The sequence below is a fragment of the Papio anubis genome, chromosome 16, assembly GCF_008728515.1.
Source record: "Papio anubis isolate 15944 chromosome 16, Panubis1.0, whole genome shotgun sequence".
NCBI classification, from domain to species: Eukaryota; Metazoa; Chordata; class Mammalia; order Primates; family Cercopithecidae; genus Papio; species Papio anubis.
In genome coordinates, this window is record NC_044991.1 from 889,692 (window position 1) to 958,781 (window position 69,090).

The following is a 69,090-nucleotide window of genomic DNA, read 5'->3' on the forward strand; positions in this document are numbered from 1 at the left end:
TCTTATTCCTGCCAGAAACAGAATATCAGAAACAACATGATCATCCTGCCTGCCTTTCCTTTTTTTTTTTTTTTTTTTTTGAGGCGAGGGTCTGGCTCTATCACCAGGCTGGAGTGCAGTAGCTGGGATCTCAGCTCACTGCAAGCTCCGCCTCCTGGGTTTACGCCATTCTCCTGCCTCAGCCTCCCAAGTAGCTGGGACTACAGGCACCCGCCACCTCGCCTGGCTAGTTTTTGTATTTTTTTAGTAGAGAGCCCAGGGGTTTCTATGTCGCCAGGATGGTCTCGATCTCCTGACCTGCGTGATCCGCCCATCTCGGCCTCCCAAAGTGCTGGGATTACAGGCTTGAGCCACCGCGCCCGGCCTCTCCTTGCCTTTTCTTGGGCTGTGCTTTCAGCCTGCAGATGTAACCATTCTGGGGAGCAGTGATGACCCCAGAACCGTGTTTTTGGCTGGTGCATAAATGGGGGCAGTGGTTGTGTCTGGGGCCAATTTTCTGTTCTGTACAGCCCAGAGATGGTTATGTAGGGGGTACTGAGCTACTAAGTGAAGGCATAGATAGTTGTGTAGAAAGATGGAAGAGTAGAATCAGCTCCATGCCAGATTGTAACTGGAGGTACAGGTATCAGTATGAACTCAAGGTTTGCTGAGAGGTATCAGAAAAGGTGTGTGTGTATGTGTTTGTGTGTACATACTTACATATTTCCTAGCTCTGTCTGCTGAGTGTAAATGGAATCATATTCTGTAATCTTTCGAGATTTCTTTCTTCCATTTAGAATTATGTGTTTGAGATTTGGCCATATTGGTGGTGGAATTCATTCATTTCTGTTGCTGTGTGCTATTCCATTGTGTGGAGATACCTCACTTTGTCCATTTTACTGTTCTTTGATATTTAAGATTTCCCTCAGTATTTGCTATTAAAAACAGTGTTGGCCGGGCACGGTGGTTCAAGCCTGTAATCCCAGCACTTTGGGAGGCCGAGACGGGCGGATCACGAGGTCAGGAGATCGAGACTATCCTGGCTAACACGGTGAAACCCCGTCTCTACTAAAAAATACAAAAAAACTAGCCAGGCGCGGTGGTGGGCGCCTGTAGTCCCAGCTACTCGGGAGGCTGAGGCAGGAGAATGGTGTGAACCCGGGAGGCGGAGCTTGCAGTGAGCTGAGATCCGGCCACTGCACTCCAGCCTGGGTGACAGAGCGAGACTCCATCTCAAAATAAATAAATAAATAAATAAATTTAAAAAAATAAAAATAAAAATAAAAACAGTGTTAAAATAAAATAAAAAGAAAAAAAGACAAAAAAACAAAAACAAAAACAAAAACAGTGTTGCTCTGAACATTCATGCACATGCCACATGCCTCCTGATGAACAAGTTTCTCAGGCACACACCCAGGCATGGAATGCACCTAGGAATACAAATAGACTTAACCCTACAGCCGGGAATGGGTATGCACACTCGGGGAGCTTGCATCTTCTCAAAGTGGCCACAACAACTTCTTCCATACAGGATGCTTCTCTTAAAATGTGATGATGACACATCTTCCTAACTCTTGAATCTGGACAGGCTTGTCACTACGGCAGAAGTGATGCTATGTGACTTCAGAAGCTAGGATGTGAAAAGTGATACAGGTCCCACCTGCTTCTCTTGAAACCCTTGCTCCTGGAGCATGGCTACTGTTCCATGAGGATGTTCCCAAGGCCCTCAGCCCAGAGCCTGGATCAAGGTCCCAGCCACGTGAGTGCACCATCTTGGAAGTGGCTCCTCCAGCCCCTAGTGAAGGTGCCCCAGTGAGGATGCAGGAAGTAGTCTAGCTGTGCCTGCTGAATCCTGCCCAAATAGCGTATGTGTGAACAAAAGGAATGACTGTTGTTTTGAGCTACAAAGTTTTGGGCGTGGTTTGTTTTGCAGCAACAGGAAACTGACAAACATGTCCGTTTTCACTGGGTAATGCCATACGGCCATATTTACCAAATAGTTGCCCCATTTGACATTCTGACCAGCAGGGTATTGCTCTGCCATCTTGCCATCGCTGAGTAATGCCACATATGAATGTTGGTGCCTATTTGGTGTGGTTTTAGTTTGCATTTCCAAATTTACTAGTAAGATGATAGGCGTTTCCATGTTCTCTGCAAGAAGCCTGATTATGACACAGGTTTCTTTGCTGATTTGGGTTTTTGAGAGGGAGTCTTGCTCTGTCGTCTGGGCTGGAGTGCAGTGGCTGGATCTCAGGTCACTGCAAGCTCTGCCTCCCGGGTTTACACCATTCTCCTGCCTCAGCCTCCTGAGTAGCTGGGACTACAGGCACCCGCCACCTTGCCTGGCTAGTTTTTTGTATTTTTTAGTAGAGATGGGGTTTCACCGTGTTAGCCAGGATGGTCTCGATCTCCTGACCTCGTGATCCACCTGTCTCAGCCTCCCAAAGTGCTGGGATTACAGGCTTGAGCCACCGCGCCCGGCCTTGTTTCTCTCTTTCTAATGGTTCTGAAGCGGTTCTCTCTATATTCTAAATACTAATCATTTGCAAGGTGTACATATTTTTTAGTTTTTCATTCTTCAGTCTCTTTACAGTGCCTTTTGAGGAACAAACATATGATAATTTCCATCCTTTTATTTACGAAACGGAGTTTTGCTCTGTTACCTAGGCTGGAGTGCAGTGGGGCAATCTTGCCTCACTGCAATCTCAGCCTCCTGGTTCAAGTGATTCTCCTGCCTCAGTCTCCCAAGTAGCTGGGACTACAGGTACGTGCCTCCATGCCTGGCTAATTTTTCTATTTTTAGTAGAGATGGGGTTTCACTATGTTCATCAGGTCTTGAACTCCTGACCTCAGGTGATGCGCCTGCCTCGGTCTCCCGAAGTGTTGGGATTACAGGCGTGAGCCACTGTGCCTGGCCCCATTGTTTTTTTATTCATCTGTTATTTTCAGGTGAATTTCTTGCAGCAGTATTTAACCATATTCATATTCCATTCAGAGAGGCTGTCTTTTAATAGATGAATTTAATCCAATCACATTCCTCTGATTACTCAAATGTTTGAACTTAGTGCTGCCAATTCATATTATGTTCCATATTTATCATGGTTTTATCTTTTACTCATTCCTGTTTTTTTTGTTGTTTTGGTGCTGTCATTTTTCATTTCACTTTTTCCTCAGCTGTTTTGAAAGTGGTATATTCTTTTCCCACCATTCTTGTGGAAACTTTCTGATAGTTTAATTTTTCTTTTTTTTTTGAGACGGAGTTTTGCTCTTGTTGCCCAGGCTGGAGTGCAATGGCACCATCTCAGCTCCCCGTAACCTCCACCTCCCAGTTTCCACCAATTCTCCTGCCTCAGCCTCCCAGGTAGCTGGGATTACAGGCATGCGCCGCCACACCCAGCTAATTTTTTTTGTGTGTGTGTATTTTTAGTAGAGATGGGGTTTCTCCATGTTGATCAGGCTGGTCTTGAACTCCCGACTCAGGTGATCCGCCTGCTTTGGCCTCCCAAAGTACTGGGATTACAGGTGTGACCCACCATGCCCAGCTAAAATTTTTAACCTTTTTTTCTATTGATTCTAAAATCCTCAAACCAAACAATACAAGAGCTTTCGTGCACTTTCACTTCCTTCTGCGCCCGGCCTTGCCATGTGTCATGTTGAGCTCATCTGGGATTTCTCTCAGGTTGATTTTAACAGACCAGACTGATTTATTTGCTAGCATCCACGTCTTACTCTTGAGTCCACTTTTCACTTTGTTAAGGTATTTCTTCTAGTACTTTTAGAGACTGCGTGTGTGGTAAACATGGATGTTTACAAGCCGTGAAGACACCTTTATTTTGCTGTCTCACTGGAACGCTAGTTTCACTGTGTATGAGTTATGGTTCAATTCTCTTAGTATTTTGGCAACCCCTCCTCTGTAGGATCAGTCTGAACTCTAAAAAAGATCCTTTCTCTCTCTCCGAAGGCCTTCCTGAGTCTCCCTCTGACACGCCTACATTCGAGGCTTTGTTCTTCTCTCCTCTGAGCATCACCTCCATTGTCTGAGAAGTCACTGTCCCCGTCTCTCTCCTGTTCTGTGAAGGGTTTCGTGTCTTTTCATCTTCTCTTTCATGAGACTGTGTCTTACTTTCACTCTGCGTTGTGGAGAACCTCCAGCTTGTTTCCATCTGGCTTCCCTGAGGTGGAGAAGGGTTCCGGCTCAGCTTGCTTGTTTGGCCACAGGTAAACAGACATCAGTAGAATGGAGGTGACACGAAGCTCCTGGGTCTCGTGCAGAAGAGGTCAGGGCCCCAGTGGCCTGCACCCTCTCGGCTCAAGGGTGTGTCTGCAGGGAGTCCTAGATCAGGACTGACCACTAGGGACCTTGGCTGGGGTCCTACCTGCCCTCAAGTCTTCACATCACAACCCACGCACAGTGCCATGGGCATGAGGGCTGGCCAGGAAGAGGCCTGTGGGGCTTTGCCCCATCAGGGACACCTGGGTGAACAAAGCCACCCCACTCCCAATAAGGTGTTTGATGCAGTGCCCTGAGCAGTGGGGCCGCTCCGCTGCCCCATGGGGAAGGTCTGTCCCAGGGTGGACAGCTGCTCCGCCCGAGGGGCCTGCCTAGATGCCACAGGCTGGGCTGCTGGAACCCAGGGATTCCACAGCACCATCGTCCTGATCACAGATTCTCAAGGAAACCAAGGAGCTCCTGCCTCACCTTAAAACATTTTGGGACTTAATCTTGGAGTGAAAATTGTTATGACCCCACTGAATTTTAGAGTTTACACAAAAGGCCAAAGCGAAGACAGAGACTCAGGCCTCTCAACTCGCGCCCGCAGGGGCCTTTTCTTGCAACCTCAAAGGGCATCTGCTTCGGCAGGGCCCTCACACTGGCAGGACTACTTGCACACCTGGCCTGACACTCACTAGGGGAGGCTCCCCAGCCCAGCTGCACCACCTTCCCCTACTTAGTCGGGTGCCCGGCCAGTGCCCCTTCCACTTGCACCCAGTGGGCCCACAGGGTCCCCTCTGCCCACTTAGGGCCCTCCACTCTGGGGCCAATCGCCCCCTGCCTCAGGGCCCCCCACTCCTGGGCCAATCGCCCCTGCCTCAGGGCCATCCATTCCTGGGCCAATGCCCTTCTGCCTCAGGGACTCCCACTCCCAGCCGGTCCCCCCCGCCTCAGGGCCCCCCACTCCTGGCCGGTCCCCCCTGTCAGGGCCCCCGACTCCCGGCTGCTCCCCACTCCGGCCTCGAGGGCCCCCCCACTCCAGGGCCAATGCCCTTCTGCCTCAGGGCCCCCGACTCCCGGCTGCTCCCCAACTGCCTCGGGTCCCCCACTCCTAGGCCTGTCCCCCTGCCTCAGGGCCCCTCATTCTCCATCCTCCTGACCTCCTCAGGGACCCTCTGGCCCGGTCCTCCCTAACTCAAGGGCCCCCACTCTCCATCCTCCCGATCCCCCACTCCCAGCCCGGTCCCTGCCGCCTCAGGGTCCCCACTTGGCCCCAGCTCCTCGCGACGCCCCCTCCCCCGCGCGCCGCTGAGGCGGCGGAGTCGGCGCGTCATGGCGGCGGCGGGCGGGGCGCGTCGCACGCAGCGCGCCGGGGCGGAGCGCTCGCCGCATTGTTTGCTTCGCTGGGGAGCGAGCGAGCGACCCGGCCCTGGCGTCCGAGCCAGCCCCGCGTCCCGCGCCCGCCGCCCGCCGCCCGCGCCCGCCGGCCGGGCCCCCCGAGCTGGGCCTCAGCCGGGCCCGAGAGCCCGCGCCGCTCAGGCCGCCGCCCGAGTCCGCGGCCGCCGCTGCCGGGCCGGAGCCGCCCGCCGGCCGAGGAAGGCCGCGCCCAGGGGCGGCGGCGGGGCCGGCCTGCGGCCGTTAGCGGAAGGCCGCGGGCGCCGGTAGCCGCCGCCTCATCGACCGCCGGCCCCCGCGCCCGCCCGCTTGCCGGGCTCCCGCGGCCGCGGCGCCCCGAAGGTGAGTGGGCGGAGGCCTGGCCGTGGAGGCCTCCCCGCCGCCTCGCGGGCCGCCCGGGCCGCCGCCGCCTCCGCCTCGGCCCGGCCTCTCGGGGTTGTGGTGCCGACGCCATGTTTGGCGGCGGCGGCGGCGGCGGCTCCGCATTGTCCGCGGACCGGGAGCCCGGGATGCCGGGGAGGCCGGGCGGGGAGACCGGGGAGTTCGGGCCGGGCGGCCGGGGAGACAGGCAGGGAGCCCGGGAGGCCGGGCGGGGAGACCGGGGAGGTCAGGCCGGGGAGTCGAGGGAGGCCGAGTCGGGCTATGGGTCTCGGCGGCCTGGGCCGCGGCGCCCGCCCGGAGTCCGCGCTCGAGTCGGGTCGGGCCTCGGGCAGCCGCCGAGCCGGCCGGGCCGCCCCTTATGTAACAGACAGGCCGGCCGAGCTCTGCCCAGACGGGAACTCCCTGTGAGCAGGGACGCGCCCCGAGATCGCCCAGGAGCCGCGCGGCCTGCGGCGGCCGGGCTGGAGAACCGGCGCCGCCGCCTCCCCGGGCGTTTGCAGGGAGACGCCTCGCGACGAACGCGAGGCTTCCCCGGGCCTTTTAAACGAGTGACACGATTGAAGCGCAGTTCACGGGAAACGCGGCTGTTGTGAGCGGACGCGGGAGTTCTGAGAATCCTCAGCAGCGGGAGCCCCTGCCCCGCGGGGTGCGGGCCCGTCCCCCAGAAAGCGCGGCCGTCCGGGTCTGTTTTTGAGGGTCGGTCGCCAGGTGGTTGTGTAGTTAGTGGAATCGGCGGAGGTTTTCGTTTGCCTGGCCCAGCGCCGTCCCGAGTGCCGTGTGCTGCACACAACTTTGCACAACTCAGCGGCCGCGGCTCCCGTGGCCTTTAGGGAGAGGCCCGGCGCGTGGTCGGCTTCTCCCTGGGCGGGCGGTGGGAAGAGGGAAGCGGCCGTCTTGTGGGCAGCAGCCTTCCCTGCTTTTGGCCCGCAGAGCTCTTCAGGATGTGCTTAAGGGAATTATTCCTTGAGAAGCGACGTGTGTGCCCCCGCGGATCCCTCCCGGTGGAAATGCGTGTCCCAGCACGGACAGAACCGGCCCGGGGGGAAGCGGGGAAGCAGGGAAGGGCGTGGGTCGCCCTGCGCTGCCGAGGGTCTACTCTCCCCGGGTCCCAGTTCCGTGTTGAGAGCTGCTGTGGCCGTGAAGCCTTCGGTTCAGTTCTCCCCTTGTAGAAAGTGTTGAGATAAAGAGCTTCGCGGCTCCCTGGGAGAGAGTGGGTTTCCGGGGGCTGCTTGTCGTTAGGGCGACTCAGGACTTTGCTGTCGAGGGGAAAATTACAGGTTCGTTTCTGATCTGGTGAGTAACCAACTGTTGCTTCTGCCCCACCTCAGTAATGACGCGTGTCGCCGTCCCGGGTGCACTAGGGTAGCTCTCTGCAGGCTGTGGTGTCACCTCTGCAGGGCTCCCAGGGCCGGCTGGGCTGTACTGACAGCTCTCCAGGAATCCAGGGTTGAGTGAGTACCTGGAGGCCCTGGAGATGCAAGGGGGCTGAGGTTTGGCTGACCACATTTTCTCTCCTGTCCTCTCTGTAGGTAATTGCAATCTAGTTTCAACATACAATGAGGATTTCTGTCTGATACAGAGAAAGATACACAGTGGCTGGAGGGTCTGTCTTAAGAAGTGCCCTTGAAGTCGGCTGGGATTTCCTTTCGGGACTCACAGAGGGAAGCCTGCGCCCTGAGGGCTTTTTCTGAGGCCCAGTAGATCTAGGCCCAGGGTGAGGCTCTGAAGCCAGGCTGCTGCGGGTGCCCCTGCTCCCCCTGGGCCCCGAGGCCAGGCGTCCCTGACCTTGCAGGGCTAGATGCAGAGTGGGCCTTGGGCTTCAGCTGAGAATATTTGTTTTGCGAGTCAGTCACTGAAAAATCATCTTGCTTCCTGTCAGTGAAGTGTGGCGCTTTGGAGGGAGGCACTGCCCGGCGGGTGGTGGTCTTCACTGGAGGTGCCCACACACGAGGCACCCCGGGGACAGCTGGGAACAGACACAGTCCGTGGTGTTCGAACAGCAGAGGCCTCTGCCACAAGGAGCTGGAGGTATGGGTGGCAGCTCACTGATTTTGCCCACCTCTGGAAAGGCAAATTCTCCTAAATCTCTGTGACCAAGTCTTCAGGCACCTGAGCCAGCGCTGGCAACCCTCCTGGTGAGGGTCTCTGCAAGCTTCTAGGGGGTCCTGGGGGCCGCCCCTCGCTGTGTAGCCTGAGCAGAGCGTCTACCTTCACGTGTGCCGGGGAGAACAGAGAGATGCCCTTTGGTGTATTGCACATATCCGGATTCGCTCGGAAAGGAGGAGGACATGGCCAGCACCATTGTCTCACTGGGGCTTGAGGAGTGCCCCTGAGGGGAAGCGGCAGGTTGACTCGGCCTGTGGGTGTTTCCATGGTGGTCACTGCCAAGGCTCTGCAGAAGTGGGGTTAGGGCCTCCCAGGGGCGAAGACTGTCCCCTCAGACCAGTACAGGGCTCCCCTATTGGTCCCCTGTGCTGTGGTGTGTGTGTGGAGGGCCTGTCTATAGAGCATGGACAGACTGTGGTCTGTCTCCTACCCCGTAGCCCAGCAGGAATGCTGCAAGGACCGTGGTGACTTTGGGCTCATGTGGGTGCTCTCCTGGGAGCAGTGGGGAGGGGAAGAGTGGTTTAGGGGGAGTATCCGATAGGACCAGGTAGCCACTGAGCATGCCTCTCTGGTGGGCATAGCCTCTGTGTCTGGTGAGGTCCAGCCCTATATGTGGACTTCCTGGGGGATCGCCTGCATGCCAGGAAAGTCCTGCAGCTGTGGGCTCTGGGCCAGACCCCTCCTTCTTGGGGAGCATTTCTGTGGTCTCCGCAGCCTGTTGGTGTGGTCTGAGAGGGGACTGGGGCGTGGTGATAGGGATGCAGGTGCTCAGGAGGGCTCCTCAGGCTGCCTCTCTGCCTGTTACCGCTCTGTTCTCTCCCTGATCCTGGGGAGTTGCTCGGGCCTGGATGCGTGATTTTTGACACCTCGGAAAGAAGTTAGTTGTGAGTTTTGCTTTGATTGGGTTTTGAGCTGGTGAGCTAGATCTGCCCAAGCGTACTTTTGCAGCTTTCTCGAGTCTTTGGTCACCCTGCATAGAATTAACTTTACCTTTGCCTTTATTTTAGGTAATCATTACCAAATGAGGAGGAAAGGACGATGTCATCGAGGCTCTGCAGCGAGGCATCCTTCCTCCCCGTGCAGTGTTAAACACTCCCCCACGCGAGAAACGCTGACCTACGCTCAAGCTCAAAGGATGGTAGAGATAGAAATTGAAGGGCGCTTGCACAGGATCAGTATTTTTGATCCCCTGGAGATCATATTAGAAGATGACCTCACGGCTCAAGAGATGAGTGAATGCAACAGCAATAAGGAAAACAGCGAGCGGCCCCCTGTCTGCTTAAGAACTAAGCGTCACAAAAACAACAGAGTCAAAAAGAAAAATGAAGCCCTCCCCAGCGCCCACGGCATGCCGGCCTCGGCCAGCGCCCTTCCAGAGCCCAAGGTGCGCATCGTGGAGTACAGCCCTCCGTCCGCCCCCAGGAGGCCTCCAGTGTACTACAAGTTCATCGAGAAGTCGGCCGAGGAACTGGACAACGAGGTGGAGTACGACATGGATGAGGAGGACTACGCCTGGCTGGAGATCGTCAACGAGAAGCGCAAGGGCGACTGCGTCCCCGCCGTGTCGCAGAGCATGTTTGAGTTCCTGATGGACCGCTTCGAGAAGGAGTCGCACTGCGAGAACCAGAAGCAGGGCGAGCAGCAGTCTCTGATCGATGAGGACGCTGTGTGCTGCATCTGCATGGACGGGGAGTGCCAGAACAGCAACGTGATCCTCTTTTGCGACATGTGCAACCTGGCCGTGCACCAGGAGTGCTACGGGGTGCCCTACATCCCCGAGGGCCAGTGGCTCTGCCGTCACTGCCTGCAGTCCCGGGCCCGGCCCGCCGACTGTGTGCTGTGCCCCAACAAGGGTGGTGCCTTCAAAAAGACAGATGACGACCGCTGGGGTCACGTGGTGTGTGCCCTGTGGATCCCAGAGGTCGGCTTTGCCAACACGGTGTTCATCGAGCCCATTGACGGGGTGAGGAACATTCCCCCAGCCCGGTGGAAACTGACATGCTACCTCTGTAAGCAGAAGGGCGTGGGTGCCTGCATCCAGTGCCACAAAGCAAACTGCTACACAGCATTCCATGTGACGTGTGCCCAGAAGGCTGGCCTGTACATGAAAATGGAGCCCGTGAAGGAACTGACTGGTGGTGGCACCACCTTCTCCGTCAGAAAGACCGCTTACTGTGATGTCCACACACCTCCAGGCTGCACCCGGAGGCCTCTGAATATTTACGGGGATGTCGAAATGAAAAATGGTGTCTGTCGAAAAGACAGCTCGGTCAAAACGGTCAGGTCCACATCCAAGGTCAGGAAGAAGGCAAAAAAGGCTAAGAAGGCTCTGGCTGAGCCCTGCGCGGTCCTGCCGACTGTGTGCGCTCCTTACATACCCCCGCAGAGGTAAGCATGTCCAAGCATTGGGTCCACAAGGCGCCTGCAGTGCAGGACCCTGGGAGGACGCAGGCACAACCTGCAGGGCCCGTGCTGGGTGATCGTTGCGCTTCCTGTTGGCGCAGCTTCCTGATATTCCCCTGAAGTGTGGTTCTGCTTGTTTACCACGTCTTTTCGCGGAATAGATGTTGTAAAAGATTTTAGTCTGTAGGCTTGGAATGATCTATAGTTTTCTAGATTTTTTTTTTGAGATGGAGTTTCGCTTTGTCGCCCAGGCTGGAGTGTAGTGGTGCAATCTCGGCTCTCTGCAACCCCCGCCTCCCGGGTTCAAGCAATTCTCCTGCCTCAGCCTCCTGAGTAGCTGGGACTGCAGGCATGCACCACCATGCCTGACAAATTTTTTTTTTTTTTTGAAGTGGAATCTTGCTCTGTCGCCCAGGCTGAAGTGCAGTGGTGCAGTCTCGGCTCACTGCAAGCTCCATGTCCTGGGTTCACGCCATTCTCCTGCCTCAGCCTCCCGAGTAGCTGGGACTACAGGCACCCGCCACCACGCCTGGCTAATTTTTTGTATTTTTGGTAGAGACGGGGTTTCACCATGTTAGCCAGAATGGTCTCGATCCCCTGACCTCGTGATCCGCCTGCCTCGGCCTCCCAAAGTGCTGGGATTACAGGCGTGAGCCATTGCGCTCGGCAAATTTTTGTATTTTTAAAATAGAGACAGGGTTTCACCATGTTGGCTAGGCTGGTCTCAAACGCCTGACATCAAGTGATCTGCCCACCTTGGCTTCCCAAAGTGCTGGAATTATAGCACTTGCTCAGCTTTTTTTTTTTTTTTTTTTTTTCAATGGGGTTTTTCTCTGTTGCCCAGGCTGGAGTGTAGTGGCACGATCTCAGCTCACTGCAATCTCTGCTGCCAGCTTCCAGCAATTCTTATGCCTCAGCCTCCCGAATAGCTGGGACTATAGGCGTATGCTCCTATGCCCAGCTAATTTTTGTATTTTTAGTAGAGGTGGGGTTTCACCATGTTGCCCAGCGTGGTCTGGAACTCCTGAGCTCAGGCAGTCTGCCCACCTCTGCATCCCAAAGTGCTAGGACTATAGACGTGAGCCACCATGCCCAGCCAAGGGTGAAGATTTTTAAGAATTTCAGTGACTAAACTTTAAGAAGGAATGAAGCCCACACAGAAACTCTGTATGACTTTCAACCTGAGGGGCTCTGGCCTGGGCTTCCCAGTGACTTCGGCATCGGGACATCTACTGCTGTGGCGTTGGCCCCGTTTCCCGTGCTGTGCCCCCCACTTGCTGCAGATGCCCTGAGGACAGGGTGGCCAAACAAGGGGAGAAGCTGTGAGCACAGACGGGGCCTGCTGGTCAACAGGGCGGGGAGAGCCAGCCTGGTGCTGAGCTTGCAGCTTGGCTAGGGGAGATGCCTGGAGCCCCAGTACCACACAGACCTTCCAGGACTGCTGGGGGTCAGTGAGCAGGACCCTCTGAGGTGTCAGACCTGCTCCACATGTGAGGGGAGGGCAGCACAGGTGGGACGCATGCAGGCTGAGCTGCATTGGATGGTGAGGCTGGGAAGTTGCAGTGAGCTGAGATTGTGCTGCTGCACTCCAGCCTGGGTGACAGAGTGAGACTCCGTCTCAAAAAAAAAAAAAAAAAGTTTTAAGTGATTTTTGTTAATATTACTCTACTTTGCCAAAGTGAAGTGCAGTTTCTTTTCACAGAGCTGTAAATACTCAGAGAATGAGTCAGTTCAGACAGAATGAACAAAAAATGCTCATAATCCTTCCCATCCAGAGAAAACCCCTGTGAAAACCAAGGTGTTTGTCTTTGTAAATTAATCTGACTTTGAAGAGATGGTTTTGCTTGGATTTCTACCTATGAGTCAAAAAGTCTAGGGTTTGTATTAAGAGCTTCTGTATAAGAGGTCTAAAAATTTCAGCTTTACTGAAATTGAAGCAAAATAAACAAAATGTGATCTAACAAAATGAAGAGCCAGAAGTCTGAAGTGCCCCCTTCCCTGGCCAGTACCAGATGATGACCTGCTCTGGGAGAGGCAGGGCCTGGCCGGGCCCCACGCCCTATTCTTTGGCTGCTGGTGTTGGGTAAGCAGGACTGTTTGCAGGAGGCAGCGTTTGCATGCAGAGATGCGGGGGCCTGAAGTGGCCAGGGCTGATTGAGAAGAAAACTCGTGCTTTGGACCTAAATATTTGAAAGCAGGTGTTGGAGCTAGACCACGTACTATGTGGTTCTGTTCTTTTCCTAACTTAGGAATAAACTATTATTTTAGCTTCGAGTAGAGAGAGAGAAACAAACCTGGTCAAGTGTTCTTGGCCGCAGTCTCTGCAGTCTGGGTTTCCCAGTCTCCAGGAGATGCTGGCGCTTCAGGCCACCTTGCCACCAGTGGAGGAGCTCCCAGTGCGCCTGGCCTGTTGGCACCATGGTGCTGGACCCATCTCTGGGGTGGTTGTGAGGGGCAGCCTCTCAACACAGTACTGACTGCTGCCTGAAACCAGGTTTATAGCCTTGCTGTGGCCTGAGAGGCAGCTGATCTGGCAGCCCTGTTCTTAGGCCCTGGGCACTACCCTGGGTGCATGTAGGAAGCCTCAGCTGTGCATTTGAATTTTGTGTAGACGAGGGTGAAGCTTCTTACTTGTTTTTTATTTTGTGTTAAAGACAGGGTCTTGTTCTGTTGCCCATGTTGGAGTGCAGTGGCGTGATCATGGCTCACTGTAGCCTCAAACTCTTAGACTCAAGCAATCTTCCCGCCTCAGCCTCCTCCCATCCTCAGCTGGGACTACAGGCACGAGCCACTGTGCCTGGCCCATGGTGAAGCTTCTGGATGTGCAGCTGTTGGCAGGGATGCTGAGTCTAGTTGGTTAGGGTGTGCACTAACCCATGGCTCTGGGGTAGGGCCTGTCTAGAGCTTCAGGTCAGCCAGGCACACTGGAAGAGGATGTGACCCCATCTAAGCAGTGTTTTGGAGATTTTAGAGAAAGGGGATCTTGCTTATTCCCTGTGGACAGAACAGAATCTGCCTTTAGGGACTGACTGCTTTTATTTATTTTTATTTTTGGAGACAGAGGCTCGCTTTGTTGCCCAGGCTGGAGTGCAGTGCCATCCGTGATCTCGGCTCACTGCAACCTGTGCCTCCTGGGTTCAAGGGTTCAACCTCTGCCTCAGCCTCCCTAGTAGCTAGGATTACAGGCACGTGCCACCACACCCGGCCCATTTTTGTATTTTTAGTAGAGACAGGGTTTCACCATATTGGCCAGGATGGTCTCGATCTGCTGACCTCAGGTGATCCACCCGCCTCGGCCTCCCAAAGTGCTGGGATTACAGGTGTGAGCCACTGCACCAGGCTAAAAAAGATAGTTTTTTAAAAAGACAGCAGTAAATAAACACTTTGAAAAACAGGCAGGGCTGGGTGCGTGATTCACGCCTGTAATCCCAGCACTTTGGGAGGTGCTGAGGTGAGCAGATTACAAGGTCAGGAGTTCGAGACCAGCCTGGCTAACATAGTGAAACCCCATCTGTACTAAAAATATAAAAATTAGCCAGGCGTGGTGGTGCACACCTGTAATCCCAGCTGTTCAGGAGGCTGAAGCAGGAGAATCTCTTGAACAGAGTCCTGCTCTTTTGCTCAGACTGGGGTGAAGTGGCATGATCATGACTTACTACAGCCTCAACCTCCTGGGCTCAAGCGACTCCCTCACCTCAGCCTCCTGAGTAGCTGGGACCACAGGCGTGTGCCACCACGTCCTGCTAATGTTTTTATTTTTTGGTTAAATGGGGTTTAGGTTGGTCTTGAACTCCTGGGCTCAAGTGATCTGCCTACCTTGGCCTCCCAAAGTGCTGGGATTACAGGTGTGAGCCGCCATGCCAGACCTTACATTGATTTATTGTTATTTTTTCTTTTCTGTTCATCTCTTTTTTTTTGAGATGGAGTCTCACTCTGTTGTCCAGGCTGGAGTGCAATGGCATGATCTCGGCTCACTGCAGCCTCCATCTCCCAGGTTCAAGCGATCGTTGTGCCTTAGCCTCCCGAGTAGCTGGGACTACAGGTGTGAGCCACGGTGCCTGGCTAATTTTTGTATTTTTAGTAGAGTTGGGGTTTCACCATGTTGCCCAGGATGGTCTCGAACTAGTGACTTCCGGTGATCCGCCCGCCCCGGCCTCCCAAAGTGCTGGGATTACAGGCGTGAACCACCGCGCCCGACCCTATTTTTTCTTCTCACTGCCTCTCTCCAGCATACATCAGTTTTTGTTAACAGGGATTGAGCTGCATCTGTAGAGGATGGCATTTTGTCTTTAGCATTAAAGGAAAAGAGAAAGTCTTTTCCATCTGCACCGGTTTGAAATTAGGGCTCCCTTAACATGAATTGCTGCAGGACTCATTCACATGAGGGTTCATACATGCAGTGAAAAGACGAACAGGGTTTCATGGTCACTGTTTTTGGTTAATTGCATGAAATGAGGGATAAATACACGCATAATCTGTTTAACAAAACTAGATTCATCAGCATGCAAAATAGAAAGTGTCTTGAAAGAGACTGTGATCAGCAGGCAGACAGCCTGTGTTGGTTTGTTTCCTCTGACTGCTTCAGATCTTCTAGGGGAGCTCCTCTACTAAGAGAGCCTGAACTTCTGAGCTCATGGACAGGAACCTCAGATAGGCAAGGCTTTCTGAAGGTGCTCCTCCTACCTTCATTCAAATGAGGTGTTCCTCCCGCCTTCACCCTGATAGGGTGCTCCTCCCGCCTTCACCCTGATAGGGTATTCCTCCTGCCTTCACTGGGGACTTTTTATTTTTAGTTTAAAAGGATCAACTGGTCTTGGTCAGCCTTAGGAAGGGAAGCATCAGTCAGGTGAAAATGCGCGGCGAACTTTAAATACCTAGCTGCTTCTCATCATGCATTTAAGTTCGATTGACTTCAGCTGTTAGAGAAGTTCACTGGGCGCGGTGGCTCGGGTTAGTAATCCTAACACTGGAAGGCTGAGGTGGGTGGACTGCTTGAGCCCAGGAGTTCGAGCCTGCAGTGAGCTGTGATCGCACCTTTGTATTCCAGCCCGGGCGACAGAGGGAGACCCTGTCTCTAAAGGGTTTTGCATGGTTATCCAGAGCAGTCTCTTGAGTTTTGGTTCTCCTTGACACAGCTGCATTTGGAGATCCTCTGTGTGAGGCATGTTTAGAGAAAGAGAAACACTGACCCCTGGAATTGATATTCTTCCAAGAAATCTTAGTCTTGTTGGTAAAGGCAGTCCTCAGATGGTACTGGTCCCTTTGTTAGTGGTGAGCCTACAGAGATAGTGCCTGGTGTGCAGAGCTATGTGGTTGGATGGAGGTGAACAGAGCTGTTCGGGGCCCCTGGGCCGCCTTCTGGTCCTAGCCCATCACCGCCAGTCGTTCAGCAGACAGGTCCCCCAGCTGATTGTTTGAGCTTGGACTTGGCACACATTATGGAGTTCGTCTGGATCTCCTGTCTTGGATTTGATATGAAGATTAGTTGGTCCATCCCGTGTCCTAATAGATGTTTTTAGCAGCTGGTCTGAACTTGAACTATCTCACGTGAAGAAAGTTCCCTCTGGTGCCTCTTTTAATTTCTTTTTGTCTTCATGAACAGTCGTGCACCCCTAGCGCCATCCTTTTGAGCTCCCCAAGGCCTCTGCCAGACACATCGCTCCAGGGATGACTCCTCAACCCACTGTGCCGTCACCACTGGCTCTGCACCCCTTCTGAGCCATTCCTGGAGCTTGAGGCACTGCGAGATCAGGGGAAAAGGGTCAGCATGGCAAGGACAGATGGCTGCCTATAAGCTGGGGTCATTGAGCGGCTTTTGGACTTGCTGGAAGTCAGTGGGAACCCCCAAAATGAGTCCCTGTGGGGTGTCTGAAATCGTGGCAGAACGGGCAAGAATGGGGTCCGGCAGTTCTCTCCCCTCAGGTCCTGGCGGATGGATAGCAAAGTCCTGTGTAGACACGGTCACCCACAGGTTGTGTATGCCGGCCGCTAAGGGCCTTGGGTGGCGGGCCTCAGTCCCCACATTCCAGAGAGTGCCTGTCTGCCATTCCCTGCCCGGTAGGCACCCGGGGCCCTGGAATTCGGAAGGCCGCTGGCCCTTTTTTCCTACCCGGACTCGCTTACCACACTGTTGGAGGCCACCTGGCCCTAGTCTATTTGTGATTTTATAGAGACAGGGTCTCACTGTGTTGTCCAGGCTGATCTTGAATTCCTGGGCTTAAGCAATCCTCCTGCCTAGGCCTCCCAAAGTGTTGAGATTACAGGCGTGAGCCACCTCGCCCAGCCCCGGCCTTAGTCTCTAGTCTGTTTGATGCTGGAGGGTAGTAATGTTGACTCTGGAATAAAGATGTCACTATTCTGGAACGTTTTCTGGGGTCACTGTCGGGAGGCATTGTCTCCCTTGGGCTCTTGCTGCAGCCCCAGGCTGTTGAGCTGCACAGCTGTCCTCAGAGGGTGGGGAAGCTGTTCTGTCTTGGGGGCATGGAGTCTGCTAGGTAGGCCCTGTGAGGATCCTAGCTGTCACCTGGTGGGCACCTGCAGAGGTTTGGTTTTGTTCTTTTAATCGAGGCGGGGTCTTGCTCTGTCACCTAGGCTGGAGTGAAGGGGCACAATCATAGCTCACTGCAGCCTTGAACTCCTGGGCCCAAGTGGTCCTCAGCCTCCCAAAGTGCTAGGGTTACAGGTTAGAGCCACCGGGCGGGGCCCCCTTTGGCTTGTGTTTTTAAGTCTTTTTTTCCTCCATATTTCTGGCTGTAAATTTTGTTTTATAAAAGTTCTGGCTCAGTGCCCCCTGGGGGAGCCCTGTGTGGGCACCTCCCGGGCAGTATGGGTGCATGAGTTGGTTGCTGCGGGTGGCACTGGGAGGCCCTGTGTGGGCACCTCCCGGGCAGTGTGGGTGCATGAGTTGGCTGCTGTGGGTGGCACTGGGAGGCATGGCAGGGGCACTGAGGCCACAGGTGGCAGCTCCCTGTGCTTGACCTACATCAGGTCTAGAGTAGTGGGCACTCGGGAAGGAAGCACCAGGACGACACATTGGAAGGAGGAGCTGCAGGGCAGGGCCAGCCAGTGCTTGGGAGCCCTGGAGGGCACCCGGGTGGACGCAGTCTGCGGGAGCACTTGCTCTCCTGCGTGAGGAACAGACCTGAATGCCGTTTGAAACACTGGACCCATTCCTGCCCTCATGTGACTTTGTTGGTTTTCTGGGTTTTAGTGCAGATTGTAGCTGGCAGCTCACGATGGAGCTCTTCCTGGTGCAGGCTGACGGGCGGGAGGGATTCTCCTCTACTGAAATGAATGTTACTGTATCTGGGAACAGATTTTTTTCTTTTCTTTTTCTTTTTCTTTTTTTTTTTTGAGACGGAGTCTTGTTCTGTCACCCAAGCTGGAGTGCAGTGGCGCAATCTCAGCTCACTGCAACCTCTGCCTCCCAGGCTCAAGCGATTCTCCTGCCTCAGCCTCCCAAGTAGCTGGGATTACAGGTGCCTGTTAGCGTGCCTGGCTAATTTTTATATTTTTAGTGGAGATGGGGTTTCATCACGTTGGCCAGGCTGGTCTTGAACTCTTGACTGACCTCAGGTAATCCGCCTGCCTTAGCCTCCCAAAGTGTTGGGATTACAGACATAAGCCACTGTGCCCGGCCTAGATTTGTTTTGATTGAAAAAGCTGAAGCAAATAAAAATTGTGCTGGGGAGAATGGAGTGCTCACAGGATGGGCTGTATTTCTCACCGGCCTCACCACACCTTCCTCTGCACTCTCACACTCTGACTCTCCTAAAGATGCTGGCATTTCCTGAACTAAAGCTAGCATTTCACAGAGCAGGCCATGGGCCATGGACCACAGTCACCTGGCCATTTAGACAGCTCTGCCCTGCCCCCCACAACTTGGGTACCCAACCATGTCATTCCCACCCCTAGCTTTGTGGGGCACCGTTCTGCTGGGCCTGGTTCTCTTTCCTGAAGCACCCCAGGCATGCAGAGGATGTTCTCAGCAGAGGGGAGACACCACAGTGTAGCTGACTTCTATCTCTCTTCACTTTCACCATATTTACTTACTTTTGGCAGAAGTGGGGTTGAACATTTATGTGAAGTTTTCTTTACTACTGGGGACAGTGGGGCAGATTCCTGCTGCACATTCTCGCCTCTGCTCCAGCCTAGGTGCTACCTGGGCGGCGGGGGGGTGGAGTGCAGCTGTTTTGAGGTACTCCGAGTTCCCATCTGCCATCGCCGGTGGATGAACTGGCTCATTTCTAGAGCTGCTGGAGGCGGTGGTGGCTTTCCTGAGAGCACCTCCTGGGCTCGGGCTGGTGGGGAGCTTCATTTTACCTTTTTATGTGGAAATAACTTCAAATTTACAAAATATTCACAAAAGTAAAGACAGCAGGGACTACCCAGGTGCTCTACATAGAGTTGCCTGTTGCTGGGGCTGTGTCCTTTTGTGCCCGCCCTGCCCCGTCGGAGGGGATCCCAGATGTGGCCCTTCCCCATGCACGTCAGGCGTGTGAAGAGAGCAGGTGTCCCCTGGCGATGGGCAGCAGGCTTGGTGGTGCCCCAGCCTTGGTGCAGGAGTTCCCTGAGGTGAGATTCAGGGCTCTGGCTGGCTGGCCTTTCGTGTTTCCTGAGCGATGGATGTGGGCACGGCGTCCTCCATGTTGCACCGCCCGGCATGGGGTGTGCGTGTGTGTCATGCCAGGGCTCTGGGCCTGCTGTGGGGACTGTTGCCCTGCCTGTGCCCTGTATGTTGTGCGCTTGTGCCCGTGGGTGGGTGTATCTTTTCATTTTTAGTGATATCCTTAAAAAATTCTTTTTTAATTTGGAAATCTTTAGAGAGAGCCCCCCCGTTCTTTCACTCAGCTTCAGAAGTTATACGCGCCTGGCCAGCCTCCACTTGCCCGCTCCTTCCATTCCTTTGTTTTGAAGCAAGTCCCGGTAATGAAATTCCATTCATGCACCTGTCAGTGTGTAAAGGTTCTTAAAAGCAACCATAATTTTATAGTGTCTGATGAACCGAAGTTTGTTAATTTCATTGTACTCCTCAAATTTATCACCCTTTTCCTGTGCGGTGTGTGCATGCTGGGTCTGGTTTTATTTATTTTTATATATGCACATAAATATATTTTAAGAGATGGGGTCTCACTGTATTGCCCAGACTGGTCTGAAACTCCTGGGCTCAAGCGATCTTCTCGCCTTGGTGTCCCAAAGTGCTGGGACTGAGATGTGAACCACCGCGTCTGGCCACCATGTTCCTCTATATGATAATTTCTGCCTTTACCTGTTAGCAGTCTAGAAGCATGTGGGATTTCCTTCCTCCCTCCCTCCCTCCCTCCCTTCTTTCTTTTTTAAACTCTTAATATCCATTGCTTGTGCTGTGGGCAGAGGATGTGGCCTGCATGGAACGCATTCATTGTTTGATGCTTGTTGAGACTTTATGGCCCAATAGATTATACATTTTTTGTAAATAGTCCATCTGTGCTTGTGAATATGTGTGTTCTTTATTTGATGCAATATTCTATATGAGCTTGTTGGGTCAAATGTATAAATCATGCTTACATTTTTAATGTCAAATTTATTTTTGTGTGAATTGGCTTCATTAGGCTTGTAAGTTTAACATTTCTCATTGTAGCTCCTGGAGGTTTTGTATTTGATATTTTCAAGATGTCCTGTTAGGCGGTGTGTACGCATTGGAATTTGGTTATTTCCTTCGATCATGGTGCAGTAGCCCTCGTAGCCCTTTTACTCCAGTCAAGGTGTTTCTCTGGCCTCAGCTCAGCTGATTGGTCAGCAGTACCCACTTTCTGCTCCTTAGTGTATACGTGGACATTTTCCTTATGTCCAGCTTCAGCCTTGCTGTGGTATTTTAAAACTGGAATTAAAATTTTTTCTTTTTTTTGGAGACGGAGTCTCGTTCTATTGCCCAGGCTGGAGTGCAGTGGCGCAATCTCGGCTCACTACAACCTCCGCCTCCCAGGTTCAAGCGATTCTCCTGCCTCAAGCTTCCCAAGTAGCTGGGATTACAGACACCTGCCACCATGCCTGGCTAATTTTTGTATTTTTAGTAGAGACGGGGTTTCACCATCTTGGTCAGGCTGGTCTTGAACTCCTGACCTCATGATCCACCTGCCTCTGCTTTCCAAAGTCCTGGATTACAGGCATGAGCCACCGCACCTGGCCTAAAACTGGAATTTTAAATTTTTAACCTGATTGACAACCTCTTCATTAGCAAGTTTAGACTGTTGACTTATGTTGGATTACTGATCTATTTTAGATTTGTTTCCATGATCCTTTTTTTCCCTTTTTCTTTTTTTTTTCTTCTGAGATGGAGTCTCGCTGTATTGCCCAGGCTGGAGTGATCTCAGTCCACTGTAGCGTCCGCCTCCCAGGTTCAAGCAGTTCTCCTGCCTCAGTCTCCTGAATAGGATTACAGGCGTGCGCCACCACGCCCGGCTAATTTTTTTGTATTTTTAGTAGAGATGGGGTTTCCCCATGTTGGCCAGGCCGGTCTCGAACTTCTGACTTCGTGATCCGCCCTCCTCAGCTTCCGAAAGTGCTGGGATTACAGGCGGAAGCCACTGCGCCCGGCTGCCTTTTTCTTCTGATGTATTGACTCAGATGGTTTTGCTTTTTTTGAGTGGGGGGCATTTTTCCTCTTCTACTGATTTGGAAGGTACACATTCCATTTAACTGTCTGATTTCAAGTTTTTTCAGTATTTTACTGTGGTCACGTACACATAACATAAAATTTATCGTCTTAACCATTGTAAGTGTGTAGTTCAGGGGCGTGAAGCACTTTGATATTGCTGTGCAGCCTTCGCCACCATCTATTTTCAGAGCCTTTTTGTCTTCCCAGTCTGAAACTCTGTCCCCGTGAAACAGGAACTCCCCATTCCTCCCTCCCTGGCCGCAGGCACCCACCGTTCTACTCCCTGTCTCCATGAATTTGACTCCTCTTCAGTCCCTCACGTAAGTGCAATCAGGCAGTATTTGTCTTTTTGTGTCTGGCTTATTGCACTGAGCACATTTTCAAAGTTTTTCCATGTCATTGCATGCATTGCAACTTCCTTGCCTTTTAAGGCTGAATAACCCTCTGTATGTGGAGATAAACTTTTGCTTACCCATTCCTTCCTCCATGGGCACTTGGGTTGCTCCCATGTTTTAGCCATTGTGAGTGATGCTGTGAGGAACACGGGTGATAAGTATCTGAGCCTGTTTTCAGTTCTTTTGGGTGTGTACCCAGAAGTGGCATTGCCAGGTCACACGGCATTTCTGTCTTTAAGTTTCTGAGGAGCTACAACACTGTTTTCCACAGTGGCTGCACCTTTTTACGTTCCTGCTTGTGGTGCACAAGAGTTCGGGGTTTCCACATCCTCACCAACGTTTTTTTAATTTTTGTTAGTATTTTTTGGTAGCCATTCTAATGGGTTTGAAGGTAACATCATAGTTTGGATTTGCATTTCTGTGTTTATTGAGCATTTGTACTTTGGAAGAATTGTCTGTCTGAGCATTTTAACCAGTTTTGAATTGGGTTGTTTATTTTTTGTTGAGTTTTAGGAATTTCTGGATATTCATCCCTTATCAGATACGTGATTTGAAAATGTTTCCTCCCGTTCACTCTGTGATGTGTCTTTTAATGCACACATTTTAACATTTGTCATGAAGTCCTGTTTATTTTTCTTTCATTTCCTGTGCCTTTGGTGTCTTTATTCAAGAGATCATTGCCAAATCCAGTGTCATGAAGCTTTCCCCTTCTGTTTTAAGAGATTTATAGTTTTAGGTCTTATGTCTAGGTCTTTGATTTTGAGTTCATTTTTATATGTGGAATGAGGCAAGGTCCAACTTCACGTTCTTTTGCATAGCCATATCTACTGGTCCCAGTGCCATCTGCTGAAAAGACTGTCTTTTCCCCTCTGAATGGTCTTGGGACCCTTGTCAGTAGTCTATACTGGATACAGGAGGGTTTGCTTCAGGATTCTCTGCTATCCCCATGGTCTATATGTCTGTCCTTTTGTCAGCACCACACTGTTTTGATGACCGTAGCTTTGTGGTAAATTCTGAAGTCAGGAAGCATGACTTTTCCAGCTTTTTCAAGGTGATTTGGCTGTTGGGGTTTCCTTGAATTTCCATATGAATTTTAGAGTGGATTTTCCTATTTCTGCAAAAGAAATCATTGGTATTTTGATAAGAATTGCATTGGATCCATAGATCACTTTGGGTGGTATTGACATCTTAACAATATCAGTCTTCCAGTCATACATTCCCTAGTGCATTTAGTGGGTCCCATGGTAAAGTGTTTAGATGTCAGCATGTAGACTTGGCTTAACAAAAATCCAAGGAACACTTGATGTTGGAACTCTGGTGACCTCCCCTCGTTTCCAGGGTTCTTTTCCCTAGTGTGGGTTCTGACTTGTCTACAATCCTCCCTGAGGTGGGCATCACGGCTGCTGCACCCAGGCCCTCATCTTGCCCGCTCTGCCAGCGTCTCAGTCCAGCCAGCCCTGAGGGACTTCTTTCTGTGGTTGTCATATGTATGTCTTTGCTTAGTTTTCTCATCTGAGGTCTGTTTCCCCTTAACTCTTCTGTCTGAGTTGAGATGGGGGCTCATCATCTCAGCTGGGAAGCTGCTGTTCCATGCTCTTCCTCACTCTAATTTTGGGTTTTTCAGCCTCTTGCTCATATGAGCTCCCTCAGCCTCCCAAGTAGCTGGGGTCACAGATGCACACCCCTGTCTCTGGCTCTGAGTTTTTAAAGCATTTTCATCAAAGCCTTTTTTGCTCACAACTCATGGGCTGTTCACATTTCCAGAAGCCCTGACTCTGGAGAAGATGGTGGCTTGTTTATGAAGTTAGAATCTTTTCTCACATCTTAAGGGTCAGAAGAAATAAAAACAATCTTCCCTCCCTCTCTCCCTCCCTCCCTTCCTTCCTTCCTTCCTTTTCTTTCCTTCCTTCTTTCTTCTTTCTTTCCTTCTTTATTTCTTTCCTTCTTTCTTCTCTTTCCTTTCTTTCCTTTCGTTCCTTTCCTTCCTTCTTTCTCTTCTTTCTCTCTCTCTCTCTTTCTCTCTTTCTCGTTCTTCCCTCATGTCTATAATCCCAGCACTTTGGGAGGCTGAGGTGGGTGGATCACTTGAGGCCAGGAGTTCCAGACCAGCTTGGCAAACATAGTGAAACCCCATCTCTACTAAAAATATAAAAATTAGCAGGGTGTGAGCCAGGCGCGGTGGCTCATGCCTGTAATCCCAGCACTTTGGGAGGCTGAGGTGGGCAGATCACGAGGTCAGGAGATCGAGACCATCCTGGCTAACACAGTGAAACCCCGTCTCTACTAAAAGTACAAAAAATTAGCCGGGCATGGTGGTGGGCACCTGTAGTCCCAGCTGTAGGCAGGAGAAGAATGGCATGAACCTGGGAGGCAGAGCTTTCAGTGAGCCGAGATTGCGCCACTGCACTCCAGCCTGGCAACAGAGTGAGACTCTGTCCAAAAAAAGAAAAAAAAAATTAGCTGGGGTGTGGTGGCAGTGCCTGTAATCCCAGCTACTTGGGAGGCCGAGGTAGGAGAATTGCTTAAACCCAGGAGGCAGAGGTTTCAGTTAGCCGAGATCGCCCCACTGCACTCCAGCCTGGGAGACAGAGTGAGACTCCATCTCTAAAACAAACAACAAATAGGGCCTTGTTCTGTTTGCCCAGGCTGGAGTGCAATGGCATGATCTCGGCTCACTGCCACTCTGAATTCCTGAGGACCCAGGAGATCCTCAAGGGATCCTCCCACCTTAGCCTTTTGAGTAGCTGGGACTACAGGCGGCATGCTCCACTGTGCCCGGCTAATTAAAAAAAAATTTGTTTATAGAGATGGGGTCTTGCCATCTTGCCCAGGCTGGCCTCGAACTTGTGGGCTCAAGTGATCCTCCAACCTCGGCCTCTCAGAGTGCTGGGATTTTAGGCGGACCCACTGCGCCTAGCTCAGCCTCTTTTCTTTCTTTTCTTTTCTTTTTTCTTTTCCTTTCTTCTTCCTTTTCCTTCCCTTCCCTTTTCCTTCCCTTCCCTTTCCCTTCCCTTCCCTTTCCCTTCCCTTCCCTTTTCCTTCCCTTTTCCTTTCCTTTTCCTTTCCTTTCTTTCTGATGGAGTCTCACTCTGTTGCCTGGGCTGGAGTGCAGTGGCATGATCTCGGCTCACTGCAACCTTTGCCACCCAGGTTCAAGTGATTCTCCTGCCTCAGTCTCCCAAGTAGCTGGGACTACAGGTGCGTGTCACCACGCCTGGCTAATTTTTTGTATATTTAGTAGAGACGGGGTTTCACCATGTTAGCCAGGATGGTCTTGGCCACCTGACCTCGTGATCCGCCTGCCTCGGCCTCGCAAGGTGATGGGATTACAGGCATGAGCTACTGTGCCTGACCTCTGGATGCTTTCTTTATGAGCATATTGTCAAGTAGCATTTCTTTGGATCTTCAAATTGTTAAAAAATACTTCTATGTATATTGCCTCATTTGGTCATTAAAATACCCTGAGGGTATACATGTGTGGAAACATTTGCATTCCTGTTGAGACTCACTGTGGCCAGTAAGTGGCTCACGCCTGCCACTCCAGCACTTTGGGAGGCTGAGGCAGGCGGATCACCTGAGGTCAGGAGTTTTGAGACCAGCCTGGCCAACATGGTGAAACCCTGTCTCTGCTAAAAATACAAAAATTAGCTGGGCCTGGTGGCGGGCACATGTAGTCCCAGCTACTTGGGAGGCTCAGGCAGAAGAATCGCTGGAACCCTGGAGGTGGAGGTACTCCAGCCTGGGCAACAGAGTGAGACTCCGTCTCAAAACAAACAAACAAACAAAAAAGACTCACTGAACTGGAAGAGTTGAGGGTGGTGCTATTTCCTGCACATGGTTTGCCTCAGTCCAAAGTGGTAAAAACAAACTGCTCCCAAAACAACAGCCCATGAGATGACCAGGTCCAGCCCAGCGCAGCCCAGTCTGCAGAGGAGGAGCCATGTGGGGCTGTGATTGGAGCCCAGCGTCCCAGTGCACCTGCCGACTCCCTCCCCCGCCTCTGGCTTCCTTCCGTTGGCTGTCCTTGGAGGGGCGTGCTTTGTGGGCAGGCGTTTGGTGTCCTGAGCATGCAGACTGCCCTTGGAGTGGTGGGCAGGATTGTTTTAGCCTAAAGGGGTTCCACACCTGCACGGGAGCTCTTGGTGATGGGTCACTCTGGCAAAGTTCCCCCGGCAGGTCACCTGTGAGGAGGCACCTCACGGTCAGTTCTGGGTCTAGTGGGTGTTCTCCTGCAGGCTCCACACTTGAGCCAGGTCCTGCCGGAAGAGGCAGTGTTGGGTGTTCCCTTGGTGGATGAGAGGTGCTGAGGGTCTTGGTGGCTCCATGTGTCCCCAGGGGCAGCACTTTGCATTTCCTGGGAGACTTGAAGATGGCCGAGGTCATTTTAGTGAGCACGGTGAAACAGCACCTGTCAGTGGCTCATACCTGGAGCTCTCTCTCCTCTTGGAGGTGATGTGGGGACCAGCACCCACCTCTCCCATGGTATCCGAGTGGACGGGGTCTAGGGTTTTGAACCCGCTGACGCAGATGTGGTTGAAGTCAGCTTGTGTGCAGATGGGGTCATACAGGAAGAATGAAAACTGTCGAAGGCTTTGCTCAGCATGTTTTCTTTTGGATGTTCAATCTGATAAATGTTGTAGTGAATGAGAAGTGGATGAAATCTTTTTTTTTTTTTTTTTTGAGTCAGAGTCTCGCTCTGTCGCCCGGGCTGAGAGTGCAGTCATGCGATTTCGGCTCACTGCAACCTCCACCTTCCAGGTTTAACAGATTCTCCTGCCTCAGCCTCCCAAGTAGCTGGGACTACAGGCATGCACCACCACAGTCCGCTAATATTTTTGTATTTTTGGTAGAGACAGGGTTTCACCATGTTGGCCAGGCTGGTCTCAAACTCCTGGCCTCAAGTGATCTGCCCGCCTCGGCTTCCCAAAGTGCTGGGATTAAAGGTAGGAGCCACTGCACCCAACCTAAAAAGTAGATGAAATCTTCAAGTGGTTGGAGGTTGTGAATTTTAGCAGCACTAGGGATAGTAGAAATTACACGTGTCATGGTTTAGGGAGAAAAAGCATGAACACATGGTTTTATTAGCAGTAACACTGTCATTTCTAGTTTATGTGACGAAACATCTTAATGTACTGCTTCAAAGATAAACTGAGTGTTTATGTTTTAGGTTAAATAGGATTGCGAATCAGGTGGCCATTCAGCGGAAGAAGCAGTTTGTGGAGCGAGCCCATAGCTACTGGCTGCTCAAGCGGCTGTCCAGGAATGGTGCCCCCCTGCTGCGGCGGCTCCAGTCCAGCCTGCAGTCTCAGCGAAGCTCACAGCAGGTATGTGGCTCACGGCCCCCACCCTCCAGGGAGAGGGCACCTGGTTCAGGCTGGACGTGGTGCTGCCCCCTGGGTCCAAGCTCCCCATTGGGAAGCCTCGGTCTCGTCCAGCCCCGGACCTGTAGGAGGAGTTAGGTGTGCCCTGGGCCCTGGATCTGCGACTTTGGGGGTGATTCTCATCCATGCCTGTCACTGGGGGGTGTTTCTTCGGTTGTGAGTTGTGCTCCCCTGCCCCGCCCCGCCCTACCCGCACACATGCTGATGGGCAGTGACCAGTTCTGGGGGCTGGGGATGCTCAGGGATGTGTTACGCTGTGGCTGCATGAGTGTCCAGGCTGAGGACAGCAGGAGTGGGACCCAGTGAGCACCCGGGCCAGTGGGTGGGGGTCTGTGTGCTGGGCCTGGAGTGTGGGTTTTGGAAATGTGTGAGGAGTGGTTTATTTCGAGGGCCTTGCTCTGAAGGCTGGTTTAGCACGGACTGTGATAGGGTGGGGAGGGCTTGAGAGAGCTGAGAGAGTGGAAGGGAAGGAGCAGGACTTTTCCTTTTTAAAAGAACCAACTCAAACTCTTACATTTTGGTAGTAGGTTTGAGTTTATAGACTCATCTGATATTGTGAAATAGTTCTGAAAAAATGGGTTTACAGAGTGAAGTAGCTTTTGTGAGATGCACAAAAGTAAATTGAAAACACAAATGGCTCTGCACATGGCCCAGGACCTGCGGCCAGCACCCTCTGCCCACGCTGCCTAGTGAGGAGCCACTGGTTTTTTGGAAGAGCTATCTGCGGCCGGTGTTGCGTGGCCTGAGCACCTCTTGGAATTTCCTCATGGTGCTTTTCACTGCCATCCTGGGCACGAAGCAGAACCATCCTGCTCTGCTGTGAGGTGGCGACTTGCTCAGGGGAAGCTTGAGTCTGCAGGGTCAGTTGGGTTCCCGTGCAGTGGCCGGTGCTGTCTCTGCCTCGCAGACTCTGCCCCCGCAGCGTGAGCCCTGTTCAGTCACCTGCTGTGGCTGCCTCGTGCTCCAGGGAATTCAGAGTCTGGCGCTCTGGTCTGGCAGCTGGTGATTTGTGGGTCTGATTTGGTGGTGGGGTCCAGGGTCTTCTGATGGCCTTGGTGTGTCCTGGTTGTGGAGTGTTCTGGGCCTCCTGTGCCGTCTACCTGGGTTGCCCCCCTGTGTGTCTGTCCAGGGAACTTGGGGCTCCCCGGACAGTCTGTGAGCCAGTCCCTCTCCAAGTGGGATCCTCACATGGCCACAGAGTTGAGGCTTCAGTGAATGTTTTTTGGCTGTTGAATGAGTTAACTGCATCTTCCGTTCCGTGATGTGACTTTGCTTTCCATCTCTCCTCGTCCTCACCTCGTAGCCTCCAGGGCTCCCAGAAGGAGAGCGCGGTTGGGGGGTGCTCTGAAGAGGCAGAGTCAGGAAGTGGCTGAGCGGCGGGAAGCTCTGGAGACTGGAGGCATCGGTCTTGGCCCCGCAATGTTGAGGGATGGAAGAGAGGCTTGGCTGGGAGGAAGCTGAGGATTCAGATCTTGGGTCTCATCTTGGGGCTGGACAGGACTCCAGATAAGCCTCAGAGGAGCTGTGAAGGGCGGATTCCATGGGAAGTGGGCGTGGATGTGGCCAGACAGGGGACGTCCAGCTGTGGGACTCTTCATTTCTACTCTCAGGACCTGGGACACGAGGGCCAGGATCCCTGCTGTAGCAGGACACTTGGGCCAGTGGGCAGGGGCCACGGGGACCCAGGCAGCTGGGGGTGGCCTGGGGTGTGGTAGAGCCAGGCAAGGGCAGGGGGAGGGTTGCAAAGAAGAGGTGACCAGCTGGAACCTGCCAGCTGGGCCCCCTCTGCTTCACCACTGCCTGTTAGGCCTCACGTCCTGTTGTGTGCAGAATACGTTTGTAAGGAGGGAGCATCCCCACGGCGCGGCCGGAGCAGCTCTTCCAGCAGAGGGGGCGGCTTTGTGAAGACACCTGGGGCAGAAGGAGCTGCCCAGACTTGAGCCACAGCACAGCAGTTGGCGTGGAGAGCCTGGAAACCTGCCTCTGTGTGGATGGGCTGTTGGGAGAGACTGTGCTGCTTTCTACCTTCTGGCCAGGGACAGCCATGGCGTGGTGCGGTTTCATGGTTTCGAAGCTTTGGAAGTACCTGATGCATTTGATTCTTCTGTATCTCTGTGTTCCTGCCCCAGCCTGACCCTGGGAGAGGACCCTGGGGTGGGGGCAGGTGGACGAGCTGGATGGGGTCTCTGAGAGGCCCGCAGGCGCTGAGGATGCTGCAGCAATGGCGGGTCTGTGCTGGCTGCGCGTGCAGGGCCCTGGTGTTTGTTCTGGCGTGTGTGGCTGTTGAAGGCCGCAGGGAGAACGAGGGCGGTGGCTTAGCTTTAGGGTGAGCAGCAATTTGTGCGTATGCTGGTGGCGTCGCACTGTGTCTCCTGCTCCCGTGGCCCATCCTTCCTGTCCTGGGAGCACATCCTCCAGCTTTCCCAGTGTCTGTTCTGGGGCATGCTGGGCGCTGCTGCCCACCTTGTCCTTGCTGTGCTGCGGGTGTGGCCTCTGCCCGTCCCAGTGGCAGGAGCGGGTGGCGGCATTGGGCCCAGTGGCAGGAGCCGGGTGCTGTTGCCAGGAGGCCTGGGGCCGGTGAGGCTGAGACCGGCCACTCTGTGACACTGGGCCTCACTCCAGGAGCTGGTCTGTGCCTCCCAGCAGAGGGGACTTTAACCTGACCATCCCCAGCCCTGTCTCCCCCGTATGTCTGGAATGGACGCGGAGGCTCTCAGTGCTTCTTCCCGGCAGTGGGGACACCTGAGTGCTTCTCCTTCACTTCTGTCCTTTCTTGTGGAGCCTCCCAGTGTTGATTTTTACATGGGAAATATCAACCACTTCAGAGCTGAGTAAGGAACCTTGGTTCTTCAGAAGTGTCGATTGCAAGCTGGGGGACAGGCAGTATTCAGATGCTCTGGGGAGCTTGGTGTTTGGAGCCCATGTTTTCCTGTCTTTGCTTGAGTTGATGTGGACCTTGTTACTGTTAGCCCCGATTTCCTAGCAGACTAGTAAGTTTGTTCAGCAGCCATTGAGTGAAAACCCAGAGACTCCTCACGTGCAGGGGACATCTGGCACTTCGTAACAGATGCCCCTGCCTAACGCCCTGGGGAGGCGCTGGCCTCAGTGGCGATTCTGGGGGTGAACGAGGACTCGGTCTCCCTCCTTGAGCCTCCTTTTCTGAGCAGTTTGGAGTCCAGGGTCCTTGCATCTTGTAGTCCAGCAGTCTTTGCCTTCACACTGTCAGTCCTTCAAAAAGCTGTGACGGCACCCTGAGGTGGGCGGGTGGGAATCTGGGGACAGAGACACTGGGGGAGAGGAGGGTCTCAGAGCTGTGGAGCATGTGTCAGAAACCGATGGCCACGGCTGGCCTGAGGCTGGCAGGGCATGCGTGTCCTGCAGCTGTGGAGGATGACAGGCATCGGGGGCCCGCTCAGGCCCACTCACTCGGTGACTTCCTCTCCCCTTTGAGGTAGGGTCAGGGTGCCCCTGGCACTGTGATGAGCAGGCCTATATGGCCAGGCCTGGGGGACATGGTGAGGACGGGGCTGAGGGCAGACCCAGGTGGCCTCCTCTCCTGCGACCGTCTGTGTCGTGGCCTTTGCAGGACTCTGATTTTCTTCTGATCATCCTGGCGTGGATGTGGGCTGGGGTGAAGCTGGCGGCCTGTGCTGTCTGGCATACCCTTCTGCCCATGAGAAGGGAGCAGGTGCTGTCGATGGAGACGGGACCCTAGCTGCGGGGAAATGTGCGTCGGGATGGAGGCGCTGTGCAGGGCAGGACAGCAGGTCGGCTGTGTGCCAGGCCCCCGTCACGCTCCGTCCAAGCCAGGATGGGCCCAGCATGTTGTTTTCTATGCACCTGGTTTCTTTTCAAAGCTGCTCCCTCCATTCCCAGCTGTCCTTGAGGTGGGTCCTCGTGGGCCCCCCATTCTGTCCTGGTCCCACCTCTGTGGGCCTTTCTGGTTCTGTGAAGGCCCCTCCCCGCCAGCTTGTGGAGACCTCTGTTCTCTCTGGAGGGCGGCATCTGTGCCCCGGAGCCACCGCCCTGCTCACCTTGGCCTGCTGGTCCCCTCTGTCTCCGCCATCCCCTCCATCTCCTCTGTCCCCTCTGTCCCGGTGCTGTCCGGGGCTCTCTAGTGAGGGTGGGTCTGTTGTCCTCCCCAGGATGGGCCTGCAGGACCCCTGCCGTGGACACCTCCTGGGGTCTTACCTGCGCAGTATCTGAGGCCTTTTGCAGGAGGAGCCTCTGGGTTTGACTGATGGAAGTGTTCGCTGTTCTCAGAGAGAAAACGATGAGGAGATGAAGGCTGCCAAAGAGAAGCTGAAGTACTGGCAGCGGCTGCGGCACGACCTGGAGCGCGCCCGCCTGCTGATCGAGCTGCTGCGCAAGCGGGAGAAGCTCAAGCGTGAGCAGGTGGGGCTGGGCCCATCCCGCATGGAGTGCACCACTGGCCCTGGGGTGTGGGTGGGTCTGTCTCGCATGGAGTGCACCTCTGGCCATGGGGTGTGAATAGGACCATCCTGCATGGAGTGCACCTCTGGCCATGGGGTGTGGGTGGGATGCTGGCAGCTCCTGCAGAGGGTGGGCTGCACCCTGTGGGTCCTGGCCCACGGAGTGCCTTGCTCAGCCCAGGTCGGGTGCCTGGCTGCCATGGGTCGCAGGGCCCTAAGTGGAGGCTGCACTGACCCCTGCCTTGGCAGAAGCCCAGGAGCCTGTGGGGGTGCGTGTGGAGTGCGTGTGGCTGTGGGGTGCGTGTGGGGCTCCCTAAAGCTGAGGCTCTGCTGGGCCCCCCCAGGTGAAGGTGGAGCAGGTTGCCATGGAGCTGCGGCTGACCCCGCTGACGGTGCTGCTGCGTTCAGTGCTGGACCAGCTGCAGGACAAGGACCCCGCCAGGATATTTGCGCAGCCCGTGAGTCTGAAGGAGGTGGGTGTTTGCGGCGCTCGTCTGTCCTGCCGCACGTGTGACTGTGGATTTGTGCTGCCGTTTGACTGGGAAACGTGTGACTGGCTAGAGTACGTCCCTTGTGTTCTTAATTCTCGTTTTTATTTAACATATTTGTTCTTAAATGATAAAAGTGATGCATTTCACTGTAAAATATTGAAAGTGCAGTGGGTGAGAGGCCCTGTGCAGACAGTACCCTGAGCTGTGGCGGCATGCACCTGGCACCCTCCAGTGCGCTTTAGCTGAAGGAGCTGGGGTCGGGAAGGTCCCTGCAGTACTTGGGTCTTGTGTCTGTACCGTGTGTGTATGTGCGTGGCTCTCAGATAGGATGGGCTTGTGGGTTCTATGGAATAATAAATACAGAGTAAACTAATATCCTGTTTTAGTTTGTAAATGATTCTTTTTCCTTCCTAAAATTAGGTACCAGATTATTTGGATCACATTAAACAGCCCATGGACTTTGCCACGATGAGGAAACGGTTAGAAGCTCAAGGGTATAAAAACCTCCATGAGTTTGAGGAGGATTTTGATCTCATTATAGATAACTGCATGAAGTACAATGCCAGGGACACCGTGTTCTATAGAGCCGCGGTGAGGCTGCGTGATCAGGGAGGTGTTGTTCTGAGGCAGGCCCGGCGCGAGGTGGACAGCATCGGCTTGGAGGAGGCCTCGGGGATGCACCTGGCTGAGCGGCCTGCTGCGGCGCCGCGGCGGCCTTTCTCCTGGGAAGACGGTAAGAACTGGCGCTGTGTCCGGAGGAGCTGGAAGACGCTCTTTCTAGCAGACTCTGTCCTGCTCTGTTGTGCCAGCTCCATATCAGCACGGTCCGGGAGGACTTGCACGCAACCGCATACATCATTTACATTTTCTAGTAGCCTCACTGGAAAATGGAAAAAAAGCAGGTGGAATTTATTTTAATAATATATCTTATTTTACTCAGTATATGGAAGAGTTGATTTCAACATGGGATCAGTGTAAACGTTACTGAGGATATATAAGCTTTCTTTGCCATCTGATGTGTATTTTACACTCAGCACCTGTCACTTCAGACTGGCTGTGTTTTGGGTGCCCGCCAGGAGGACCCATGTGGCTGTGGCTCCCTACAGGGTGGCCGGTCTCGATGATGCAGACCCAGAAAGCAGCTTAGTTGGGGGTGTGCATCCAGAGTGGGCCTCTAGGAGTGGATAACTTCCGAGGGTGGCGTGAAGCCGGAGGAACTCTGGCTTTGCCTCCGGCCCTTTAACTTCGTGGTTTGCGCATGTTGTAGAAAGGGCTCTAGGAGCATGTTCACGGCCCACCTGGACCTCCAGCCAGGGCCTGCGCTTCTCAGTTGCCCAGGCACGTGCTGCAGCCGTGTGCAGTCACCTGCACCTTTCTCTAGACCGGTCCTCGGAAACCAGGGGTGTCCCCTGCACCCTGCTTGTTGATTGCACCTCCGGGATTGTCTGCCGAAGGGTGTGTCCTGCCCACATGGGTTGTCAGAGCATCTAGAGCTCCTGCACCTCAGCTCCAGCTCTGAGCCACAAACTGAGCAGAAATCATGGTGTGTTTGGCTCATTTATCAAAAGGTCCCATATCCCTGATTTCTTGGCCTACCCTTTCTCCTGATGAATCACTGACCCGTGCCAGGTTGCTGCTTCTGGGATGAGACCTGGCCCTCTTTCTCTCCTCCATGTTCCTGCCATCGTGGGGTTCAGCCAAGCTGGGCCATCGTTGCTTCACCGTCCGTTCCCCTCATGGCAACAGTGCTGGCTCCCTGCTTCCCGTGGGGTCCCGCAGCACTTGACACCTGTGAGCGTTGGAGGATGGGCTGTACTCTTTTAATGCATGGGAATAGGGCCAGGCTCTGTGGCTCATGCCTGTAATCCCAGCACTTTGGGAGGCCGACAGGTGGATTCACTTGAGGTTGGGAGATCGAGACCAGCCTGGCCAACACGGAGAAACCCCATTTCCACTACCAATACAAAAAATTAGCCGGGTGTGGTGGCGCGTGCCTGTAATCCCAGCTACTTCGGAGGCTGAGGCAGGAGAATCACTTGAACGTGGAAGGCGGAGGCTGCAGTGAGCGGAGATTGTTCCATTGCACTCCAGCCTGGGTGATGGAGTGAGACCCTGTCTCCAAAAAAAAAAAAGAAAAGGAGGCTGAGGCGGGTGGATCACGAAGTCAGGAGATTGAGACCATCCTGGCTAACACGGCAAAACCCCGTCTCTACTAAAAATACAAAAACAAAATTAGCCAGGCGGCGTGGCGGGCGCCTATAGTCCCAGCCACTCGGGAGGTTGAGGCGGGAGAATGGTGTGAACCTAGGAGGTGGAGCTTTCAGTGAGCCTAGATTGTGCCATTGCACTCCAGCATGGGTGACAGAGCGAGACTCCGTCTCGAAGAAAAAACAGAATGGGATTATATTTTTATGCTTTGTCTCTGATTTTAAGAGTAACACGTTTTTCTTGGAGAAATTTAGAAAATAAACACAAGCTCCAAACAATGCTGCTGACTCTTGGTGAACCCTGGTGGAGCTTTAACCCCTCCCTGAAGCTGCACTCTCCAGGCTGATCAGACCAGCTATCGTTTTCTGAAACGTTCCCTTGAGGATCTGAGAGGAGCTGGGGCTGAGCCGCCTCAGAGTGAGCCCAGGGCTCATGCTTGTCCTGGAAGGCCCTTCTCTAGCCTCTGGTGACCATGGGAAAGCTTCCCCCTGCCCCCCACAGCCTTCACGCTCTAGCTTGGATGCCTTGCTTGCCATCAGCTGTCAGACGCCCACCTGGTGCCCGGTGCCGGCCATTCAGGATGCATGCTGGTTGCCTGCCCTTAAAAGCAGGAAGACGCATCACTCTTGGACTCCCTGTCTTCTGAGCAGCCTGGAGCGTCCTTTGCCCCTAGGGCCCTGCTCCTGTGCTCCCCCACATCGTGCTCCCAGCACCACGCCACCTCCCTCGAATGGAGCAGTGTGGAGGTCTCTGAGTGTCAGCGTCTTTCAGATCATGGTCATGCAAGTTGTTAAGTGAATTTCTACACTCGGGTTTTTTTTGCTAAGGAGAAAATGAAGGATGAGAAGTCCTAGTTTCCTTCTTTCTCAGTATTTCAGAGTGCACAGGTGAGCCAGTGGCCACGGTGAGCCTTGAGGGCGCACCTGCTGCCCTTCTCAGCACAGCCGACACCTCCCACTGCCTGGAGCCCTAGCCACAGACCTGGAGGCCGTGGGTCTCTTGTTTTAAAAGAAACGGAGGTTTCGAGGCTTTCTTCTTGGGGTTTCAAAGGATGTGTTTTTTTGTATGAACATTTTTGAGTATTATCTATGACATTTGTTCAAAGTGATGTTATGGATACAAGTCTTGAAGGAGTAATGATTTAAGCATTTTGTTTCTGCTACTGCTTTACTTATTCAGTCAAAAAGACAGATGCTTTCAGTAAAACACCTGTGTTTAGATGAAGAGAATCCACGTGTTTTGGGCAGTCTTACTTTGTTTTTTGTCCTCTCTCCTCGCTCTGGTTTTATCTTCAGACAGCTCTGAGGAGCAGTTTCTTTTCTTGGCCACCTCTTACTTAAGGTAATTTGTGCTTTATACATTTTGGTGTTTTTGAAAGTGAAGTTTTTAGGGACTTTGTAGTAAATACGCCTGAAATTCAGAATGATCTGTGAATTTTACAGCCCGTTTAATAAAGCCACATAGTGATCAGCATCTGAATCCTTCAGCTGAGACACCGCTCAGGACATGCCGTGGCCCTAACTTAACACATTTGCCAGTCGTCACCTCTGTTTGCAGAGCCAGTGCAGGTCCATCTGAGTTGTGCTGGGTTGGTGGAGCGTGCGCCTCTCTCTGGGGTCTGTGTGCTGTGCCCTCATCCAGCCAGCCGGGCTCTCTCTCGGGTCTGTGTGCTGTGCCCTCACCCAGCCAGCCGGGCTCTCTCTGGGCTCTGTGTGCTGTGCCCTCACCCAGCCAGCCGGGCTCTCTCTGGGGTCTGTGTGCTGTGCCCTCACCCAGCCAGCCGGGCTCTCTCTGGGGTCTGTGTGCTGTGCCCTCACCCAGCCAGCCGGGCTCTCTGCACAGGGAGCCTCAGAGGGTCCTGGTCCAGGAGAGGTTGCGATGTTACCTGAACGCTGCCCCTTCTGCGGTGACTGTCATGGGAGTAGAAATTCTCCATCAGGAGCATCCCAGGGTGTTCCTGTAGCAGCAGCCCCATGGTGGATTCAGAGCGCAGGGGAGGGGCCGCTTGGGGCCTCTGGTGAGCAGGGCCTGGGCCTCGTTGCTAACAGCCATTCTCAGGGCCTTGGCCGAAGGTGATTTGAAAGATGGGACCGGTGATGTGTTCCCAGAAGGTGCGTGGGACCTGATGACTGACAGCGTGTGTCCTTTGGTTCAGTGGACAGGTTGCTGGACCCCGCCAACAGAGCCCACCTGGGCCTGGAGGAGCAGCTGAGAGAGTTGCTGGACATGCTCGACCTCACCTGCGCTATGAAGTCCAGTGGCTCCCGGAGCAAGCGGGCAAAGCTGCTCAAAAAGGAAATTGCCCTTCTCCGAAACAAGCTGAGCCAGCAGCACAGCCAGCCCCCGCCCATGGGGCCAGGCTCGGAAGGCTGTGACGAGGACGGAGCTCCGCTGGGGCTGGAGGCGGGCGAGGAAGGTAAGCCATGGTGAGGGCTGCCCCTCTTTCTTGCCGTCAGGGCTCAGGCACAGGCACAGACCCAGACACGGGCAGCAGCGTTGGTGTGCATGGAGGCTCGGGTTAGCGCCAGTTCCATAAAATTCACAAAGCCCGGAACACTTGATTTTCCCACTGGGTGGTGGTTTCCTTCGAAAGAGACTTTATAATTTGTGCTGTCTGTGTTTTTTCACGTAATTAGTTGATAACATTTAAGGCACAGAATAAAAATTTTCTCTTAACTTGGGCCTGAAAAACTATTTGAAAAGAATGGTTTAGATCTATGTTGAAGAGTAAAGGTAGCTTGAATGATAAGAGTGATAAATGTTTTTGTTGTGTTTTGTAAATTGACGGGAAGCCATTTAATAATACACTAGGCCATCAAATGTGGCATTTTCAAAGGGCCGTTTTAGATTATTATCACTTAAAGGCTCCTCCCTGATGCTGTGAAGGGAGGGACGGTACCGCAGAGGCCTCGTCTGCCCGGAGGGTCCCTGACCAGCTCCTCTGCAGCGGTCGGTAGGTAGCAGCCTGCCGTGATCGTTGTCAAAGAATGTCTGGGGAAAGGTCCCGGCAGCAAAGATGCTTTAATGACTAAGAAATAAATGTAGGGGAAGAAATCCATCTATCCAGAAGGAGAACTAGCAAAACCCAGGGCAGATGTAGGCTTGGGATGGTGAGGAGGGAGTTGACGAGTGATGGTTTGTGTCCATCTAGGTTGGCAGGGTGAGGAGGTAGAGCTGGTGTGTCCCATACTTGGTGAAAGGGGAATTTTAAAACTAAATTGGATTTGGAGACACTGGTGGAAAGCCGTGTTTTGCCCAGTGTCTCTGGAGTTGACCTTGACCTTGACACGCTCCGGTTACACGAAGCAGACAGTAGGGTCAGACCCTCTCGCCACAGCATTAGCAGCTGGTTCGTGGCCTTGTTGCCCTTCCCCTGCACATCAAAGTCAGAACGGCAAACAATTGAAATAAGACAGAATTGTTGTACAATTTTCTTTTGAAACAAAGACGTTCATCTCTTATGGACGTCTGTGCTCTGAGTGACGCTGTGTCTTCATGATGCCACACAGGTCAGCGGGTCTTCACGGTCTCAGGGCCCTTTTCATCCCCCGAACTTCGTGTGGCTCCTGTCTGCAGAGCTTCGCCCCTTTTATCCTGTTTGCATTGGGCAACTTGAATGAGAGCCATGAAGCTTTTCTTTCTCTTAGAAACTTACTCCTGTGCATGCAGCTGAGAATTTCTTACGCATCCTTTTCCTCATTCTGTGCCTGTTTTTCTGTTTTGGGATTCTTTTGTTTAGTTCACCATAGTATAGCACCCAGACTCTAGAATGTCTCTTTTGGGGCTGGTGTCAATTACGTTAGGTCCATAGAATAAAGACTTCTGTTTCAAGGTGAGCGCTTGCTTTTCTGTTCTCTCAAAGGCTGTTACTGTTAGCACCTGATCCCTTGTCTGCTTTGGGGGCCTCATGGTTTTTCTGGGGAACGTTTGCCTAGAGGACCCTCTGGCGGCCACAGCTGTCTGGGCCCTGGGCTGCCCCGTTGTGCCCAGGAGTCCAGGTTGGTGCCTGGTCCCGCAGCCTTTGCTTTCATGCAGCTCACTGAGGCTGTGCGGGCCTCCCGCTAGGTGGACTGCCCTTCCATCCTTGTCTTCTGTGTCCTGAGGACTGAGTTGTGAGGAGGTTGCCAGCAGGTCCACTCACCAGTCTCAAAATAGCTTCCAGCGCTTCTCTTCCCACACAGTTGTAGCATTTTCACTGTAGAGCAGTAAGTTACCTTTTTAGTTTTTTTAATCAGTGGCTTCCTCCATCGCCATTGGGTCGCAGGACTGAGGACCCCGCACGGTTATTGGGTCGCAGGGCTGAGGACCTTGTACAGTTGGAGCCGCTTGGCCCTCCCCTGTGGTGAGCGTGGCTCCTCATACCCCCCAACGCTTAGCAGGAGCCCTTGGAGACCGTTTTTGTTGCTTTGTAGCTCTGGAGTCATTTTATTTTTATGTAGTTTTTTTCTGGGGTCATTCTAAAGAAAACACGTACAGTGTGACTGAGACACAGGTGGCCTTGAATCACCTGTTACACCCGATGTTCACGGTGACTCCATGGATGAAAAGGGCATTTCCTGTGAGCTGACAGGAAAGTGGGTGGAGAAGCAAGCGGCCTGAAGGTCCACTCCAAGGTGAGGTGGGCGGGGTCCTGCTCCTCAGAGAAGATGGGGGTCTCTGGAGAGGTGGGGCGGGCAGAGTCCTGCCTCTTAGAGAAGACAGGGGTCTCTGGAGAGGTGGGGCGGGCAGAGTCCTACCTCTTAGAGAAGATGGGGGTCTCTGGAGAGGCGAGCGCCAGACTGGAATGGGGACGTCACACAGTGTTAGGGAAGACAGCCACAAGCAAGCTTGTTAGTTGGTATAGAAATGTGAACTTATGATACTTATAATAGGACGAAAACCAAGAATCAGACATTTAAAAATCCAGCAGGAACGTTCTCATCAGTAAAGCCTCTCCATCATTTTTCTTAAATATAACCACAATATTTTCACACCTGAAAAGATAGTAATTCCTCAATGGCAAATATACAGTCTCACTTAAATTGTAATTTAACAGTACCTATGTCATACTTATATTGCTTCCATTTGAAGTAGCTTGAACAAGCTGTAGCCGTTGGGTGCCAGACCCCTGAGACTCTAGTATCTGAAGGAAGGAGACACCTCCTGGGCTGCGCCGTTGGTCCCGGTCAGTTCTCTTGCACCTGCCCTCCCGCAGGCTCTGCTGTAGCCATGACTCAGTCTGCCGAGTGCAGAGGTTCAGGCTGTTGCTGTGAGCTGGCCCTGCCAGGGCTGACTTCCCTGGGGCTGCGTGTCAGCTGGGTGGGGGCCATGCCACAGTTGGGATTCCATCCTGTCTGATGAGCCTGTGGGACGGATGTGCAGCTCGCAGAAGGCTCATCTCCACCGTGTGCTCAGGTTGGTGTCTGCTGACATGGTGAGGCAGGACAGTGCAGGCAGGAGGAGCAGGGTCTGCACTGTGAACTGGTGAAAGGGGCTTGCATTTCGAGTCGTTGGGATTTCCGGTCACAGTGGTGCCTTTGCCAGAGGCTCTGGGGCGTCCCCTTTAGTCCAGGGCAGCTGTGGGCCCTTCATGTGCACGCGTGGAGGTCCTCTGCCGTGCACGGGCACTGAGCCTGTGGAGCACTGTGGCCCTCAAGAAAGGATGCGTGTTCCTCAGGGTAGAAGGTGCAGAGTATGCAGCTTTATCCCTTCAGAATTGCAGAGGATGGAGGCTCGAGGCAGGGTTGTTGGAGGGACAGTGTGGTTGCCGCTCGTGAGCTAGAATGTCTGCCTGTGTTATGCTGTGATTTTCCAAAGCATCTGTGGCTTCGATACAGAAGCCTTTGATTGACATCGTGGGTGGCCAGGTGGGCAAAATATTGCAGAATTGTTCTTGCAGACTTAACTCGGTCTTTTAGTTTCTTAGAGTAGCTGGTTTAGATTAGATAACCCTTTTGCCGTTTGGAATATGTGACAAGTTCCAGGGACTGGAATTCTAGGATCCTGACTCACACATGGACGGGGTCCGAGAGGCTTATGCCCGAGTTGTATCGAGTGTGTTCTGAGCTTTTCTCATGTGCAGTTAAGTGACGGCCTGAGGTGGCCCGCAGTCAGCGAGGTTTGAGAGTTTTCCTTCTTGTATGTTAACTTCCAGTCAGATTTCCACTAGAGGGATGGGTTGGGCTTGCCTGTTGTGTCGTGGAGCCTGGAGGCTCAGGTCCTGTTTTTTCTGATTTTATGGATGAGGAACTGAGGCACTGAACGGTCCGGGGGCCTTTTTGGTCCTGGCTGGGGGAGGGGCCTGTGTGGTCCCGGCTGGGCAGGTGGCTGTGCACCCAGGTGCCAGCAACCTCTGTTCCTGACCACGGCCTCCTTCATGCCTCTGGTCAGTGTTGCAGGAGCACGTCCTCAGCCTGTGTGCTGGTGACTGGAGCCCGACCTGCATGTGGAGCTGCCGCAGAGAGGTCGGGGGTGTGTGGGGTGCATGTGGGGGGCGTGCATGGCTGAGGCAGGGCCACGGGGGCCCACTTTGGGATAGACCAGGGGTTGGGGAAGTCCCTGCAGCGTGGAGATGGTTATGAGTCCCACATGGGGCGTCCTTGCTGGGCCGAGAGCTGGAGGTGTGGAGGAGGGGGTGTGGCCCATGGTGGGGGAGGGCCCTCTGCAAGGCAGGGACGTCTGCACGTCTCAGGGCTGCTGCCAGACAGGAGTGGTGGTTCTGAGGGTTGCGCCAGAAGCAGGAGATGGGGGTTTACAGTGCCTGTTAGATAGCTGTGGAAAAGCAGGGGTAAGGGGATCTCTTGGAGGTGCTGGGAGGAGGCTCCTTCAGGCTCCATCTCTGCTGGCCTGGTAATCTTGTACTCACAGAGGCCAAGACTGGGGTTGACCACTAGCTTTGGCCCTGCAGAGGCCGTTGGGATTGCAGTGAGCAGTTGAGTATCATGATCAGGACGAGAGCTCGAGGCGGGCCAGGAGGTGGAAGAGGAGGCAGGAAGTGAAGTGAGGTCCCAGGCCTTGTGGCCTAGACACTGGCTGCATCAGGATGCTGCACACTCAGTGCTTGAGCCCCTCCGGCTGCTGCACAGGCCCAGGGACACTGGAGCCGTAGATGCTCATGAGCAGCCTTGTTTCTCCGCATTGCCCAGTTCCCTCCGGCCAGCGTTCCCAGGTGTCTCACAAACACCTTTTCCTTAAGCCTGTTGGCGACGTTGAACAGGAGGGGAAGGAGTTTTGTCACCTCGCGTGTGCCCCTGCCTTGGGATACAGCGTTCCCACGTGACAGCTGTGCTCCCAGCGGTTGGCATGGTGACTTTTTGTTGAGGTGAGGCTTTCCCCCTTGTATTTGAATCGGCTGTGAGGCGCTCTAAGGCGCTCAGTGTCATTTGAAATCAGAGGCACCTTGCAGCCAAAAGCACTGCTGCCCGGCGTCATGGGGCCCAGCCTTGGGGAGAACTTTTTCTGTCAGTCTCAAAACATTGCTCTGAGCCTTGTTGTGTAGTTTTGGATTTTCAAAACGACTTTTTGAATTACAATAGTAACCATACATACTTTAGACGGTTTTAGAAAAGTTTGCAGGTTTAATGAAATGAAAGCTGTACCCAGTGACAATATATACTAAGGATTAAAGTAGTCACACTTCCTGTTGCCAGCACCGGTCCTGCTTGGGAAGAAGCCTCAGTGGTTGGCCTGGTGTGGCATCGCCTCGCCCCGTCAGCCTTGTGCCAGAGCCCGTCCAGCCTCCTGGACTCAGGGCAGTGCACAGAGCCCGTCCCCCTGACCGCGGGCTCTGTACCATTTCACACTTCTGGTTTTTATAATGTCAAAAAGGCTTTACAAAGAGGTTAGTCTTTTTCCAAAGACTTTTTATTTAAAAAACTTTTTTTTTTTTTTTTCCTGAAAGCTCCCATCACAGTATTTGGGAACGTGGCACAGACTTCTGCGCTGGGGTGAGCGGGGCTTTTTTTCCTGCCTTTCTTGAGAGTCATCCACAGCCAGTCACCACTCCGTTTTTTTCTTTTTTTGTTTGTTTGCTTTTTTTGCATTTTTGACTTGGAAGACCTTGAGCAGAGATCAGATTTAATGTTTCTTTCATTTGCGAACCTCGTGGCCCAGTAGAGCTCTGGGAATGCCCACTTAAGGCTCCTTTAGTTATGTGAGATACCTTTTCTTCCTCAAGGTAAGTGAATTGTTGATTGCAGAAATTGTTATGAACTTGAGTGATGTGTTTAATATTGGTGCGTGTGAAATAATCTTTCACAGTTTTTTTCAGAGAGTAACTGTGCGCCCGGGCACTGCACCCAGGGCCACAGCCTTTGGCGTTAGGGAAGCCCACACAGTGTGGCCCGAGCCCACGGGGCCGCACTGCCGAGCAGACAGTACGTGCGATGCGTTGTTTCCTTAACTGAATTAGTATTTTGGTGGGCTTCACATTTATAGTAAGTTTTATAATAGATTTTATAATCTTCAGTTTTCAAAAATCACTTTATTTATAATTTTTTCAGGAGATAACTCTCCCCCTAAACTTGAACCATCAGATGCATTACCTCTTCCTTCAAACTCGGAGACTAATTCAGAACCACCAACCCTCAAACCAGTAGAACTCAACCCAGAGCAGAGTAAACTTTTCAAAAGAGTCACATTTGATAATGAATCACATAGCGCTTGCACTCAGAGCGCACTGGTAAGCGGACGCCCTCCAGAGCCCACCCGCGCCAGTAGTGGCGATGTGCCGGCGGCGGCGGCCTCCGCGGTGGCGGAGCCAGCAGGCGATGTAAACAGACGCACTTCTGTTCTCTTCTGCAAATCGAAAAGTGTAAGCCCCCCAAAGTCTGCCAAGAACACTGAAACCCAGCCAACTTCTCCTCAGCTAGGGACCAAAACCTTTTTGTCTGTAGTCCTTCCGAGGTTGGAGACTCTTCTGCAGCCAAGGAAAAGGTCGCGGAGCACATGCGGAGACTCCGAGGTGGAGGAGGAGTCCCCAGGAAAGCGCCTGGATGCAGGTAAATGCCGCGGGCGGCCCTGAGAGGCGCCCTTGCCGACCGGTGCCGGGAGCGTCCTTCAGGATCCTTGGTGCGATGGGGGGGGGGGGTGCCGAGCTTGTTTTTGCAGCATTCTCTGAATTTCCAGGGAAGACAGCAGTGCAGTTTTTTCTTTCAAAAGCCTTGAATTGTGGTTCTGAGGTCGGCGCCCTCATGGGGGGGTCTGTTTGCCACGAGAGATTGTGTAGCCTTGCCGGGCTGCCCTGGGCCAGGGGTCAGTGGTCCTTGGTCCTGTCTTCTGCGCATACTTCCTCTCTGATTTTTTTTTTTTTTTTTTTAAAGAGAGACAGAGTCTTGCCCTGTCACCCAGGCTAGAGTGAGTGGCTCACTGCAGCCTCCAACTCCTGGGCTCGAGTGATTCTCCTGCCTCAGCCTCCTGTGTAGCTGGGACTACAGGTGCACACCACCACTCCCAGCTAATTTGAAAATTTTTGGTAGAGATGGGGTCTCACTGTGTTCTCCTGGCTAGTCTTGAACTCCTGGCCTCTGACTCCCAAAGTGTTGGGATTAGATGTCTGAGCCACTGCACCTGGCCCCTTCTGATCTTTAAAAAAGTACTGAGAATGAATTCAAGTGTAGTTTTAATTGGTCATCTTGACTTTGCTGTGCACATCTGGGTAAACTGGTGACTGGCCGCTCCCAGCACTTGTGGGAGCTCCACTCTGCACCCCTCAGTCAGGTCTCCTGCAGCCCCACAGACCTAGGACACCGGGGTTGAGCCTGGCCCTTCCTGGGCCTCTGAGAGGACCTGCCCTCATGGTAAATGCGGTACTTTGCAGTTGATTTCAGCAATGTTTCCTCACTGTTTTATGTGGCCCTGTTAGCCACATATGTGATGAGGTATTAGGACCTGCCGAAATAGCACCGGAAAGTGCTTCTCATCTCTTCCTGCGCTTTCGTAACTGAACTCTGTTGAATTACTCGGCGAGGGTGTTCCTGTGTGTGTGCATGTGTGCCGAGAGCATTTGAGGAGGGCAGCTGTGTTCCTGCAGCCTCTGCTCCCCGCCCCTCAGAGGAAGTCGAGGAGTTTGTGTCCTTTTAAGAGGAGCCCCTGTCTTCGGTTTGCTTGTTCAGTCCCGGCTGCGCTTCTGGAGGTGCCAGGTCAGGCTGCCAGTGTCTCCTTTCTGGAAGCGTATTTGGAGCATGTTTGTCATTCTGGTTTTTGTCCCAAGTTAAGGCTTGGTTCCCAGCTGTCCTGCCTGCCTGTTATACCTAGATAAGGGGAAGCGTGTTTTCTTCTGGCTGTGCTGGTGTGCGGTGGTTCCTCGTGCACTTCGGCAGCGAGAGAAAGTGGGGCTGGGTGGCGTTGCTTATTTCCCAGAGGGGCGGCGAGTGAGCCCTGTGTCGTGGAGCCTCGCCGGGCCGGTCGCAGACGGAAGGCTGTGGTGGGCGAGACCCGCCCAGGCCACTCTTCACATCTTGACCCTGCTCCTTCTGCTGGTCTCTGGCCTGAAGCGTCGGGGAGGGGAGCGAGACCAGGTGCTGTCTTTAGGTCTTTGTGTGGAAGGAAGGGCACCTCCCACCCTTGCCAGCGATCAGGTCATGCCTCTTGTTGCCAAAGTAATTTCTGGTAAATGTCATTTTGATTTGTATGAAAATTTTGCACATAAATGAATTGTGTAGAAATTTTCTGCCCATGTGCTTTTACTTTGATGGATTGATACTAAATTGGCATTTTAAAATAATTTGAAAAAGCTTTTTTGATTTCTAAGTAATATGAGGCTATTGAAATCCTTCACAAGATACCAATAAGGATAGGTGGCCCTTGACTCAGGACTTGGGGATGTCTCTTAACCACGTTGGCCTTTCTCAGCCACCTTTGGTGACTCTTTGACCTGGTTTTCCAAGCGCCCTGGAAGTCCTGCGATGCATCGGGTCAGGGTGCTGTGCGCTGGGTACTAGGGGTTGGTTCGGTGCAGGTGTGGGCGTCCCCTCCTCACGCAGAACTTGGAGTTCGGCTGGCGCTCCGCTTCCTGGGGGTTTCACGTCCTTCGGTGGCGGAGGTGTGGGGCTCTGTGCGTGGAGGCCCTGCTGGCCGCGGGGCGGGGTTTGGGGCGGCCTCCCCTCCGCACTCGGCAGGAAGCTCATGTGGTGGCTTCCACCAGGGGGCGCCAGCGACCGGGCCCTGCCCCGGCTGTGGCTCCCCCCGTGGACAGGGTTTTGCCGGCTGGCGGCCACGTCCTCAGCAGCCGCTCAGGCTCGCGCATCAGATGTCCCTTGTAGAAGCGCACGTGTCCCCTGCAGGGCACTGTCCTGCACCGGAGTGGAGTGTTGTGCGGGATTCCCGTGGTGACAGTGGTGTAGAGCAGTCTCACCGCAGACCTTCAGTGAGCGTGGCCCATGGTGGCTTTTGAGAATTGTGGTGCCCTTTGATCCTGACTGAAGTGGAGATTTCTGCTCTCTCATTCCCGAGTGACAGTGGATTTCCGTGGAGGCGTGGCGAGTTCCTGAGCTCTCTCCTGCGCAGCGGGGAGCCTCAGCAGCATTAAGGCCAGGCCCTCGCGAGCAGGAGCATTCCACTGCTGCGGCCAAGGTGCCCGGGGGAGGGCTGGGCGTGCTCTGAATGGTGCCAGTCCCACCATCCGCCCTCGCTTTGGGTTCACCGGAACCTTCTGGTGCTCTGCACATGGGGAATTTCTTGCTCCGAGCTGCAGTTCTTCTCAGTCTTAGGACAGGAATTATTCGGAACCTTCTGATGTTTTCCAAACACTCATCTGTGTGCTCTGAACTTTAAGGAGTGCTCTGGCATTTACCAGCACGCGCACGATTCTGAGTCAGGCTGAACAGGGTTGCTGGTCCGGAGGCGAAGCACTCACTGTGGGCCTCCCGCCTGAGTGCGGTGCAGCGGCCTTGTGCTTCCGCGTTGGCCCAGCCCCAGAGGCTGGCCCTGGCTTGTGGCTTCTTTCCCCCGCGGCTGCGCGCTCGCCAGCAGTGAACCGTCACCTGAAGCAGTGTTCCACTCGCCGCCCTTGCGGAGACCCCTGCCGCGAGTCTCCATGTGCACATGCTGGGGTGTGAGACCGCGGGGGATGTCTTTGTCCACTCGCCGCCCTTCGGAGACCCCTGCAGCAAGAGTCTCCGTGTGCACGTGGTGGGGCGTGAGAGCGCGGAGGTGTCTTTGGTGTCCTTCGGCGGTTCAGGGAGGAGGCTGAGCTGTCCTGCCCTTCATTCGGACTAAATGGCTTTTTCACTGTTTTCCAGGTTCTCACTTTAACCACTAATGTGCTGGGTAGTTCACTCTTTGGACCCTAATCATTTTCTCTTACCTCAACTTGGACTGGAGTTCTGCTAAGCGGCCGTTTTGGAACACACAAAGATCACTGCATCTTGCCTTTCACTTAATTCTTGCGGATCCCATTGGAATCATCAGCTCAAACATCCTCTAAACACAAACACAAACAGCAGCCCTGGAGGAGCTCTCCCCCACCCCAGCCCGCCCCCTCTGTAAGTCAGCCCGGCAGTGGGAATGGTGCTGGCGCCCGGTGCACGCCTGGAGCTGGTGGGATGTCGCGGCGCCTCAGCCTTCCCTCTGGATAGTCACAAAGGACGCAGAGGAGAGCCCGGCGCCGGCTGGGAGCCTGCTGCAGCTGACGACACAGTGGACAGCATTCTGAGGCTGTCCTGAGCGTGTGGAGCCATCCCGTAGTGACCTTTGGTTCGCGTGCCGCGGCCATGCCCAGGCGCGTTGTGCTATGTTGGTGCCGTGGGGTATGGAGGAACTTGGCTCGGTGCCATCTGAGGATGTGGCATGGACAGTGCGTGCTCACTCACTTGCTAGCATCTTCTCTATTTCTGGGTTTTCTACCTGATTTTCTTCTCCCCTTACTTCCCCTTGCTCTGTTTTCTCCCCATAATCCCCAGTGGATTCTTGAGCAGTGCTGCTGTTTATCTCTTGCTGGCTGCCACGCTGAGTGTCCCTGCGGCCAACTGAGAAGTCCTGCTCGTTGGATGGGGCATCCCTGGACGCCTGGGATCTTGTGCAGGCATCTGGCCTGGGCCTCGGGTCTGTCTCTGACCATCCTGGCTGCATCGTCACGGAGCGGGTCCCGGCGAGATGGGCCTTGGGTCTATCTCTGACTGTCCCCAGCTGCACTGTCGTGGAGCAGGTCCCAGCAAGTCTTGTGCAGGCGTCTGGCCTGGGCTTTGGGTCTGTCTCTGACCGTCCCGGCTGTGTTATCACGGAGCGGGTCCCAGCAAGAGCAGAGTGCTGTTGGACTCTTCTTCTGTGTGTGTTTTTATTGAGAGGTTGAAAAATGCACCAAAAATGCTCTCCTTTTAACGACGGTAAAAGTGAAACTGAAAACAGAAGATAATGGGCTCTCCCACCTCTGGGGCAGCATGGATGCTGGAGCCTTTGCCACTGCGTGGGGCCCTCAGGGCTCAGGTCTTCGGGGTGCAGGCTCAGCCCACCTGCTTCATACAGCCAAGCTTCCTATGAGCCAGAGAAGCCGAGGCGGCAGCTTGGGTGCTGGTGGCAGGGGTGGGCAGGGGTGGGCTTGTATCCTGGGCTGTGGGGATGTGTTCCCATGGCTCCCTGCCCTCAGGCGTCTCGGCAGCCACCGATCAGGGCCTGGTGTTCTTGTACCTGTGGCCTGGAGGATTTGTGGTGTCCATATGGGTTAGGGGCTGGGAACCTGAGGCTAGAGGAGACTATGGCCCATCAGTCAGACCTGCAGGCCTCCGGCTCCCCAGGTGGGCCCCGGGGCGTCTCTTCCCTGTGGGGAGGGGCGGTGTCCCAGCTGCTGTGGCCTGCAGTCTCTCAGAAGACCCTTTGGGGACCTCCCAGGGCAGTTACAGGTGTGCTGTGGATATACCTGGTGACAGGCAGGCTTCCAGGGACCACGCTTGACTGGGCTGTGGGACACCTTTGCGCCATCTCCTTCGTGCCATCTCCTTTGGGAGCAGAGAGGGACGTTTCTGTGTTCAGTCTTTGGCCTCCTAGGAAGTCACTGGGAAGGCCCCTTGAGGGTGGGCAGACCCTGGCCACTGTGGGAATTTGTGCAGCTCCTGTGTTGAGGGGACAGTGGCCCTTCCCTGGCAGCCGCCGCCTCTTTTAATGTATTTTGCACAATCACTAGCTTTACTTTCAGCATTAAAAAAACACCTCATGCTGAAAAAGTTGCTGAAAGTTGCCCCCTGCTGTATACACAATTTAGAGACTTGGGCCCGATGTCAGTGCTTGCAGTTTGCAAATGCCTCATGGACCAGGCACCCATCTCTGCAGACCTCAGGCCCTGGGTTCCCCACGTTGGCTCCCACCTCAAGGCTGGCCTGGGCTTCAGAATGTTCTGGGCTGAGGTCCTTGCAGGGGTGCCGAGGGTGCGCGTCATGATGGACATCTCCCAGCTGGCCAGAAGAGCCTCACAGGGCGGGAGTTGGCAGGGCTGAGATGGAGAGATCTCAGAACCATAGCTGTCTTAGATTATTTTCTGGTGGCCCAGGTGGAGGCTGGGAGGGTCTGGGCAGCACAGGCCACCTCGAAGCTCCCCTGAGGTTCTGGGGACTCCAGGCAGTGGCCGCAGAGCCTCCCGGGCCGTGTCTGTGGCCTGGTCTGGCCTCTGGGGTGACCCTGCACTGCTGTAGCCCCCGAACTGCCTGTCAGGCCCTGCGGCCATCGTGCCCCCACCAGGCCTCTCTCTGGGTGGCGTCTTGGTTGGTCTGGGTTTGTCCGTGCTGCCCACGTCTTCCTGGGCGCTGTCACATTTTCACGGGTGACACGCGGAACCTCTGTGTGTACTTGTGTCATATGTGCACTCACTGAATGCTTAAGAAAATTAAGAGGGGCATTTTATCATTCTCCTCTTTCTGAGAATTAAGGACTTGCCTTGTGTTTTAATCCCCTGCCTGGCCCCACTCCATGCGGTGGTGCTCATGGAGCTGGGGCCGTCATGGCTAGTGAGTGGCCTGTGCATGGCCTGGCTGTGTTGGGGCTGCAGGTGCCGGCACAGCTGCGGGTGCTCTGGTGCTGGGGCCCTCAGGCTGGCGTCACTGGGCAGTCTTGTGAAGGCTGCACTGGTCCTCGTCTCCCCCCAGGTGGCCATTGCTCGGCGGAGCAGTAACTACTCAAAGCCTCCCCACCCAGGCCCTGGGCCGCGTCTGCTCACCCCGTACCTGGAGTCTGAAGTGCGCTGGGGGCCTGGCTGTGGGGTGTGGGTCGCCAGGCTGGTGGCTGCTGTCTGGAGACGGCTCACACGCATTGGCAGACCCGTCCCTGGGCCTGTGGGCTGAACGCTGGCAGGGGTGCTGGGCTCCGTCCGTCCACTGCTGATGCAAGCTGGGTGGGCTTCCCCTGCCTTCACCCACTCAGGTGGGAGTAGGGATGGAGTCCTTGCTCCTGAGGGGTCCTCAGGGGCCAGGACAGGACTTTTAACTCTCTCTTGAGACACCTTCAGGGCCTGAGTGTGCAGGGTCTGAGCTGCTCTGTGATGAGTGTGGGGAGGATGTGGAGCCCTGGGGCAGCTCAGCATGTGGCTCAAGGCCTTCTACTGTAGATTCTTGCATTTATTTGTTCCCTTGCCAAAAATGAGTATGACACCCCCACCTGGCTGTATTTCCTGCCTTAAAATGACCGAGGTTAAAATGAGAAACACAGAGCTTCGTTTGGCGCTCACGGTACATTCCAGTCCAGCAGACACAGAGCGAGTGTCTGACTTGAGTCTGTGGAGGGCAGCACGGCGCCTGCCTAGTCTGCGCATTTCCTTCTGAGCTGTTCACCGAGGTTGATTTAGCCCCTCTGTTTCAGTCAGTCGTGCTCATTGAGAACAGACGGGAAGCGTTCGAAGCAGGTGGAAAACCCCACAGTCCAGCCATTCCCTTCGAAACATGTCTCCCAGCCACTCGGGAGGCTGAGGCAGGAGGATCACTTGAGCCCAGGAGGTCGAGGTTGCAGTGAGCTGTGGAGTCCATTGCACTCCATCCTGGGTGACAGAGCAAGACATCGTTTCCAAAAAAAAATTCTACATTAATGCTTTATTTACAAATTTACACAATTTCCTTTGGAAATGGATTTAAAAATTTTTAAGGATGAGGTAGGCAAGAAAATGGGGTTCTTTTTGGATAAAAAAATTCACACAGCTGGGCGCGGTGGCTCACGCCTGTACTCCCAGCACTTTGGGAGGCTGAGACAGGTGGATCACGAGGTCGGAAGATGGAGGCCATCCTGGCTAACACGGTGAAACCCCGTCTCTACTAAAAATACAAAAAACTAGCCGGGCGTGGTGTCAGGCGCCTGTAGTCCCAGCCTCTAGGGAGCCTGAGGCAGGAGAATGGCGTGAACGCAGGAGGCGGAGCTTGCAGTGAGCTGAGATCGCGCCGCCACCGCACTCCAGCCTGGGCGACACAGCGAGACTCCGTCTCAAAAAAAAAAAAAAAAAAATTTTCACACACCACTTCAGCTCTCACACCCAGAGGCTGCCCTGGTGGGAACATCGTCCCCCTGTTGTGACTCCCGTGGGGGACCTCGTGGGGGGACCTTGGGCACATATGTTGCTTCCTGTTGACTGACATAATGTCAGGCCTTTTTAGGGGGAAAATACTGAGATTTGCCTTATTTTTCAAATGTTGAGATGATGGAATTGTAGACTGTGTTTTGTGTAGCTGTGTATAATACTTGAATGCCAGTGATCGCAGCTTCATAGTGAGTGAGGCCAGATACACTCAGACACGGCGATGGCCCCGGATTCTCTGTTTTAAAGTGTTTCGTCAGCATTTTTGACTTCATGTTAACACTTGTCTTTTGAACCAAGGTTTTTTCTTTTTAAAACCTGATTTCCTGTTCCCTGGAACTCTGCTCCTGTGAACACGATTTTGTGTCTTTGGTGACCCCTTCAGCCTGGTGAAGGGTCCGTCCCGATGCGATGTGTGCCCACGTGGACAGGTCACCCCCGTGTTTGCACTCACAGGTTGCACATCTGCTCCTGTGGCAGGTTCACGGCATCCTTTCTTTGCCTTCACAGAGCCTGTTTAAAGACCTGGGCTTGTCAAGAGGAGCATCTTCAGGGTGCTCAGCAAACTACTGTGGTCAGAGCTGACTGCAATTTGTTACATTGATTTCATTTAACGAGTAACTTTGGTGTCTGCTTACTGTAAGGACTGTACTCTGGGAGTGAAAAGGAAGATGCTGTCTTACCTGTGTGTGAAACGTTTCTTGTAAGATGTGTTCCAAGTGGAACCTAGTTGAGTCTTGCTTGGGCACGCCCTGGTTGCGCTGAGCTCAGGGCTGGCCTGCCTGTGTTCCAGGTCTCACCAACGGCTTTGGGGGTACGAGGAGCGAGCAGGAGCCAGGCGGCGGCCTGGGGAGGAAAGCCACACCCCGACGACGCTGCGCCTCCGAGTCCAGCATCTCCTCCAGCAACAGCCCGCTCTGCGACTCGAGGTGGGCACCGCGGCCCCGCACTTCCTGCCACGCATCTCCCGAGCCACCCGCCCTGCCTGGCTGTCCTGGAGACCAGGACGTTCCAGCTCCCATCTTAGTGCCCTCTGAAAAATTCTGGCCCGGGATTCATGTGTGCTCTGCTCTTGTGGGTGGTTTCCCGTGCTGCATATTAATCTGCTTTATAGAATTCAAGCAGAAGTAGGAAAAACACTACGTGAAATAGGAACGCAATTTTAGAAACTGCAATTAAGTTTATACTTGATCTTTTCCTCCCAGAATCTGGCAGTGAGCACAGCCCTGCCTGTCTCATTGGCCTCCTGAGTACCCCCTGCCACAGGCTCACTCCCTCCAGACCTGTGCACCCACAGGCCTGCCTGGCTGCAGGGGTGTCAGGCAGGACGCGTGGCCAGCTTGGTGGCGGGCAGCCCACGGGACGAAACCTGAGAGAGGCTGAAGCCAGGGGTGGGACACCTGACTCCCTCTGCTCTTCCTCCCGAAGCTTTAGTGTGCCCAAATGTGGGCGGGGCAAACCGGCTCTTGTGCGAAGGCACACGCTGGAGGACCGCAGTGAGCTGATCTCCTGCATCGAGAACGGGAACTACGCCAAGGCGGCCAGGATCGCAGCCGGTGAGTCGCCCGGACCTGCGTCCGTGGCTCTCCACACCTCCCGGTTAGCGTCTTAGGGCTTGACTGCTGGGGACTGGACTCTGGCTCAGGGAGCACAGTGCCCTGTGTGGCCCCACCCTGGCCAACCTCCTGGGGAGGGGTTCATCATACACCGAGGGGCTCTGGGCTGCAGCCCTGCTGGGGTGCCTGTGGAGGTGGCGCCTCCTCCATCCTGCCTTTGTTTTCCTATGGAACGTCCAGCTCTGTGTGGCTCCTGGCTGCCGGGCACTGTCAAGGCTGTCTGGGGTTGTTGAGGTTCAGTGGTCATTTGTGACTGCACAGGGGACTGACTGCAGAGGGGGTGCCCCCAGCTTCAGGCTCCTGGGAGAGGGGGAGGCCCTGGGGTTTGGGGTTGGCACGGCCCTCACTGTGGAAGGCAGCCATGCTGTGAGGGGGCATCAGGACGGAGACTCCCCCGGTGGGAGGGACAGCAGGGAGCTGGTCTGGCGGAGGGGGAGCCAGGACTTTGGTTTCGGATTTGGGGTGTCAGCTGCATAAATGAGGCAGGAGCACGCTGGGAGCCCCGTCCTTGGGGCAAGGAGGTCTCAGAAGGGACTATGCTAGCAGGGCACCTGGAGTCAGAGCCTTCCAGCCCGGAGGGCAGAAGATTCTCTGGGTCCATGGGAGGCTGGTGGGTCCCCAGGTGGGCTGCAGGGACGGAGAGGGATGCAGGGGCCTGGACTCCACAAGAGAGGCAGTGGTGCTGCCGGGTGTGGGTGAGAAAGGCCTGGGAACTGGGCTGTGCTCCGGAGACCCCAGCCTGTTGCTGTGTACCTTTTGTGGGGGGGCAGGGCACGCCCCCTCTGTCCTGCTGACGCCGTGCCTCTCTCCACAGAAGTTGGCCAGAACAGCATGTGGATCTCCACCGATGCTGCCGCCTCAGTGCTGGAGCCCCTGAAGGTGGTGTGGGCCAAGTGCAGCGGCTACCCCTCCTACCCAGCACTGGTGAGTATGGCTCTCGTGGTGCCCAGGGCCCCAGCACCTGCGGGTCCCGAGGAGGCTCACACAGCTGGGGGGTGGGGGTGGTCCGAGGAGGCTCACACAGCTGGGGGGTGTGGGGGGGGTGCGGTGACAGGTGCAGTCGTCTGTGGGTGTGAGCCTCACAGTGACCTCAGTGGGTCCTTCTCGTGCAGATCATTGACCCCAAGATGCCGCGTGTGCCTGGCCACCACAACGGCGTCACCATCCCGGCCCCACCCCTAGACGTGCTGAAGATTGGGGAGCACATGCAGACCAAGTCCGACGAGAAGCTGTTCCTCGTTCTCTTTTTTGATAATAAGAGAAGTTGGTGAGTCAAGAGGCCTTAGAGTCCGGGGACCGGCTGGGGTGGTTGTGTGGGGGCCGTGGGCTTGGTGACCTGAGTGTCCCTGTGGTGAGCAGCCTCTTTATCTGCTGGGCCCTGGCACAGCTAAAGTTGGAGGTGGGTGCTCTGCTGTTTGCCTGGTGGAGAAGGGCACTGCCCAGCACCCCCGCTGGGACTGTGGGATGGGCACTGAGCACAGGGTCTGTCTCTGTCTGATGGCTTCGTTTCCCTCTCACCTGAGCCCATTGGCCCGGGCTCTCTCTTCTCTATTCCTTACCCGTGTCGGCTGTAGTGTTGGGGGTCCCACTGCTGGGCTCCTGGACGCCTGTGCTGCAGGACATGGCCCCCGCCCGGGCCTGGCCTCTGGCCCTGTGCTTAGAGCCTTCCATCCTGGCGTCACCCAGCTCTGCTCAGACGTCTACCCCATCACAGGAGGCTCCCCCTGTGCCCTGGGCTGCTTTTTCGCACAGTGCCTGGGACTCTGATGTGCCAGGGTTCAGACCCCAAGACGCCTCTGTGTAGGACACGCTGGCAGCACATGCCTCTGGGAAGAGATGTAGCCCCAGCTGTGCCCTGCGCACGTGGCCCAGGCAGGTGCTTCCTGGTTCCCCGTGGAGCTGGCTGCTCTGGGGACCTGGCCAGAGGCTCAGGGCCACCTGCGTATGGTGTGCCTGGAGCATGGCTGGCAACACAGGCATCCCTACCGTCTTTCTCTTCATTGCCCCGACCTCTGCCTCTTTGGCCACATGGCCGTTGCTCCTTGTCAGGCCCTGAGCGAGGCCCACACCTTGTCCATCCGAGGGCCCCTTTGATGGGGTCTCCCCAACCACCGGCCCCTGCTCCGGGGCCCACCCTGGCTCTGGGCTTCGTGTGTGCATGTCTTGTCACTCGGCAGACACTGGGAAACGTTTTGGAGGTGGAGGAGGAGATGATGGTTTTTCTGCCTTACTTAGCTCCCCATATCCCCAAGTCGGGGAGGGGAAGGGAGGGGTGCACCCCTGGCCTCGGGCCTGTCCCTACACAGGGCCCAGCTGTCTTGGTGGTGCTGAGCAGGGTCCCTTTCTATCAGAGGGCAGTGGATGTGTTAGATGATTACATGGAGCACGTTGAAGCACCACGTGCAAGCAATGATTTCCCCATGTTTTTCCTTTTAAAAAGGCAGTGGCTTCCTAAGTCCAAAATGGTTCCCCTTGGTATTGACGAAACTATAGACAAGTTAAAGATGATGGAAGGGAGGAACTCCAGCATCCGGAAGGCCGTGCGGATCGCTTTTGACCGCGCTATGAACCACCTGAGCCGCGTCCACGGGGAGCCGACCAGCGACCTCAGTGACATTGACTGACGGCCCGGCTGCCAGCGCGGGTCTTGTCCATAGTGTTGATAAGCTGTACATGTTTGTATATTGTTCAAAACTTAACTTATTCTGGTTTTTAGTTGTAGCTCTTTAATTCTTTTTGCCCAGGGAGGGGGAGGTTTTATTTCCACGTTTTCTAGGAACCCATCTCCGTCTGGGCGCTGTGAGTGGGGTGGGCGCGTCCGGGCAGCGCAGTGCGTCTGTCACACGACCCCGGGCCGTGCTGCTGGCGTCACTGTCTTTGACATGTAGCTTTTTCTTAAAGACTTTTGAATGTTTAATAATTTTGTAAATCATCCTCTTTACACAGAGTACCACTTATTTAATAAGACGGGATGTAAATTTACAATGACAAATGTGTATTTTAAGAAAGAAAAGGACATTATTTTGAATGGTACTTTGTGGAAAGGGGAGAATAAAGTTATGCTGTGCACATCACTTGCAGATCACCAAAAACGCCCGCTGCCCGCGCCCGCCGTCCCGCCCGCCTCCACCCCGCAGGTGTGCCTCCCAGCGGATTATTTATTGTAGAAAGTGTATTCATTTGCTTTATAATGAAAAATACATTTGCAAAGGTATATTGATATGCATTTTTATACAGGCACATAAAAATTCAACTCGGCTTGGGAGCAGAATGCATTGCGTTGTATAAATGACTCTGGCCTGTGTGTACTTTGATTTTATAACTTGTAATCTTTTGTTTACAATGAGGGGCTTTCTGTAACTTGTTTTAATTTAGAACACTTTGGTAGCAATAGAAACTTTGGATACATTTTTGTATGGTACATGTGATGTATATAGAATTAGTACTTTATTTTTATTTTTAAGAGGTAAAGCATTATGTTGGGGAAAGTAGGGTGGGTTTCCAAATTTGCATTTTTTATATTAAAAATAAAGTCAAGATTTGGACGGTGTGGCCATTTTATTCCTACAGCCCTAGACGGCTGGGTGAGCCCCGAGGACAGGTGGGGTGCTGACTGCGAGGGGCGGGGGCGGGGACACGCCTTTATCTTAAAAATTGCCATGGGATGGCAGTATTTATTATTTCACCTGATCATATTTTATTTTAAAATTTTAATTACATAAAGGTTTTAAATGCTTTTTAAGCCTACACCGTTTGTAACATCTCCATAGACACTTGGAAATAAAGTCTTCCTTAGATAGTTTCTGTCCTGCATCTGGCAGGTGCTTCCTATCTGTCGTGGCTCTCCTTCCCACAGCCAGCCCCGCTCGGCAGGCCCCTCCCCACCGCCAGCAGCTGGTGGCCCCCAGGATCACCCACCGCCCACGCAGAAGGGAAGCGGGTGCAGGAGCCAGGTGGAGCCCAGGAGCACTCAGGGCTGCCGAGAGGCCCAGCTAAGGGCAGGTGCAGTTTGTGCCCCTTCTCTTTCCCACCCACAGCCTCATGGTGCTGTCGAGCGGAATCTGCTTTCTAAGTATGGGTCTGAGCGGAGGGAGATGCTGAAGCTTTGAGCTTTTTGTTTCTGGCTTAACCTTGGTGGATTTTCACCCTCTGGGCATCATGTCTTGTCCAGGGGAGGGGCTGGGGAGGGCCTAGAGCTGTAGGGACAGAGGGCTGAGGTTGGGGGGGAGCGGTACTGCCTGGACTGACCACATAATATGTGGTCAACTGCATTATCAATTTTTTTTTTTTTTTTTTTGAGACAGTCTTTCTCTGTTGCCCTGGCTGGAGTGCAGTGGCTTGATAGCTCACTGCCACCTCCGCCTCCTGGGTTCAAGTGATTCTCCTGCCTCAGCTTCCGGAGTAGCTGGGACTGCAGATGCCTGCCACCACGGCTGGCTAATTTTTGTATTTTTTTTGGCAATGGGGTTTTGCTATGTTGCCCAGGCTGGTCCCAAACTCCTGCCCTCAAGTGGTCCACCTGCCTCAGCCTCCCAAAGTGCTGGGATTACAGGCTCGAACCACTGCACCTGGCCAGCTGCATATTATTAATTAGACATAAAATGCAAAATAAGATGATGTAAACACAAAGGTGTGAAATAGGATTGGCACCTGCCGAGCGCGCCTGGCCTGGAGCGTCGCCCCTCTGCAAAAGCAGGGCTCAGCGTGTTGTCTGGTCCTTGCCCTTACAGAGGGGTGAGCTGCTGTGCGTCTTCCAGCCACTTTCTGGGCTGTTCAGGGGCCTCTCACAGGTTTTCTAGGTTGTGCCACTTGCAGGGGTGCTGAGGCGGAGCTCCTCCCATGCGGGGCGTGTCCAGGCGCCGTCTCTGAGGGCTTGGCAGGTACAGGTGGGAGTGCGCGTCTCTGGGCTGCTGTGGGGACTGGGCAGGCTCCTGGAAGACCTCCCGGTGTTTGGCTGAAAGCACAGCCCGAGGGGAGGCTCCCAGGGAGGCGGTGGTGCGGGGGAGGGAGGGAAGGGGTGTGCCAAGGAGCCGGCGGGACTCCCTGAAGGCCCAGGAGCGTCCTTAAACAAGGTACCGCGTTCTAGAGGGGGTGGGGTCGCTGTTTTTTTTCTCAAAACCTGCAATGACCTCATGCTCGGAGGACTGGCCTCCGCGCCCTGCTCCAATGCTGCCCCAGGGCCCTGTCCTTGCGGAATCGGGGCCTTGGGCTGGACACTGGGGGCTTCGCGGAGCCGGGCCTGGCGGGGCCAGCGGAGCAAAGGCTGGGCAGTCCCGGGGTAGCGCTCATCAAAGCCGGACGCTGCTCCCAGAGCCGAGGTGCAGAACCAGAGGCTGGTTCCGCGGCGCTAACGAGAGAAGAGGAAGCGCGCTGTGTAGACGGCTCTCATCCCGTCGGGGAACCCCTTCCTCAGCTCCGTGGACGGCGCTCAGGGGTTCCCAGCCGCTCAGACGCAGATCCTGGACTCGCCCGCCGTCCGGTCTTGCTCTCCAGGGTTGTCTCTCGCAGGGCGCGCCCTGGCCACGGTCCTCAGTCCTCCAGGGCGGTGCACTCCGCTTCAGTGTGGGGAGGGTGGGCGTGTAGGTTCGGGAAGTTGGTGCGTCTTGGCTTTTCAGGAGGAGGAGGGAGCAAGAGGTCCCCTACCTTTCCCACCAAAACCAGAGGCTTTGACATCTCCCTGAGCCCACGGGCCTGGCGCCCACCTCATGAACAGATCCATTCTGGCCCAAGACCACCAGGACCGGAGCTGGCTGGGGCTGGGGGGTGCCCACACCGCCCGCACCCCACTGACCTCCCTGCAGCCTCCCCACCTGGCTAGAACCTCTTCCCAGGCCCCGGAGGAGCACCTCGAGGTGGGCAGCTGAGACCCGGAACACTCAGGGCACGAAGCCGCCGTGTTTGGGAACCAAGTTCACAGTGTGGCCTCCTGTTCTGACACCACTCGGCCCTGCCTTGGCTGGAAAACCCTTGGCAGTGGGTTAAAAAGAATGAGGAGGAGCTTAGTACGCTGATGTGAAAAGGCCTTTAAAATAGAGCACAGCAATTCACTTTCCCTGGGTTCCCGGGCTGTGCCCTAGCGAAGCTGACCCACTGTGGGGGCGCCCACTGAGTCATGCTCACCTCCCTGGGTTGACTGGCTGGTGGGGGTCTGGAGTCGGCACGATGACTGGCTGGTGGGGGTCTGGAGTCCCCATGATGACTGGCTGGTGGGGTCTTGGGTGCAGGCAGGGGGCTCCGTATTCAGCGTGGGATCCCAGCTTCCCGCTCAGATGTGTCCAGCTGGCCTTGTCCCCCGCACCTGCTCCTCCTGGGCACAGCCCCCCACCCAACTGTGCAGGGTTGGCATCCAACGCCCTCACATGGAGTCCGGCTCCACCTTCGCTAAACCCAGCACTGTTTGCTTCTGGAATTGGCTCAAAGTTAAGCTGCTCCTTCCTAGCTTGGGGCATGAGCAGTTTGGAGAAAGTCGATCTGTTTTCCCGTTTCTGAGGCTGTCGTGGGCCTTGTCAGCGGGAGGGCAGGCTGCTCAGAGAGGCTGCGATGATTCCAAAGTGTCCTGCGTGGATATTTCATGAAATTATGATTCACTTACAATGTTCTGCTCACCGACTCTTAATGCAGCTCTACCTTATCTCATGACAGTGTTTCTCCTGTTGCAAATGAAACACATCTCTTGTTGGTGCCTTGCCCGAGTTTTAACATCAGCCCAGCTGTGGGGACTCCCACCCTGAAGCACCAAGACCCTCCAGGGCCCCCCTGCCTCCTCTGACTCCCCACCCCCTCCTGTTGTACAGGTGAGGACAGCCAGGTTCTGGGGCTCAGCAACCCCCACGGGATAGCCAGGTGGGGGTGGGAAGTAGAGCCCAGGGTGGGTTAACCAACCCCCGCCTTGGAGGATCAATATGTGGCAAATGCACCCACATGTGGCACCTGCTGGTTTATGGAGTTCAGTTGTTATTATCACCTAGAATTAAAAGCAAATGAAAAAAACATTGAGGAGATGGTTAGTTCCAAGACGGCAGCACAGAAGCCAGCTGGCTTCACTCTCTGCCACAGAAAATCCAAGACAAATATTCAGCACCAAGATAATCTCCAGCAACATCCCAGAACTCAGATACGAAGACAGACAGTTCCCAGGGCCACAGAGAAGTGAATAAACTCTGAGCAAGCAGTAAGAGAACTGGAATTCTATATCTATGATGTCCCTTTTCCCCAGTCTACCTGCACCAAGCATGGGCACATCTTCCCTGACTCACGGCTTCTGCACTGGAAAAATGAGATTAAGGTGGACTACCAGCTTCCCTGCTATCTTGGGCTCCCTGGCAGGAGACTTGTCCTGTTTCAACCCAAGGGAAGCATTCAGAATGCTTAAAGGAGAAATACCCCTGAGGCCAGCCAGAGACAAAGGGAAGAGGTGGGACTAGCATCTCCAGCCCTAAAAGCTGCCCTGTAATGCAGCCAAAGGAGGCACCAAGTCAGCCTGTTGAGCTACACGGCAGGAGGCACAGTCCGTAGGTTCCCTGGGCAGACCTCCCGCCAGTCTTCCCACACTGCCGGGGTATCCACCTGTGGGACCTCCCCGATTTGGGACGGGAAGCCTCACTCTGATCCTTTATTGGAGCTGAGCAAAACCTGGGCTTATGTTGCCCTCTAGTGCCGAAGAAGGAGGCAGCAGCCTAGCAGAAAAAAAAATTCAACAGGTACATTGCAAAGAATCTCTAAACAAACATATCCAGTAAAAACCAAAACAAGCCAGACAGAGAAGACTGGAATAAATAACTAATCCTTCAATGCAAAGACATAGATGTGCATTCACAAGAAACAAGCAAACGGGGAACTACGAACCACTTAATGGGACGAAGTATCTTGTCCCTAATGAGATAGCCACATGTGAGCCTCTGATCAAGAATCCAAAATAGCAGTTGTGGGGAAATTCAGTGATCCCCAAGACAACCCAGAAAATCAATTCAGAGACTTGTCAGAGAATTTTAACAAAGATATTGAAATTAAAAAATCAAACAGAAATATTGGAACTGAGAAAAACATCTGCTGAACTGGAAAATTGATAGAGGCTCTCAACCGCAGAATGGGTCAAGCAGAGGAAAGAATCGATGAGCTCAAAGACAAGCTACTGGAAAATACACAGTCAGGGCTGGGCATGGTGGCTCATGCCTGTAATCCCAGCAGTTTGGGAGGCCGAGGCGGGTGGATCACAAGGTCAGGAGTTTAAGACCAGCCTGGCCAACATAATGAAACTCTGTCTCTACTAAAAATACAAAAATTAGCTGGGCGTGGTGCCATGTGCTTGTGGTCCTAGTTATTTGGGAGGCTGAGTGGGGAGGAGCACCTGAGCCCAGGAGGTCGAGGCTGCAGGTAGCCATGATTGTACCGCTGCACTCCAGCTTGTTTGACAGAGTGAGTCCCTGTCTCTTTGTATCTATCTATCTAGCTATCTATCATCTATCTATCTAGATAGATAGATAAAGAGATACACTTTATATATATAAAGATAGAAAGACTTCAAGTAAACAGCCTAACAGTGCATGTCAAAGAAATTGAAAAGCAAGAATGAACCAAACCCCAAATTAATAGGAGGAAGGAAATCATAAAGATCGAGATAGAACTAAACAAAATAGAGACTAGAAAACAAGACAAAGAATCAACAAAACAAAAAGTTAGCTTTTTGAAAAGATAAACAAAATTGACCAACCTTTAATTAGACTTAAAAAAAAAAAAAAAAAGGCAAGACCTTGCCGAGATCAGGGCTGCGTGCCCACACCTGCCTGAGGGCTGCGCCAGCCTCCCGCTCTGGCTCTTGGTGGACACGCGGCACTCCTGCTTTGATGTCCATTTGGCCACGGGGCTGGTCAATGGGGCTGGAAGGCCCCTGTCCAGCAGTCCGGTTGGTTTGGTTCCCGTGCCCACTATGGACTCAGGTCCAGCTCTCCCCTGAGGGCCTGGGGTCCCCATGCACCCGGCCCTGGGCGTGCTGCTGTGGGGGTGGCTGCAGGCCACGGGTCCCCTGGGCTCCTCCGCATCCTGTTCCCATGTGGTTTGGCTGACCTGGGTGGTCATTTCCTCCCAACCCTGCCTCAGGTGCAGCTGGCACAGGCCCACCTGCAATGGGGTGGCCTCACTCCCCACAGGGGCCGTCATGAGGGAAGCCCCTGGGCAGGGCGCTGTCCTTTTCTGTTTTCAGACACTGGAGGTTGGAAACAGGCCTGGGGATAGGAGGGTCAGGGCAGGCCAGGACCAAGGGCTCAGATGATGCAGTCAGGCTGTGGGGCTGAGCCAGGGGCTTGTGGGGAGCCGGCTTCCTGGGCTTCTCCCCACCCTGACATGATTAGCTGGGGCCAGAATGAGGTGAATGGTGGCTGATGGATGCGGCTGGGCCATGATAGTGGCTTCCTGGTAATTCTTGGCCCTGTGTGGGAAACACTGACACGGATCATGTGGAACCTGCACCAGGCCTGTGGGTGGCACCCGCAAGGTGAGGGGGGCTTTGGGGTTCGTTGCCAAGGAGGGTGGCAGCAGCTGAAAGAAATTGTGGCCCCCAGCCCTGTGGCCCCCAGCTCCTGCCTCTAAGAACCCAGGCGTGGCCAGGACGCAAGGTCAGAGTGGCTGAGGTGGTCCTCTCTGCCTTCCTCCCTCTCTTCCTCCTTCACTCATCCTGCAAGTGTCCTGAGCCCCAGCAATGCCCCAGTGCCTCCTGCCCAGTGGCCTGTCCCTGCCTGGGTGGGGGCCTGCCAGGTGGACACAGGTCTGAGGCTCCAGCTGGAGGCAGGCTTCTCCCAGCTCCTCCATTCAGCAGGAAAAGTCAACAGTGGGGTTTGGTGTCAACCCAGGGACTGAATTTCTGGCCTCTAAGCCACTGGTTTCATGAATAAATAAGTGTCATAAGAATCGACATTCACGTCTCTACATATATATACTTTTTTTTTTTTTTTTTTTTTTGAGACAGAGTCTGGCTCTGTCGCCCAGGCTGGAGTGCAGTGGCCTAATCTCGGCTCACTGCAAGCTCCGCCTCCCGGGTTCACGCCATTCTCCTGCCTCAGCCTCCCGAGTAGCTGGGATTACAGGTGACCGTCACCACACCTGGCTAATTTAATGTATTTTTAGTAGAGACAGGGCTTCACCATGTTCGCCAGGATGGTCTCGATCTCCTGACCTCGCGATTCACCCGCCTCAGCCTCCCAAAGTGCTGGGATTATAGGCGTGAGCCACCGCGCCTGGCCGTCTCTACTTATATTTTTAACCCATGGAGAGCATTTACTCGACAACTACGTTGTAGTGAGGATGTGAGTTAAGGGCGAGTGTGGCTTGGCATCTGCCTGTCTCGGCCGGGGCTGTGGTGGGCGACCCAGGGGCTGGGCGGAGCCGGTGAAGGCGGAGCCCATCTGCACCCACTGCCTGGGCTGACGGCTCCTCCCAGGGCTCCCTCGAGCACTGCCCGTGTGAGCAGCTCCGGCACCGGCCTGTGACCCCTGAAGCCCGGCCTTCCTTGAGCTTTCTATCGGGTTCCGTGGAGCAGCGGGTCCCCTTGGGGTTTCGAATCTTCCGCACTGGCTTCCCGTGCACAAATCACACCGTGTGACCTGTTGGCTGTGGCCTGTTACAGCGGCCATCCTTAGAGCAACAGTAAATTCGTTCTGATTGATAGATAGCAGATGCTTCAACTTTCTCCCCTGCCCCGCGTTCAGAAGGGTTCAGCAGCTCTCTGCTGCCTGTGCCAGTATTTATCAGTGTCCCTGACTCTGAGAGCTGGGCTCCCTGGGTCGGGTGCCCAGGCTGGGGGCTGGTGGGGATGCCAACAGGCTCCTCTCACTCTGCTCACAGCCCTGCACGGAGAGCCCCTGGCACACCTGGGGGATGCCCAGCCCTCAGGCCCAGGGGTGCTCACCCGCGGCGCTCACTGAGAGGTGGGACCCGGAAGAGGCCTGTGAAGGCCCTTGGGGTGCTGGGGTCCAGGTGCTTTGAGCTTCCCCTGGCAAAGGTGATGCTCAGCCCAGAGAAGAGCAGGCCTGGGGCCCCGGCTGGGGAGAGGCGGCAGCTCCTGGGGTGCAGCAGCAGGAGCCAGACCCCAGGGCTGCACAGAGAGGCTGGGGCTGGGCCAACGGACTCCACGGACTCTGCCCAGTTTAGCAAGGACCAGGCCCTCCTCCTAGCTGACCAGGTCTGCGTCCTTCCAGCCTTACTGAGAGATCATTGGCATGAGAAAATTCATCCATCTAAGGCACACAACTCAGTGGTTTTTAGTACATTCTCAGAGCTGTGTAACCATCCTCACAGTCCATTTTGGAATCTTTCAATCACCTTCAAAGGACACCCGTCCCATCAGCAGTCCCTCCTCCTTCCTCTGCCCCTGGCCCCTGGGCAACACTGATCGGCTTTGAGTGTGTGGCGCTGCCCGTTCTGGACGGCTCCTGTGGGTGGAAGGTACTGGTCCACTCGTGCCCGGCTTCCCGCACCTGGTGCGGTGGTTGAAAGCGCGTTGGCTGGATCAGGTGTCAGAGCTTCACTGAATGACACTACGTTGCATGGGGCTTCCACGGTTTGCGTATCCATTCATCAGCAGACGAACACTTGGGCTGTTTACACTTTGGGGACTGTGAATAGCGCTGCTGTGAAGATTTGTGTACAAGTTTGCTTTTCCCACACGGTTTAATTTTTTACTCACCTGCATAGCTTGGCACTTTCATGTTATCACAGATGGAGTGACCTCACTGTGTTTATTTTTTATTTTTAAAATTAAATTAAATTATTATTATTTTGAGACAGAGTCTTATTTTGTCGCCCAGGCTGGAGTGCAACAGCATGATCTCAGCTCACTGCAACCTCTGCCTCCTGGGTTCAAGCGATTCCCCTGCCTTAGCTTCCCGAGTAGCTGGGATTACGGGCACCCACCATCACACCCGACTAATTATTGCATTTTAATAGAGACGGGGTTTCACCATGTTGGCCAGGCTGGTCTCAAACTCCTGACGTCAAGTGATCCGCCTGCCTCAGCCTCCTAAAGTGCTGGGATTACAGGCATGAGCCACCGTGTCTGGCCACCTCATTGTTTTTAAATGTGGCATGGTTTTCCACTGGTTGAACGTAACCTAGTCTGTTTAGTCAAGCTCTTTCTGATGGCCATTTGGGTTAGCTCCCATCTGAATTTGTCATAAACAATGTTACCATAAATAAGCTCTATATTCTGGAGGACAGTTGCTGCTTTCTCTACTCCCTGACAAGAAAGAATAAAAACATTTTAAAAAGGCCTGGCTGTTTTTTCTTAACTAGATTGTAAGATGGACTTATTCAACCTGAAGGTGTGGGCTGATGTCACTTGCAACCAAGGGGAGCTTCAGGGCCCAGACGAGCTTAGACTACCAGCCATTCAGAATCTACATTTTAAAAGAAAACTGAACTGAAGAAGCTGTGTTTAAATGTGAAACTGAGTTTATAAAATTTGGGTAGTTATTGGGGTCTCCGTAAAGATTTGGCTGGAATGTGTAGACAACGTTTGGATCCCGGTTTGATCCAATATATGAGACGACTGGGGAAATCTGACCATTGACAAGATATCTGATGACAGGAACAGTTGTTTAATAGAAGTGTTAGGTTTGCTAGTGATATTGTGGTTATCTTTGTTTAGAACCCTTCTATTTTAGAGATATATGCTGAAATATGGGAGGGTAACATCATATGAAGTCTGGAGCTGGCTGTTGAATCGTTCACCTGGGAGAACAAAATTGTGTGTGGGTGTGTACAGATGTGAGGGTGTGTGGGTACAGATGATTTTTTTTTTTTGAGATGGACTTTCGCTCTTGTCGCCCAGGCTGGAGTGCAGTGGCACATCTTGGCTCACTGCAACCTCCATCTTCTCGGTTCAAGCGATGCTCCTGCTTCAGCCTCCTGAGTAGCTGGAATTACAGGCATGAGCTACCACACTGGGCTAATTTTTGTGTTTATAGTAGAGATGGGGTTTCCCCATGTTGGCCAGGCTGTTCTCAAACTGCTGACCTCAGGTGATCTGCCTGTCTTGGCCTCCCAAAGTGCTGGGATTACAGGCGTGAGCCACTGTGCCCAGCCCTGTTTAACATTTTAAGGAGCTGCTGGACTGATTTCCAAAGCAATTGCATCATTTTACATTCCCACCAGCAATTTACGAGGTTCCAATTTCCCCACATCTCCACCAACACTTGCAATTTTCTATTTTTTCCTGTGTCTTTTGAGATGATCATGTGGTTTGTCCTTTATTCTATTAATGTAATGCATTAATTGGTTTCTGGATGTTAAGCCAAACCTGCATTCGTGGGATACATTCTTTTTTGGTTTTAGGATATAATCCTTTTTATACATTGCTGAATTCTGTATTTTGTTGAGGCTATTTGTATCTGTGTTCAGAAGGGATATTGGTCTGCAGTTTTCTTGTGGTATCTTTGGTTTTGGTTTCAGGGTAATACTGGCCTCAGAATTAGTTGGGAAACATGTTAGTCCAATTTGCACTGCCGTAAAGAATGACTTGAGGCTGGGTCATTTATAATGAAAAGAGGTTTGTTTGGCTTATGGTTCTGCAGGCTACACAGGAAGCATAATGCTGGCATCTGCTTCTGGTGAGGGCCTCAGGAATAATGAGTGAATTCTCCTCACTCATTACTGCAAGCTGTTCTTGAGGGATCCAGCCCTGTGACCCAAACGCCTCGCACCAGGCCTAACCTCCAGCGTTGGAGATCTTATTTTAACATGAGATTTGGAGGGGACAAGACGTCCAAAGCATATCTAGAAGTCTTACCTTCTCCTCCATTATTTTGAAAAAATATTTGAAGGATTAGCATTTCTTCTTATTTAAATGTTTGGTAGAGCCTTTCCCTGCCCAGCACTGCTGGGTCTGCAGGTCTCTGTTGAGCCACAGACATGGGTGTCTGTTCCACAGGATGGAGTTTGTTAAAGTTGAGAATAAGGCCAACTTTAAGAGATACCAAGTGAAATGTGGAAGATGAGGAGAGGTAAAACTGGTCACTATGCTCAGAAACGCTTGGTGGTACAGGATAAAAGTAAATACGACTTTTATCCCAAATACAGGATATTTACACCCAAATACAGGATGATAGTTTGTGTAACAAACAGAGATATCATTTGTCAGGTTGCTTATGCCCGTATCGAGGGGGATATGATAGTCTGCGTAGCATATGCCCACGAACTGCTGAAATACGGTGTGAAGGTTGACCTGACAAACGACGCCGCAGCATATTGCCCTGGCCTGCTGCTGGCCCACAGGCTTCTCAATAGGTTTGGCCTGGACAAGATCTAGGAAGGCCAAGTGGAAGTGACTGGTGATGAATACAACGTGGAAGGCATAGATGGTCAGCCAGGTGCCTTTACCTGCTCTTTGGATGCAGGCCTTGCCAGAACTACCACTGGCAATGAAGTTTTTGGTGCCCTGAAGGGAGCTGTGGGTGGAGGCTGGTCTGTCCTTCTCAGTACCAAACGATTCCCTGGTCATGATTCTGAAAGCAAATAATTTAATGCAGAAGTACAATGGAAGCACATCATAGGCCAGAATATTTCAGATTACATGTGCTACTTAATGGAGGAAGATGAAGATGCTTACAAGAAACAGTTCTCTCAATACATAAAGAACAGGGTAGGCCAGGCGCAGTGGCGGAGACCTGTAATCTCAGCATTTTCGGAGGTCGAGGCAGGGTGATCACTTGAGGTCAGGAGTTTGCAACCAGCTGGTCAACATGGTGAAACCTCATCTCTACTAAAAATACAAATATTAGCTGGATGTGGTGGTGGGTACTTGTGATCCCAGCTGCTTGGGAGGCTGAGGCAGGAGAATCACTTGAACCTGGGAGGTGGAGGTTGCAGTGAGCTGAGATCATGCCTCTGCACTCCAGCCTGAATGACAGAGTGAGACTCCACCAAAAAAAAGAAAAAAAGCATAACACCAGACACGATGGAGGAGATGTATAAGACAGCTCATGCTGTGGCCGTGTGTGGTGGCTCATGCCTGAAATCCCAGTGGCTCAAGAGGCTGAGGCAGGAGAGTTGCTTGAACCTGGGAGGCGGAGGTTTTGCAGTGAGCCAAGACTGCGCCACAGCACTCCAGCCTGGGTGACAGAGTGAGACTCCATCTCAGGAAAAAAAAAAAAAAAAAAAAAAAGAAAGCTCATGCTGCTATATGAGATAAGAGATAATCCAGTCTATGAAAAGAAGCCCAGACTGAAAAGAAGCCCAAGAAAGAAGTTAAAAAGAAGAGGTGAAAATGTCCCTTGCTCAGAAGAAACACTGGGTAGTTCGAAAGAAGGCAAGCTTCCTCAGAGCTCGGGAGCAGGCTGCTGGAAGCTAAACCAAACAATTTCTATGAGGATTTTCCAGATAAAGACAATAAACTTGTTGACAGCAACTAAAAAAATGTTTGGTAGAATTCACAAGTGAAGTCATCCGTCCTTGTGCTTTTCAGTGTGGAAATTTCAAAAATTACTATTTCAATCTGTTTACTTGTTGAGTAAGCCTTGGTAGTTTCTTTCGGTAATTTGTCCATTTAATCTGTTATCTAATTTGTTGGCACACAATCGTTCATGGCATTCTCTTATCGTCCTTTTTATTTCTGTAGGATCTGTAGTGATATCCCATCTTTCATTTTTGATTTTGATAATTTTTTTTGAGACAAGGTCTTGCTCTGTCACCCAGGCTGGAGCGCAGTGATGCAACCATAGCTCACTGTAGCCTTAACCTGCAGCCTGGCCCCGAGAGAAGGCCAGCAGGGCAGGAGGGTCACCCGGACAGGTGGACGGGCTGCTGTGCTGGCCTGGTCAGTTGTGCATCTGAAGGGATTTAAGCTGAGGCCATGACATGGCTGGAGGTGAGTTGTAGAAGAGGCCAGCCCAAAGCACTGGCATCCGCGCCAAAGCCCCTGTGGACACTGATGTCTGAAACTGGAACTGGCTACAGTGGTCAACAGATGCTCTGGGACCCCTACCATAGCCTGGGGGACACACCAGGGACTGGGGCTTCAGCAACAGGCAGACACCCTCAATCACGGGCTTGTGTGTGGGGACTTGGACATAAGCATACAGTCACTGTGGGGTGAAGGTGGAGGGACACAGCAGGGGCTGGAGAGGGCGGGGCTGTCACTGTGCGGACATCAGGGCAGGTGTCTCTGAGGAGAGGGCATTGTGCAGGGTCCCCATCAGTCACCTGCAGGAAGAGGGGCGGAGCTGGCAGGATTCCAGCCATGTGCTGGGCAAAGCACGCGTGGGAGGACCCGCTCTGATCAGTCACCCGAGGGAGAGGGGCACGGCCAGGCGCGGGAGGACCCGCTCTGATCAGTCACCCGAGGGAGAGGGGCACGGCCAGGCGCGGGAGGACCCGCTCTGATCAGTCACCCGAGGGAGAGGGGCACGGCCAGGCGCGGGAGGACCCGCTCTGATCAGTCACCCGAGGGAGAGGGGCACGGCCGAAGCTGTGAGGAGGACCAGCTCTGATCAGTCACCCGAGGGAGGGAGCGGCCAGGCGTGGGAGGACCAGCTCTGATCGCAAGGGAGAGGGAGCGGCCACGAGGAGGCAGAGCAGGCAAGACTCCAGCCATGCACTGGGCAAGCATGTAGAGGAGGATCTGCTCTGCTGCTGCCATCTTGAAGTTCTTTATCTTTGCTTTTATTTCCTTAGAGACAACGTTTTGCTGTGTTGCCCAGGCTGGTCTGTAACTCCTGGGCTCAAGAGATCTTTCTGCCTCAGCCTCCCAAAGTGGTGGGATTACAGGTATGAACCATGGCACCTGCATGGGGCCCACAAGTCTGGAGCTGTGCTTGGCTGGGGGCCCCTGTGGTGGACGTGGGAGTCAGGACCCTCCAGCTGTAACAGGAAGGGGCCGGAGGTTGGGGTCATGGCTGGGCTGGACAGCCCAGTGGAGGTGAAAGTCAAAAGCTGTGGGGAGGGGAGTTAGGACAGCCAGGCCAAGACCCAGAATTCTCTGGAAACGGGGAGGTCCCGTGAGTGGA

General features: G+C 53.7%; 1 protein-coding gene and 1 pseudogene across 10 annotated transcripts; both read left to right on the plus strand.

Annotated features, from left to right (window-relative positions):
* The first annotated feature begins 5,586 nt into the window (after positions 1-5,586).
* On the plus strand, positions 5,587-55,649 carry BRD1 (bromodomain containing 1). Of its 10 annotated transcripts, none has more exons than XM_003905723.5 (13): positions 5,587-5,929; positions 9,082-10,462; positions 26,676-26,832; positions 31,153-31,284; positions 31,667-31,795; positions 32,234-32,546; positions 36,177-36,437; positions 42,502-42,999; positions 51,277-51,412; positions 51,912-52,039; positions 52,914-53,023; positions 53,212-53,366; positions 54,540-55,649. In XM_003905723.5, exons 2-13 carry the CDS (start codon positions 9,096-9,098, stop codon positions 54,721-54,723), a joined length of 3,570 nt encoding a protein of 1,189 aa, XP_003905772.1. In that variant the 5' UTR covers positions 5,587-5,929; positions 9,082-9,095; the 3' UTR covers positions 54,724-55,649. The 10 variants fall into 10 exon arrangements, 9 of the variants coding, with proteins under 9 accessions (XP_003905772.1, XP_031512037.1, XP_021777396.1 ...); XR_002515435.2 differs by lacking the exon at positions 5,587-5,929 and having other exon boundaries at positions 6,230-10,462; positions 42,502-42,812; positions 42,895-42,999; XM_021921706.2 differs by lacking the exon at positions 5,587-5,929 and adding an exon at positions 14,970-15,131 and having other exon boundaries at positions 6,235-10,462; positions 31,667-31,780; positions 42,895-42,999.
* A 9,446-nt stretch (positions 55,650-65,095) lies between these two features.
* On the plus strand, positions 65,096-66,828 carry LOC101024950 (annotated as a pseudogene).
* The last annotated feature ends 2,262 nt before the right edge of the window (positions 66,829-69,090 follow it).

Excerpts from the sequence above, each read along its gene's own strand:
- BRD1 (XM_003905723.5), top strand. The coding sequence starts at position 9,096 with ATGAGGAGGAAAGGACGATGTCATCGAGGCTCTGCAGCGAGGCATCCT. Across the intron at positions 32,547-36,176 it reads GCCTTTCTCCTGGGAAGACG|TGGACAGGTTGCTGGACCCC; the intron begins GTAAGAACTGGC and ends CCTTTGGTTCAG. Across the intron at positions 52,040-52,913 it reads GGCGGCCAGGATCGCAGCCG|AAGTTGGCCAGAACAGCATG; the intron begins GTGAGTCGCCCG and ends CTCTCTCCACAG.